The sequence below is a fragment of the Pyrus communis genome, chromosome 4 (genome assembly GCF_963583255.1).
Source record: "Pyrus communis chromosome 4, drPyrComm1.1, whole genome shotgun sequence".
Taxonomy (NCBI): Eukaryota; Viridiplantae; Streptophyta; class Magnoliopsida; order Rosales; family Rosaceae; genus Pyrus; species Pyrus communis.
Window position 1 is genome coordinate 19,536,835 of NC_084806.1, and position 72,089 is coordinate 19,608,923.

General features: G+C 39.1%; 1 protein-coding gene and 1 long non-coding RNA gene across 4 annotated transcripts; one reads left to right on the top strand and one right to left on the bottom strand.

Annotated features, from left to right (window-relative positions):
• Nucleotides 1-20,327: 20,327 nt before the first annotated feature.
• LOC137732826 (uncharacterized) lies at nt 20,328-24,636 on the bottom strand. The gene is made up of 7 exons (XM_068472087.1): nt 23,926-24,636; nt 23,211-23,835; nt 22,634-22,774; nt 22,371-22,504; nt 21,707-22,004; nt 20,999-21,556; nt 20,328-20,680 (listed from the first exon to the last, which is right to left on the bottom strand). Exons 1-7 carry the CDS (start codon nt 24,634-24,636, stop codon nt 20,328-20,330), a joined length of 2,820 nt encoding a protein of 939 aa, XP_068328188.1.
• Nucleotides 24,637-35,235: 10,599 nt separating this feature from the next.
• Nucleotides 35,236-37,441, top strand: LOC137732157 (uncharacterized). Of its 3 annotated transcripts, XR_011068311.1 has the most exons (7): nt 35,239-35,572; nt 35,698-35,759; nt 35,856-35,921; nt 36,184-36,245; nt 36,358-36,433; nt 36,699-36,986; nt 37,268-37,441. It is a non-coding gene; the product is annotated as an uncharacterized lncRNA (long non-coding RNA). The 3 variants fall into 3 exon arrangements; XR_011068312.1 differs by having other exon boundaries at nt 35,236-35,572; nt 35,651-35,759; nt 36,184-36,433; XR_011068310.1 differs by having other exon boundaries at nt 35,238-35,572; nt 36,184-36,433.
• Nucleotides 37,442-72,089: the final 34,648 nt, after the last annotated feature.

A 72,089-nucleotide genomic window follows, 5' to 3' on the forward strand; every position in this document is an offset into this window, starting at 1 on the left:
CTTCGTTGATTTTGATCATGGTGGCCAGAGTGAGGAGCTTGAGGTAGTTAGTGGATGTTGTTGCTGGCATGTGCATTGAAGCCACCGAGAGCTGCAGTCATTGCGGATCCAGTAAGGTTCTTGAGCATGTTAAGTTCACAGAGGGACGCCACGTTGGTTTTCAACACCTTCTGCACCACATCGCCCTTGATCATAGCCTTGCAGACCACTGACTTGCCGCGGCCTTCTATCCAGCTCACTGCAGCGGGCTTCTTGTCTGAGCAGTAGTTGCTCGAAATTCCAATCACATCCATGTCAGGGAAGTCGTTCTGGAGGATATCCAACACGTTTTGCACACCTTTGGAGACCATGTTCATTCCCGTAACATCACCAGTGCTGCAGGTGAATCTCATGTACAAGTTCTTCCCAGCAATGGCACACTTAATTGTCTGAAGCCTCCTACAGGTCTCAGTGAACATCTGCCAAGGAACATCGCCAACAAGCATCCAGTCATCATCCTTGTCCTCGAAAGTCAGAACAAATTCAGAACCATTGAGGAGATCCATCAATCGACTCGCACTCAGACCATCTCGCTCGGGAAGTCCATTAGAACTGCACTGCCCAATGGTGAAGCAGCTAAACATCTTCTCCAGAGCCATGGAAAGTTCAGTGTAGTTGTTGTAGGTTTTAAGGTCAACTTTTCGCAGGTATGGAGCGCCGTCCATGCTAACCTTCACATAAAGGCACCCGGACCCTTGTTTACCCTCAGCGTCATCGTTGTTTTTCGCCAGACTAGAGGCCATGGAATTCTTCCGAAATGATCGACTTGGGGGCCATCCTACCACCTGTGCCTTGCAAGAAGGAGAAGCAGCAGCATGCTCAGAGGCCAGAGTGTTCTTCTTCTCCAACTGAGCTGCTGGCTTTGGCGACAGAGGAACGGAAGAAACCTCCTTCTTGGCTAATGGAGAACCCAAGACTCCTGCTTTAACCACATCAACCTCAGATCCATTACTCATGGTAAAAACCTATTTCTCAGAACACCCATCAATGGCGTCAGAGAATCCCCTTTTTGCCCGTTATAATTATGGCTGAATTAACCCGAAATTCCCGCATCCTTTTTGCTGTAACATAGACAGGATCCGATGGAGAAACAACAGCAACCTTCGTATTTTCACCAATGATGGTTGACAAGGAAGGCTTGAACATTTGGTCCCTCAAGATTTCTAGAAAAGCATATGGAGCAGAAAAATTGCCTCCCATCTGGCGTTCAACTCCTTCAACTGCAGCAGCAATGACACTCCCCTTGAACGTGACATTGGGTTTCCCCAATTGGTTGTTCTGAAATTCGACCGCAACCCTATTGTCCTTGGACTTCTTCAGAGCCCCGGACTTCGTCTTGTCGATCGACGCTGGTTTGAATTCATATCGGAGAGTGCAGTACTTGTTGGCGGAGTCGTCTTTGAAGGAAGGGTCGAGGGTTAGGTTGTACCAGCGATTGGACTGGGGGCCGGTCTTGGGCTCTTCCTTGGAGTTGCTCGCCATTGTTTGGTTAGGGAGAATGCTTCAGGCAAAAGGGGGACGGCGGAGAATTGGGTTGGGGTGTTTTTCCCGGCGGAGCACGGCAGCGGAACCTACGCGATTTAGTTGAGGCAGCTACTGATGTTGGTTGTGCTCTCTCTCTCTCTCTCTCTCTTTCTAAAGAACTCTTATCTGTCTCTAATTGAAGAGCAGTGGGGGAAGAGGAGGGAAGTCGGGAGCTGCGGCTCGTCTCTTTCTCTGTAAATGCTAGCCCCTTGTTGTATTGAGGATCTCTCAGCAACGAATACCCACTGGCAACGGAGTAAGTTCCAAGGGGTGACGAGTTGGTCCTCGGTGGCAGTGTCCTCACCGTATACATCCTCAACGCCGCCTATGGTCACCCCCTTCGCGAAGCTCAGCGAGAAATTCGCGACGGCCGCCGAATCGGACAGGCACCGGTCGTCTGTCATGTAGTTCTGGACGAACCTGATGCACCTGGACGGAATGTTGGACCAGGTCCCGGCGTCGTTGGTCTCGACGGAGAATCTCCAGCTGTCGCAGAAGAGGCTGTCGTCGGAGGCGGAGACGCGGTGTCGATGGAGGAGGTGCCGATGCGCTTCGGCTCCGCCTCGTTCCAGTCGAAGGAGGTGACGGGCCTGCAGAACTCGGAGTTCTTGTTGCTGTTGAGGAGGGATTTGAGTTCCACCGACGACGAGGAGTCTGAGTCGTCTTCATCCCCCGAGATGCGCCACACACGGAGGAAATTGCTGGAGGTGGAGATGGTGACTGGTGGTGGAGGGAGATCGGGAGAGAGAGGAAGCTGGAGCTTTTTTTTTTAGATCTGTCGAATTGCAACTAGAATTGCAATACTGTAGTTTAAAGATCCGAGCTTTTCTCTGAATATTTTATTTTGGGGGTCATTGGAGCATTGGGTAATTGGGAAGCTCCTCCTTCTGCTTTCTTTTTTTTTTTTTTTTTTTTTTTTTTTTTTTTTTTTTTTTTTTTTTTGATAGAGAATATATATATAATAACATATGTATAATTATATATATATATATATATATATATATATATATTTTTTTTTTTTTTTTCTTTTGTAATAAAATTGACTTTCTTTAATGAAACATTTATTTATTTATTTATTTATTTTGATGTGACTGTACTTGAAGTTTTGAAGTTTCAAGTTGCCTACGTACTCTTCCAAAGAAGAGATCAAGTCATAACGTAGTTCAAATGAGTGATGGTTTTGATGATGATTTTGGTGATGATTTTGCCGTACACAGTTTATGCTCTTGCGGGCCAGGAGCGTTTGGTTATCGCCTTTTAAGCTCGTGCGAACGAGGAGCTTTTGGTGTCATTTGCAGTTTTAACTCGTGCAGACAAGGAGCTTTTGGTGCCGTTTGCAGTTTCAGCTCATGCAGGCAAGGAGCTTTTGGTGTCGCCTTTTATGCTCGTGCAGACCAGGAGCTTTTTGAATTTTGTCAAACGATCTTAGAGAGACATTCCTTGCAATCTTTATAGCAAGGAGTCTTGACTAAGTGATTGAAGAAGTCTTTGGGGAAGAAATCGCGCATCGTGATGGCAACGGACGATCTTTGTGTCATAACTTCATCATCCTCAACACTTTCATGTAGCTTTGAAGGTTGACAGTAGCTGCTTTGCCCCCTTTCCGATTGGTGAACTTGTGGAGGAGACCTATGTTTCTTGTGCATTTTCTTTGGAGTGACATAAGTCCATCCTTCAACTTCACTTGACTTGACTGACATGGTTTTGGAGCATGCCCCCAGCGGTTGAGGTGAAGATTTTGAGTTCAAAGAGCCAGAAGTGACGGAGGTATAGTTTGATTTCACCACATCATTAAGATCTAGCTCGATGATCCCTTTCTGAGCCAACTTCATGATGAGATCTTTTAGCACAAAGCACTTTTCCGTCGGATGACTAATGAAGCGGTGGAATTTGCAGTACCTTGGACTGTCAGTACGGTTCATCTCTTCCGGCCGTCTGCACTCAGGTAGGTCGATCACCTTTTTGTCAAGCAAGTCATCTAACATGGCAACCACGTCAGAGTCGGGGAATGGATAAGTCTTCTCCTCAAGCTCCTTCAAAGTGCGTCTACGTATCTCTTGATCACGAAAAGCTTCGGTTTGAATCGCTTTGCCTCGTGTATGGGTTTTGACTGGAGTTGTGTTGAGCGTCATTGCTTCCTTGGTGGGTTTCCACGCAGCTTTATCTACCTTTGGCCCCAAAACTTTGTCATTCTTGTAGTCGGCGATCTGTTCTTTCTTCCCATGACGGGTGATGCTTAACTCCATATCATGGGCGCGGGTGGCTAACTCCTCAAATGTTCGTGGTTTGATGCCTTGAAGGATGTAGTGTAGTCCCCACTGCATGCCTTGAACGCACATCTCAATGGCAGAGGTTTCAGAAAGCCGATCTTTGCAATCCAGACTTAAAGAACGCCATCTATTTATGTAGTCGATGACAGGTTCATCTTTCCACTGTTTCGTACTGGTCAGCTCTAGCATGCTTACAGTACGACGAGTGCTGTAGAAACGGTTGAGGAATTCCCTTTCTAGATGGTCCCAACTGTTGATAGACTCAGGTTCGAGGTCAGTGTACCAGTCAAAAGCATTACTTTTTAGCGAACGCACGAACTGTTTGACGAGGTAGTCTCCCTCTGTCCCAGCATTGTTGCAAGTTTCAATGAAATGGGCGACATGTTGCTTCGGGTTGCCTTTTCCATCGAACTGCATGAATTTTGGGGGCTGATAACCCCTTGGCATCTTCAAAGCATCAATCTTCTTGGAGTAAGGCTTTGAGTACAGTACGGAGTCATGCGAGCTTCCTTCGTACTGCGCTCTGACAGTGCTTGCGATCATCTCCTGTAGCTGCTGGATAGAGAGAGATCCCATGAATGCCGTTGCTTGGTCTAGCTTCGGCTTCTCTTCAACTTTCTCCGCTGGTGGCTCCTCTTCTTCGTCGTCTTCTTTCTTTAATAGGCCAATATTTGGGTCGACTTTCACGTCGGGCAGCGCATCTAGTTGGTTGACAAGTGCGGCAATCTGCAAGTCCTTCTCTTCCACAGTCCGTGTGAGCTTTGCGATTGCTTCATTCATCTGAGCTAGCTGCTCCTCGATCGAAGTTGCTCCAGTGGTCATGACTTGCATGGTTGTACTGCCGCTCGAGTCAGCGTCGGAGAGTAGGGACTCTGAGTATTTCCTCGGGCTTTCGTCTTCTTTACCTTCTTGAACCGTGATGTAGAAAACATCTTGGATCTCCTCTTCAGTGCCGTTCTCTTGGGTTTGTTGGCATGAAGATTTGCCAGTGTGGACGATGATGCGCCTCCTTACCTTCAGTGGTCCTTTTGTGTCGACCTCTAGGATTGCTTGGCGATTCATCCTTGAAGGAATCAAGCTTCGAGCGTCGTCTTTTTCTCCTAACCCATCGAGCTTTTGTCCCTTTGGGGTTGTCCTCCTCTTTCCAAAAGGCTTACCATTATCTTCAAATATTTCTGAAGCTGATCGTCGCAGAGGAGAGATAGCTGTGTTGCTTTGTTTCTTAGGCTTTAACAATCTTTCAAAAACAGAGCTTTGGGATGTCGGCGCGTTAAGCCTCTTGAAGACAGAGGTTCAGTCTTGACCACCAATGCGATTAAGCACTGAAGTTCTGGAGCTTGAATGACTCATCCTATTGAAGACCGACGTCCGAGGGGAGGGTTTAGGCTCTTCTTGGTCTTGTTCAATGCTCACGCTGATGTGTTGAGCGCTAGCTTTCTTCACTTTGCTTGAAATCTTCATGGGTGCATTTGGTGTGAAGCCAAGTCCAGCCTTGTTGTTGTCAACTCCATAATCATGCTCCTTCAACTTCTTTTGAGTCTCGGTGAGGTCGCGATCTTTGTCGTTGACGGTGTTTGAAACCTTCTTTCCAAGATTTGAAGAGGAAGCAAAGTCATGCCTAGCCTTTGACATAAGTTCGTAGGCATTTGGGTTGAAGCCTTCTTCGGTCCTCTTAGTTGGAAGAGAGCTTGGTTTCACTTTGACGCCATGCTGTGCCTCCAGACGGTTGATGAGTCCGGCGGTTTGCAAGTTTTTCTCCTCTGCAGTCTTTATCAGCCTTGCAATTGTTTCCTTCATCTGAACCAGCTGTTTTTCAATGGAGGTAGTGCCGATAGTCATGACTTGTTCTTTGTTTGAAGCCATGGACTGTGCTTGAATATCTTGAACGGAGACAGAGATGAGAGGTAGAGAAAGTCCCACTGGGCGTGCCAAGTTTGTAAACACGAAAAGTTCCTGAAACAAGAAACAAGAATACCGTGTACAAAATATATTTTATGTTTAATGATTTTGGGGTTACAATCTCTTTGTAATTTGATCCTCTGATTCTATCTTCGTAGGGTATTGGTTTGTGGATGAGCTGTTGATCCAAAGGGCCGTCGGGGCTTGATCTAGGGATGAACAGTTGATGAACGGATCTTCAAGGGCTTTTGGGCTTGATCTTGAAGGTTGATGGATGAGCGGATCTTCAAGGGCTTTTGGGCTTAATCTTGAAGAACGATTGGATGTGTGGATTTGTTGAGGTTGTTGATCCAAAGGGCCGTTGGGGCTTGATCTTAGGATGAACGGATGATGAACGATGAACACTTTCTTCAAGGGCCGTCGGGGCTTGATCTTGAATAATGGTTGTGTGGATTTCTTCAAGGGCTTTTGGGCTTGATCTTGAATGAACGGATGATGAACGATGAACACTTTCTTCAAGGGGCCGTCGGGGCTTGATCTTGAGTCGGTGGAAGTTCTTCAAGGGCCGTTGGGGCTTGACCTTTGAAGGAGGATTTGACGAAGAACGAAGAGTGTTTTCTTGATCCTTCGGGATTTGCTTGAGAGCTTTAGAGTTTCAAAGCTTCAAGGTTTTGGTGTGATGTAAATTTCCTTCTTTCTTTCTCTTCTTCCCTCTTCCTTCTTTTCTTTTCCTTCCTCCCTGAAATGAATGCCTTGGCCTCCTATTTATAGAATTCCAAAACTTGATTTTTGGATTTAAATAATCAGATGAAATAAATCATTTCTGCCAGATATTGACACGTGTCCTATTTGATGACCTTTCCAATTTATTTCGATTTTTTGTTGAGTCACACGCTACATGTAAAATTTATGTGACACGTGAGCGTTGAAATTTTAATTATTGGTTAACATTCATTTCACCGAAATTTCGATGTCTACAATCACCTAGGAGAGTATATCCGATTTAACAAATAATGATATTAAAGATTGGTTGGAAGATTGATTTACTTATCATATACTAAACTTGATATTACATATGTTATGATTGTGGTAAGTCAGTTTATGCACTCTTTAAAAAGGATCATATGAATGCAGTAAAGTCTGCTCCATGCAAAGGAATTATGTTTTCAAAGAATGGTTGCTTGAAGAGACAGGTAAATTGATTTAGATTGGGCACGAAATGTAACTGACAGGATTGGGCAAGAAATGTAACTGCCAGGCAATTCATATCAGTTTATTTCAAAATTGTGGTGGAAACCTTGTCATTTAAAAAAGCAAGAAACAGAAGGTGGTGCCTTGTTCTAGTACTGAAGTAAAATTTTGAGGTATGACATAAGGGCTTTGTGTACCGAAGTAAAATTCAGATCTCTAATAATCTAGTTAATGTTGTGAACTTTCCTAGTTTAAGTGTGATTGTGTAAGTCCTAGATTAGATTTGATTATAGTTATTCTTTCCTATATGGATTTGTATTCCTTGGGGATGAAGGATTTCTTCTCTCCTTTTACTACTATAAATAAAGGCACTACGTAGGGGGGATAACATATCCTCAATACACAATTTTCCACGATTCTACAAACACATCTCTTCTCTCTCTACCCTTGCTGCTGAGCCTCTTCATTTCGTCAGATAAAATAAGCTACAACACGTTATCAGCACACTCCTACCGTTGCGCTTAAGAATCTGACGTTGAAGTTTTTTCTACATCAAATCAGTTCATCCATATTATCACGCAATCAAGTTCTTTCAACGGTTTTTATCTCGATATTTTTGCAACCCTGATAGCATGAACATTCACCATAATGCATAACCCAACTTTACGTTTTTTGAATTTTAGATTCTACATAAATTGTGTATGCATTATATTCATAATTGTTGAATTATGTGAATTTGATATTGCCATGAATTGCATCAAATACATATACATGCATTATATTATTGAATTGAATATGCATAGAATTGAATTGAATTGAAAAAAAAAAAAAAAATTTGAAATCGGGAAACCTAGGGTTCCTCAAACCCATGACCCCCCGACACCACTGGCTCACATGAGCCCACCATAGGCTGCGAAGCACCGGAGCAACACCCTTGCTCCATTTGAGAAGATGCCTTTGGCATCAAACACTAACCAACTGCGCCGCTTGAAGTCAGCCACGGCTTCACCACCAATGTTCTTGGGAAATCACGCTTGCAAGTGTGATTGGACCCTTTACCATCGTCGGAGACGATGGATTTTTCTCAGAAATCCGATGAACATTGAAGAAATTCTTCAACGGATTCTTTGAATCCTCACCATTCTTGGACCTCCTCGATGTTGAAACTTAGGTTTCCGTCCATGATTTGGGTTCCTAGTTAAACCCCCATGCTTCACAGTGCCGTGACCCCCAAGGAAAGTTGCTTGAAGCGACGCCGGCATTTTTCCGGTTGTGTTCCAACACCCAGCACCGTAAATCCCTTCGACTTGAGCCCAAGTGGGCCTTAGATCCTCGACAAGCAACGTATAGCGCTCGTTGAGCTTGCTATCTCGGCCCAAAATAAAACCCAGTTTGGTTTTACGGTTTGCTTGTCGCACGTCCCCTCTCTCGGCCTAATACCTGGGCTCGACATAAAACTGGCCCGAAGGGCCATGGTGTCTCAGTGTTGTGTGCCGCACCAGATCCAGATCCCAACTCTGCTGGCGTATCTATTCCCCCTCGGTGTCACGTCACATGTGATCCTGGCATTGGGCCTGCAACCCATCATCACCTAGGGCCTGATCCACCCGAGCCTATCCCAACCCATTCTTGAGCCTGGGCCGTACGGCTCTAGTCTACTCAGCCTACCTGTGGGCTTTGGTCCAATTTTTGGGCCCAATGGGTTTTATATTTTTTCACCCACACTTTTAATTTGGCCCCAAGTCCAACTAATTAATTCAATTATAATTTTAGACATGAAGTTCTATTTGCATATTTTCTTGTTGCATATTTCTGTGTATATATTTACGTTTTTCTGCAGGAACATATGAACCTGAAGTTCATAATTATTTTGAAACCTGAAGTTTCTATAAGCATGCCTTATTTGAAAACCTGAAGTTTTTCATTAAAAACATCACCCATAAAAACCCGAAGTTTTTTCATGCAAATATTAATCAATACATTTCTATTAGAACATTCATATTCTACTCCTATGTGAATGGATTGATTTTTTTTTCTCCATTGCACGAATCACATCTTGTCCTTTATTTTGTGATTGGAACATGTCGAATTTGAACAAACTCGACTTCACCCCTTTAGAGGTCTCTGGAAGGAACTACCTCAAGTAGGTCCAAGATGTGAAGCTCCACCTCACTGCGAAGAATTTGCATCCTACCATTAAAGATGAGACGAACAACCCTATTGGCGAAGCTGAGAAAGCCACCGCTATGATCTTAATCCGAAAAATAATTCATGACGCCCTGCAAACTGAATATCTTGCTGAGGAGGATCCACGAGCACTATGGGTCACTTTGGCTATTCGTTTGATCACCAAAAGGACATCTTCTTGCTTGAAGCAAGACATGACTGGCAGCATTTGTGCTTCCAGGACTTTAAGTCTGTGAATGAATATAATTTTGAAGTTTGTCGAATCTGTTCATTTCTCAAGTTTTGTAATGAAACTTTGACCGAAGAGGATCTCCTGGAAAAGACCTATTCGACCTTCTCTACAACTAATATTGTCATGCAACAACAATATAGAGCTCAGAAGTTCACTAAGTTCTCGGATTTGATCTCTGTTTTACTTCTCGTTGAAAAGCAGAATCAACTGTTGATGAAGAATCATTAAGCTCGACCTATTGGGGTGACTACTGTGCCTGAAGCACACTATAGCACAAACCAACGCCCGAAACGCCAAAAGAGGTGTGGTAGGGGCGGCCAGAAGCCACTCGGCCAAGGTTAACAGAGTCAAGGCCCATCTAAGGGAGGAAATAAAGCCTAAAAGCGCCCAAACCTCGCTCCCAAGACCCCAAACTTCAAGAATAAGGGCAAAGCACCCGAAACCATAGATGCAGATATGTGCTATCGTTGTGGTTCAAAGGACCATTGGTCCCGTGTTTGCTTAGCTCCCCAGAAGGTTGTAGCTAAATATCATTCTCGTCGTAAGCAGTTTGAATCAAACTTTGTGCAAGTGGACGATCGGGAAAGTTCGAAGATGGAGGTTTCTGACTTTCAAGAGGCTATCACACCTATGGAAAATTAGAATCTTAGACATAGACTTATTTTTTAGTTGAAATAAGACCATGGGGCCGAATTCCACCTAGTGGCCGAACCTCCCTGTGTTTTTGGTTAAATTTTGAACAATTTTCCTTTATATTTGGATTATTTGTTGGTGATTTGCTTTTGGTTTTAATTAATTTTCCATCCTTCAATACTTAAAATTATTTTGAATCAATATTTGTTTTTTAACTTTTATGCATGTGATCGATTCAAATTAATTTTTCACTTTAGGTATAACTAGTGGGGAAGTTAGTTGTCTGGCAGATAATGCAACCATGCACACCATTTTGCATGAACGCATCTATTTCACTAACTTCATACCTAAGAATGCACATTTGACAACCCTATCAGGCCCTTCCAAGCTGATTGATGGATATGGTAAGGCGCGTATAATGTTGTCCAATGGTACAATCTTGACCATTGATGAGGCTGTTTATTCTCCACGTTCCGGAAAAACGTTGTTGAGCTTTAAAGACATTAGAGATAATAATTACCACATTGAAACCGACGTAGAAAACAGAGTTGAATTTCTGTGCATAACTTCATTCGAATATGGCCAGAAGCGTATTCTAGAGAAGATGGAATGTATCCTAAGTGGTCTATATACTATGACCATACGCCCCATAGAAAGCCACTATGTGGCCGGTCCTACCTCTAGAACCTTACAAGAAATTACACTTTGGCATAATCGTTTGGGACATCCTGGACGAATAGCGATGCGTCGTATCCTCAAATCATCACACACGCATCCACTAACCCGAAGTTTAGGTTCGATTCAAGGAATCACATGTTAAACATGTTCTACGGGAAAGCTGATCACTAAGCTTTCTTATGACAAGATTCATTCGAATCCTCCCATTTTTCTACAATGGATTCAGAGGGACATTTGTGGATCGATTCACCCTCCATGCTGACCATTTAGATATTTTATGGTTTTGGTTGACGCTTCCACATGTTGGTCACACGTGTACATGTTATCTGCATTCTCCAAACTGTTGGCTCAGGTTATCAAGCTCAAGGCTTACCACCTTGATTATCCGATCAAATTTATTCGATTGGATAATGCTAGAGAATTCACATCTAAAACTTTTGATGACTATTGCATGTCAGTTGAGGTTGAAGTTGAACATCTAATACCCCATGTTCACACCTAGAACTGCCTGGCAGAGGCATTCATTAAGCACTTACAAATGATTGCTCGATCGTTGGTCATATGTACCAAGCTCTCGATCCCTGCTTAGGGCCATGCAATATTGCATGCAGCCATGCTGGTCCGCCTGAGACCTGTTACGACTCAACCATATAGCGCTATTCAGCAAGTTACCAAATACGAACCCGACATATCGCATTTGTACGTTTTTGGTTGTGCGATCTATGTGCCGATTTCGCCGCCCTTACATACAAAAATAGGGTCTCAGCGAAGGATGGGAATCTATGTCGGATATGATTCTCCTTCGATTATTCGTTACTTAGAATCTTTGACAGGTGATTTATTTACCGCTCGTTTTGCGAATTGTCACTTCTACGAGACAGTCTTCCCTTCGTTAGGGGGAGATAAGAACGTCAACGTTCTTGAAGAACGACACAAATTGTCGTGGAAGACTCCCACTTTGTCTCATTTAGATCCCCGCACCGCTCAGTTTGAAACTGAAGTGCAGTGTATATTTGATCTTCAGAGCATGCCAGATGCTTTCACCGATCTAGCGCGCGTGATAAGATAACATATTCCAGCTGCGAATGCATCTGCAAAGATGGATGTACCAAATGTACGACGAACTTCCCTCTTAGAGGCCTGGGACACTGACTTTGGTGATCCACATATATTAGCGGCTAGCCAATCATTTGCCCCTACACAAAAGCGTGGCAGACCTTTTGGTTCAAAGGATTTACACCCCTGGAAGAGGAAACCCAAGGCACATGCACCTGAAGAGCCTACCGTGAATTCGACTATCGCTTACTTATTCTATCCAACTTATGAGGAAATTCTAGATTACAAAAATGTTCTTGAAGAGATGAATCCTCCTTTTGAGAATTGTGAGATTTCGGTCTATCATGCTAGCTTAGATGATGTGTGGTGTAGAAATGAGATGATCGTCGACGATGCATTAGCATATGCAGCAGCTACTGAGATCATGTTAAGCGATGACATTGAACCTCGTTTTGTTGATGAATGTCGACGTAGAACTGATCGGTCAAACTGAAAACAAGCAATCCAAGTCGAACTCGATTCACTTGCTAAACGTAAGGTGTTTGGACATGTAGCTCCTACTCCTCCACATGTGAAGCCCTTTGGCTACAAGTGGGTTTTCGTTCGGAAGCGTAATGAGAAGAACAAAATTGTGTGTTACAGAGCTCGTCTTGTTACACAAGGCTTCTCACAATGCCCCGAGATTGACTATGACGAAACTTATTAACCCTTTATGGATGTGATTACTTTTCACTACCTTATCAGTTTGGTAGTTTCCGAAAAACTGAATATGAAGTTGATGGACGTAGTAACTGCGTATCTCTATAGGGATATTGATACAGAAATCTATATGAAAGTTCTCGAAGGACTTACATTGACTGGATCAAATATTTCCAAACTCCAAAACACGTTCTCAATTCGGCTAAGGCGTTCACTTTACGGTTTGAAGTAATCCGGAAGAATGTGGTATAACCGTCTTAGTAAGTATTTAACTAGTCAGAGATATGTGAACAACGAACTATACCCTTGTGTGTTCATTAAGAAGTCACATTCCGATTTTGCGATAGTTGCAGTATATGTTGATGACATAAACCTTATTGAAACTCCTGAAGAGCTTGCGAGAACTGCGCAACTAAAGTCGGAATTTGAGATGAAAGAGCTAGGTAAGACTCGATACTACTGTCTTGGTCTTGAGATAGAGCACCATTTGAATGGAATCCTAGTATATCAATCGAAGTACACCCATAAGTTGTTGCGCTGCTTTAATAAGGGTAAAACGAAGCCTTCACGTACTCATATGGTTGTTCGGTCGCTAGATGTAAAACGAGATCCCTTCCATCCGAAGGAGGATGATGAAGAGATTTTGGAGCCTGAAGTTCCTTATTTAAGTGCGATAGGCGCTTTATTGTACTTAGCTCAATGCACTAGACCTGACATCTCCTTCGCTATTAATCTTTTGGTAAGATACAATAATGCACCGACACGCAGACACTGGATTGGCATGAAAGACATCATCCGTTACCTTGAGGGTACTACGGATTTGGGCTTATTCTATCCCTACGGATCCTCGAGTGATGCCCCACCCTCTGCTTCTTGAGTCAATTCTCACCTTGTTGGTTATGCTGACGCAGGATACTTATATGATACGCAACCATTAGAGGCACTGCAATCTCTTGGAGGTCAACTAAATAGACCTTAGTTGCCACTTTGTTTAACCATGTTGAAATTCTCACCTTACATGAAGCAACTCGAGAATGCTTTAGGTTGAGAGCAGTTGTGGGCCATATTCGAAGCTCTTACGATCTTTACCTTGTCGTAGATGTCTTGATGATGATCTTTGAAGACAACGTAACATGCATCGAACAGCTTAATTGTTCCAAAGTTTTTTTTTCTCACATCAACAACAAGAGCATCAGAAGATTGAAGTCACACAAATCCGTTCACAAGACAAATTGACCGACCTCTTCACCAAATCACTACTGAAGGTGACGTTTCAGAAGCTGGTTCAAGGAATTGGTATGCGTAAACTTTCTGAGTTGTAACATTGTTATTTCTCTTTGGAATTGTGTCAAACTCAAGGGGAGTATCCTGAAGATACTTGCTTAAACTTAATGTACTCTTTTTCCCTACGATTAGGAGCATTTTTCTCATTGGGTTTTTGCTACCTCCCTGATGACGTCCCGTAGACGTTTCTTTTGACTTTGCATTTCTCACACATTTTTCCTTATACTATGGATTTTGTCCCACCTCGGGTTTTTTGCCATAGCCTTGGGGTTTTTTTAGTGAGACTTACTACTTTGTGCAAGTTCCTACCTTATTGAGAGTAAGCATTGTTCCTTAGAATCAGTGCCGACGAGTCGACTTCCTCAACTTCTACATGATGTTGAATCTACCTTGGGTATTTACACACTCAAGGGGGAATGTTGTGAACTTTCATAGTTTAAGTGTGATTTCTTTCCTATATGGATTTGTATTCCTTGGGGATGAAGGATTTCTTCTCTTCTTTTACCACTATAAATAAAGGCATAAGGGGATAGCATATCCTCAATACACAATTTCCCTACGATTCTACAAACACATCTCTCCTTTCTCTCTACCCTTGCCGCTGGCCCTCTTCTTCTTGTCAGATAAAATAGGCTACAACAATTAAACATAATTGTAATAAGCATTTGATGTGGATAGGCATTTATAAGAAACAGTCGTAGGCACAAATAATAGTTTGCATAGCAAATGTGTCGACAGAGGTCGCATCAACTATCAAGTAAGATGTTCTATAACTCACTTGGCAAGTTAGGGATCAAAGACATCTATGCACTAATTCAAGGGAAACTATTGGTGTGAGTTGCTCGTTTTGTAATTAATTGTAATTAGTGAGATTTGTTTCCTTTTTAGATTTCTTTCTTATAGTAAATAGGTTAGGCTCCGCATCCATTTCATCCTTGTAGCTTAATAATAAAAAAGGTGAGTAGCCACTTAGTACCATGGTTTAACGATATTTCTTTTCACTTATAAGTGAGAAGTCTTAGATTCGATTCTCGCCAAAGTGAATTTGAACTACAATATTGCTAACCTATTGTGACGCTAAGCTCACTCCTCACTCCTCCATCCCTTCACGTAATAAAAGGAAATTTTTTTTTAGAAATTTTCATCATAAATATGTTGAGCATCTTAAGAAATTTTCTTGATAAATATGTTGAGTATCTTTGGCCTCCTTATTCCACACTTTTATGAAATGGATACCATGTCCAATGCCAAGAGAAATCCAATCTTACGTAGAAATTAGATTTGGGCTAAGCTACAAAATAGTCAACTATAATCATTTGATAACAAATATATTATCTAGAAGTGTTGAATTTAAGACCTCCAACTTATAAACTTACAAGCATGAGAAAAACTGCCACCATACTGTAACACTAGTGCCCACTTGAATTCAGACCAAGCTTGAACTACAGCCATAACTAACGATGAATGATCGAACACTGAGACCTTAAATCACCAGATTCACCTCATGATAAATCAGAGATGCCACACATGTCTTTCATTGCTCATTTGTGAGTTTTTAGCTTCTACACCACAATTTCTCTTCAATATACATGTATATATAGGATTATAATCGGTGGTGTCATGCCTCGATCTGCAAATGAGAACTATTTTTTAGCTAGACTGTGAGTCATATCTTAGTCATAAAAATAAATTTTATAACGAAGACACGACGGAAAAAAAAAATACTAATATATAATGATTACAGAATATATCGTACGACACTTGCTAATATTTGTTTTTACATAAAAAAACACATGAGTTTACTACATAAAGTTTACCGAATAAACAGTGGAATAAAAATTTGCAATGCTCACTATTTTACAAATTAGTTCTCAAAATGAAATAGGCATCGACCAAACAGTAATTAAAATGTAGTAGTTCTTGCGAATACATAATATAATACATAATATATATGCAATGAGATGGATGAATGAACCCATTCACTTCTAATCCCGCTAACACGTATCTAAGGCACTTAAGTTGCACGTCGCATACCATGCTTATACCACTTGGCTCCGAATACATTAGAATATAAGTTACCACCTGTTCATAATCCCTTAAGCCCAATTTATAGTTAAATTCTTAATTTCTACTTTATTATATAGGCACTTCCTAAATTGTATACTCAAGCCCTTCTTACGACGGATGACATGGACAAGATTTCATTATTATATCTAAGACATTCTCCAACCCTTGTATATAATATACAATTCAATTCTTTTTCTTGCTTTACATGAATGCTTTATGCGTATGTAAGGCAACATAGATATTAATAATCCTCACATACTTACCATATCAACGTATAAATCAAACCTTGTTTTTTTTGGAAACTACATATAAATCAAACTTTCACAACAAAAAAATATACAAATTAAACTAGTTGATAAGCAAGGTAATAATTTATAATACCATCAGCAATAAAAAAAGTATTGATAATCAACGTCAATATAAAGGATGAAATTACCACCTGACCATTTGTTCCTTCGTTCTCCTCCAGCGGATAATTCAATTTGAACTCTTTCTTTCTATTTCCTTTAATTAATTCTTTTTCTTTATTTTTAATTTGGATAAACTTATAGTAGTGATACTAGTTAAGCACAAGAATATGTTTTTGTTGTCGAAGGACCTCATTAACTAACTTAATTTCCAAAAATATTAATTCTTGTACATATATACAGAGTGTGAATCTACTTCGAAATTAAATTTGAAAGAAACATAATAATATAGTGTGTGTGCGCGTGTGCGCGCGTGTGTGTGTATATACAGACGATTCAGTTCATTGAAAAAAGTTATGGAGTTTGATCGATCACAGCGTGGAGGAGAGGATGAAGGAATAGAGAAAGCAGTGAGTTCTTGTAATTCAAGTCTTAGAATAGCATGCTAATTAGAAGGCCAGAGTTGCAGGTTAGTTAATGGTTTAAGTAAAGCTCTCAGTCTTTGCTTTTGATATGTACATGAAAAAGATATTTCTAATAATTTGTCATGCAACTATAAGATACATGTAAAATAGAGAGAACAGAAGTCTTTCAAGTATTGAATAGAAGAGTTTGCGCCAAGACTACGACAAGCTCCAAAGTTCTGCTGTATTTTTTCCGAAAAGCTCAAATATTATTAGCACTATATAAATTTTGTCAAATTATTAATTGTTGCTTTATTTATTGATTAGTTCAGATGCTAACGAGGTAGATGAAGGCTAATATAAGGGTATAAAAAGAGAAAAAACATGACATGAAACTTGACATCAAAGGTTGCTGCAGGTAAGGAATATAAACCTATATGAATTAGTTATCGTCATTAGTCTAATTTGATGTTAATACCTCAGTTGCAAAGTTTAACTATCTAACTTACAACTGGGAATCAATTTATGTCAGGTTAAATATGAAGGCTTGCATTATGTTTTTTATTTTTATTTTTGATACATTTAATTTAATTTGATGCAAATAGTACGATCCTAACCATTGAGATTGTATGTGATATAGGTGTGTCTCTCAACAATTTTAGAGGGTCATGGATAAAATCGCTAATCTCTATGAACATATGAAAGATGAGCAATTTGGATTTGGACATGCATTTTAAGGAAGCCGTACCTAACCATCTTCAAGGGACTTGAAGTAGACTTTGAGAACTAGTGTTAGAAGACATCTCTGAGGATTATTTTAGGGTTGATTATTCTGAGGATTGTACCTCATTTTTCCAATTTATTACATTGGTCTTGTATATGTTTTATTGTCAATACTGTTTCATTAATGAAAATATTTAACATATTTTCGATAACAATTGAGCATTTGTAATATTATTTATTTTTCTTTCAACAATATATTTGTATTTTTACAGTCGCAGTCTTTATAATGCTTGACACACCCCGATTGAGATCAGGGCATGCTGGCCTTCACGTGGAAGTGACGTAGCCATGTGCACAGTGTGGAAGCTAATAAAATAAAAAAATGGGAATAGTGATACGAATAAATAAAAACTGGTTTTACATAAAGTAATAATAGGTGCAAGCGTAAGTTAAACACAAGTTCAGAGCATAAAGCCTAAAGCCGTCCGACAGAAAACAACGCAACAACAGTACACCCGAAGGTGGCCCTACGTTGGTGATCGTCTGTCAGAAATGCCGGGAAAGCCCTCTGGGAAACCACCAAACGTGCTAGCCAACTAGAACCTGGAGGGGCGCAAAACAAAAGCGTGAGTGGGCAAAAACAAAGCTTTTCGAAAACCATTTAACAAATAAGTTCTAACCCCTCGCCGTAAAACCTGTATACTTCCCAGAAAATAAACATATATGTATATAACAATCATGCTCAAGAATATGCCATGCCAAATCTCAAAATGAAATGCAAGTGCTCAGGTAGAAATCATATCAATATCATATAGTCTGGCGGCCGGAGTCACCTAACGTGACTTGTACGGTTGAATCTAGAGCTCAAATCTCAATCTCAATAACTAAACCTGCACACGAGTCGGAACCACCTAATGTGGTCTGTACGACAGGCCTGGGTGTAATACATATAAACGCTCTAGTGCTACGATCACGTGAAGGCTGTGCGAATAATCGCGGGTCACCTACGAGTCGGAACCACCAAAGGTGGTCTGTACGATAGGACTGTGCACCTAACTTGGATCCAAGCTGAGCATGTGGTGCGGGAGGTGAACATCACGTGAAGGACTGTGCCCTACTCTGGGCGGGAGCACTAACACCGGGGGTGCATGTTATGACCTCTCTAAGCATCTCAAACCACTACTGAATGTAAACATGAATAACACTTACCTGGCACTTACCTGGTCGTCCGCAACACCCAATATGCATATGTATGAATGCAACTAACTATGTATAAACAATGGTAATATAATGCATGGCATATAACAAATAAACGTTTCAATCAATTTCTGGAAAAATATATGTATATAGGTATATACGGAAAACCAAAAGCCCACTCACTGGTATGTGGAAGGGTCGTAACCCCCTTGCCTCGAGTGACCACGCTTGTCCTCGGGATAGGTATCACCTATATGCAAAACAACTACAAAAACGTTAATTTTAAAGCACATGACCAACCTTTAGAAATAACTTCTCATACAATGCTCAAATGGGTTGTATGAATACACCAACGTGATCTACTCAACCTCAAGAACATCCCCATATTTTTAAAATAATTTTTCACCGTCGCACGCGCCCCCACGCGCCGGCCAAGGCACGACCACACGCGCCGGCCACGCGTAGGCACGTGCCTGGCACGCTGACAGTGTCAACTGACGCCGTCAGGAATATTCCGTTATCCTTAACAGATTCCGTCAACGGCGTCAAGAATATTCCGTCAGACTTGACGGAATATTCCGTCGTCTTCTCCGGCGAGCCTCCGGCGCCGTCGCCGGCACCGGAAAACTGGGAATTTTTCAAATCGTCCTATCTTCTTCGTTTTTCAACCAAATTTCACAAAATTGGTACCAAAATGAAGCTTACAACGAGAGGAACACAATCATACCACTTTCGAATGCTAAAATCCACAAAATCTCACCTGGAAAATCACCCCAACTCCGGCCAACCTCGAAACTCGTGATCCCGACGTCCAAAACTTTCAAACGAACCACCCCGAGCCTCCTAGGGACCTCACCAAGCTTCCTACAAGCTTGAAATTCCCTAAGACATGAGAAATTACGTGTGCATGAACAATACCAAAATCGGGAATCGTGAGTTCAACGTGAAAACAAAGGTATTCTCACCTGAAAAAGTTATGGTAGGACTCTTACAAGCCTTACGAGCCAGAATATATGCTTGGTTTCTTCGATCTGTGGAAGTTCGATGGGTTTGTGGGTGTGTATGTACGTTTCAAGGAAAATGGGAAGGGAACTGGGCACGGGATAGGGTGCAGGGCAGGGGAAAAAGGGTGTGGGTGTAGATTAGGGTGTGTGTGGCCCAAAACATGCCAACAAGGAACCCAAAACACCAATAAACGTAAAGAAATCAAACAAGGGGCAAATTTGTCTTTTCACACGTACGTTTTTAAAATTCTCGGGACGGGCTGTTACAACCTACCCACCTTACAAGAATTTCGTCCCGAAATTCAAAACAACCAAATAACAACCCACTAGTGATCAAAGAACAACCGAGGATACAAATCCCTCATCCGATCTTCTGTTTCCCACGTAGCTTCCTCCACGGAATGATTCCTCCACAAAACTTTCACCAAAATCACTGTCTTGTTCCGCAGAACCTTTTCCTTCCAATCTAGTATCGTCACTGGTTCCTCTTTATAAGTCAAATCTGGATTAATTTCCAAGGGTTGAGGAGGTATCACATGAGACGGATCAGCAACATAATGTTGAAGCATAGACACGTGAAAAACGTTATGTACTCTAGCCAACTCCGGAGGCAACTCCAACCTGTAAGCTACCTCACCAACTCGCTATGTGACCATGTATGGTCCGATGTACCTGGGACTCAACTTACCCTTCTTTCCAAACCGCACAACTCCTCTCCACGGTGAAAGCTTCAGAAATACCCAATCGCCAACCTTATACACTTTGTTCGTAGCATGCCGATTTGCTAAACTCTTCTGCCTGTCCTGGGCTGCTTTCAGGTTAGACTTAATTACCTAAACATTTTGAGTAGTCTCCTCAACAATCTCCGGACCCACTAAGACTCTTTCTCCGACCTCTGACCAACACAATGGCTTGCGACAAAATCTACCATACAATGCCTCAAATGGCGCCATGCCGATACTCGAATGAAAGCTGTTGTTGTAGGCAAATTCCATTAAATCCAACCGTTTGTGCCAAGCATCACCAAACTGTAGCACCGAAGCTCGTAACATATCCTCCAAAGTCTGAATGGTTCTCTCTGACTGTCCGTCCGTCTGAGGATGATACGTCGTACTATAAAGTAGTCTCGTGCCCAAAGTTTCCTGAAATGCTACCCAAAACTTAGATGTAAATCGTGGATCACGATCTGAGACAATATTCACAGGGACACCATGGTATTTCACAATCTTCGAGATAAACAACTCCGCTAATCAGCCCAAAGAATACTTCTCCTTCACTGGAATAAAATGTGCCGAGTTAGTAAGCCGATCAACGATCACCCAAATGCCATCAAAACCATTATGTGTACGCGGAAGCTTGTACACAAAATCCATAGTAATATTTTCCCATTTCCATTCTGGAACGGGAAGCGGCTGCAACAACCCAAACGGCTTCTTCCTTTCCGCCTTAACTTGCTAACAAACAGCGCATCTACTCACATACTCGGCTATCTCCCTCTTCATACCCGGCCAATAATAAAATGGTCGAATGGTATGATACATTTTAGTAGCTCCAGGATGCATGGCGTAAGACGAGATATGTGCTTCATCGAGAATCGCTTTCTTCAATTCCAAATTATTAGGCACGAACATTCTACCCTCTTGCATTAACATGCCATCCGAATCACGAACTCTGAGGTCTCTCCTCCTACCCCGATCTCGAGCTTGGATTAATTCCTGGGTTTCCCTATTCGTTACCTGAGCTTCAAGCACCCGATCAACTAAATTTGGTCTAACTTGAAAATTAGCAAGTAAAGCTACTTCTCGATCTTCTGCTTCTAACCTCTCTCCCGTAGCACGTAAGTCTATCAGAAAAGGAATACGACTCGCATACAACGCATTGATACGGCCCTGAGACTTCCTGCTAAGTGCATTAGCCACTACATTTGCACGACCAGAGTGATAATCAATTGTGCAGTCATAATCACTGAGCAACTCCAACCACCTCCGCTGACGAAGATTAAGATCTTTCTGCGTAAAAAGATATTGAAGACTCTTGTGATCTATAAAGATCCTACATTTCTCTCCGTAAAGGTAATGTCTCAACAACTTCAACGCAAAAATGATAGCTGCTAACTCCAAATCATGTGTAGGGTAATTCAACTCATGAGGTTTCAACTGTCGCGAAGCATAAGCAATCACCCTACCATGCTACATCAACACACATCCCAGACCATTCAAGGAAGCATCACTATAGACGTCGAAATCACCACTATCGTCCGGGAGTGCCAATACGGGTGCGTGAGTGAGACAATACTTCAACTGCTGGAAACTCTGCTCACACCTATCATCCCACTCAAATTTAACATCCTTCCTCGTTAACCTCGTCAGTGGTAAAGCAATCACAGAAAAATCCTTAGCAAATCGCCGATAATACCCCGCCAAACCAAGGAAACTCCTCACCTCAGTGACGGTTCGCGGTTGCTCCCATTTCTCCACAGCTGCGACCTTCTGTGGATCCACCAGAATACCCTGAGCAGAAATGATGTGCCCCAAAAATGCAACTTGGTCTAACCAAAACTGGCACTTGCTAAACTTAGCATACAATTGGTGTTCCCTCAACCTCTTCAACACCAAAGTAAGATGTCGAACATGCTCCGCTTTCGACTTTGAATACACCAAAATGTCGTCGATGAAAACAATAACAAACCTATCCAAATATGGCTGGAACACCTGGTTCATCAAATCCATAAAAGCAGCTGGTGCATTCGTTAACCCAAACGGCATAACCAGAAACTCGTAATGACCATAACGAGTCTTGAACGCCGTCTTAGGAACATCATCCCTACTAATCTTCAGCTGATAATATCCAGACCTCAAGTCAATCTTGGAGAATACACAAGCACCTCGAAGCTGATCTAACAAATCATCGATACGTGGCAACGGATAACGATTTTTAATAGTCACCCGATTCAATTGCCTGTAATCAATACATAGCCTCAAAGTTCCGTCTTTCTTTCTCACAAACAATACTGGAGCTCCCCAAGGTGAAGTACTAGGCTGAATGAAACCCTTATCCACTAATTCCTGCAACTGAACTTTCAATTCCCTTAACTCAGCAAGAGCCATACGATAAGGAGTCAAGGAAATAGGATTAGTACCTGGAAGCAACTCAATAGTGAACTCCACATCTCGATCTGGTGGTAAACCAGGTAAGTCCTCGGGGAAAACATCGGGAAAATGTCTGACTACCCTCACATCCTCAACTGTACTAGGAGCAGTCTCATCCAACACCACATAAGCTAAATACCCCTGGCAACCCTTAGATAACAACCTTTTCGCTCACAAAGCCGAAATAACACCATGTCTCACCCCATTCTGCTCGCCCACAAAAGTAACCACAGGTAGTCCAGGACAATGGAACGTAACTATTTTCCCGTAACAATCAATATTGACACGATTGAAATGCAACCAATCTGTGCCCAGAATCACATCAAAGTCAACAATATCTAACGGGATAAGGTCAGCTGGCATAACAACATCCTCCACTACCACTGGACATCCTGAGTACATGATCTACAATACATCTCTCCCCTCTAGGCATAGCGAACTCTAAATCATACCCTAGAGGTGTGGGGCGAGGTTGCGTCACTTGAGCAAATGTATGAGAAATCACAGAATGTGTAGCACCACAATCAATTAATACTCTAGCAAAATAACCAAGGATATTTAACGTACCTATAATCAAATCCGGATTGTTCTGAGCATCCTGCAACGAAATATTATGAATACGCCCCTGGGTCTGCTGTCTTCCACCGCGACCTCTGCTCGTCTGACCGCCACGACTCTGAGTGCCACGCCCCTGACTGGGCTGACCAGACTGCCTCGAAGACCCCGCACTACTCGTAGCAATCTCTCCCAGCTGAAATTGTCCTCCCTGAAACCACTGAGAACCGTCTGCTGAAGTTGGAGGATACGGCATATAGCCGCCAGGATACGGAGGATAGCCACCCTGAGAATATGGGTCCTGGGGATATTGATACTGTCCCGGGGCATACAGAACAACATCGCCTTGATAGTGGTAGGCACCACCTTGACCTGTCTGTCCATAACTACCCGGACCCTGAATCTGCTGAATTGGCGCAGGTGGCGGCAAGAAAGTTTGTTGCGGCTTCTGCTGCTGACTCTGGGGACAATTGGCAGCTCGATGTCCCATCTGCCCACAAGTGAAGCAACCACTGCTGCCACGCCTACACTCACCAAAATGCCGATTATTACACCTGCGGCAAACTGGGGCTCTACCTCTACCACCATCACTCTGTCTCTGGCCTCTAGCACCACCAGCAAACCTACCTCCACGTCCCTGACCAGTGGCACTGAAACCACCGCTAGAAGAGCTAGAACTAGAGCCACCCCTCTTGAAGTTCTGTGTCCTACGAGGTCCGAGCGACGCTTGACCTTTACCCTTATCATCTTTCTTCTGATTACCATCTTTCTCTTCCTCCTCACTCTCGCTCAGCATGTTTTCTGAATCCTCAATCCTCAACAATATATCGTAGAAATCCTGGTAGGTATCACAGTGGGTAGTGGTCGCCATCGAACGCCACTTCTTCTTAGTGCCTAAGCGGAAACGACGAAGCATCTCCGCCGGATTACCAGCAACATCTGGATGATAACGAGACAAATCAGTGAACCTCTGATAGTACTTATTCGCCGTCATCTTCCCCTGTCTCAACTCAGTGAACTCATGCTTCTTACGATCAATGTACTCAGGAGGCACAAACCTTCTCCTGAACAACTCTTGGAAAACATCCCAATTAGTCCTCTCAGCTGGAGTCAAACGATGAAGTTCCTGCTCCCACCAGGCTGCAGACTCCTTACCCAGAAACCATGATGTCGTCTCAACCCACTTCTCCACTTGGAGATTCCCCTGACTGTGCAAAACACGAAAAGTCTTCTCAATATGCTCAAACCATCGCTCTGCACCCTCATGACCCTCATTACCTTCGAACTTGTCCAATTTCAAATTATACATAGTCTCCAGAGGAGTCCTCTGGGGAGGGCGGATCGCCGACTGAATAGCTGTAGCAATAGCTTCCCCCAGCTGAGCAATATCGGGGAAACTAGGCTCAGCAGAGCGACGTGGTTCTCGACGAGGCGGCATAATTCTGACAGAAGACACCAAAACCATTAGAATACTCACAAAAGCACAGGACTGCCAAACCTAGGCTCTGATACCAAACTGACACACCCCGATCGAGATCAGGGCATGCTGGCCGTCACGTGGAAGTGACATAGCCATGTGCACAGTGCGGAAGCTAATAAAATAAAAAAATGGGAATAGTGATACGAATAAATAAAAACTGGTTTTACATAAAGTAATAATAGGTGCAAGCGTAAGTGAGACACAAGTTCAGAGCATAAAGCCTAAAGCAGTCCGACAGAAAACAACGCAACAACAGAACACCCGACGGTGGCCCTACACTGGTGATCGTTTGTCAGAAATGCCGGGAAAGCCCTCTGGGAAACCACCAAACGTGCTAGCCAACTAGAACCTGGAGGGGCGCAAAACAAAAGCGTGAGTGGGCAAAAACAAAGCTTTTCGAAAACCATTTAACAAATAAGTTCTAACCCCACGCCGTAAAACCTGTATACTTCCCAGAAAATAGACATATATGTATATAACAATCATGCTCAAGAATATGCCATGCCAAATCTCAAAATGAAATACAAGTGCTCAGATAGAAATCATATCAAGGGTCGTAACCCCCTTGCCTCGAGTGACCACACTCGTCCTCGGGATAGGTATCACCTTTATGCGAAACAACTACAAAAACGTTAATTTTAAAGCACATGACCAACCTTTAGAAATAACTTCTCATACAATGCTCAAATGGGGTGTATGAATACACCAACGTGATCTACTCAACCTCAGGAACATCCTCATATTTTTGAAATAATTTTTCACCGTCGCACGCGCCCCCACGCGCCGGCCAAGGCACGGCCACACGCGCCGGCCACGCGCAGGCACGTGCCTGGCAAGCTGACGGCGTAATATTCCGTTATCCCTAACAGATTCCGTCAACGGCGTCAGGAATATTCCGTCGTCTTCTCCGGCGAGCCTCCGACGTCGTCGCCGTCGCCGAAAAATTGGGAATTTTTCAAATCGTCCTATCTTCTTCGTTTTTCAACCAAATTTCACAAAATTGGTACCAAAATGAAGCTTACAACGAGAGGAACACAATCATACCACTTTCGAGTGCTAAAATCCACAAAATCTCACCTGGAAAATCACCCCAACTCCGGCCAACCTCGAAACTCGTGATCCCGACGTCCAAAACTTTCAAACGAACCACCCCGAGCCTCCTAGGGACCTCACCAAGCTTCCTACAAGCTTGAAATTCCCTAAAACATGAGAAATTACGTGTGCATGAATAGTACCAAAATCGGGCATCGTGAGTTCGACGTGAAAACAAAGGTATTCTTACCTGAAAAAGGTATGGTTGGACTCCTACAAGCCTCACGAGCCAGAATATATGCTTGGTTTCTTCGATCTGTGGAAGTTCGATGGGTTTATGGGTGTGTCCGTACGTTTCAAGGAAAATGGGAAGGGAACTGGGCACGGGATAGGGTGCAGGGCAGGGGAAAAAGGGTGTGGGTGTAGATTAGGGTGTGTGTGGCCCAAAACATGCCAACAAGGAACCCAAAACACCAATAAACGTAAAGAAATCGAACTAGGGGCAAATATGTCTTTTCACACGTACGTTTTTAAAATTCTCAAGATGGGCTGTTACAACGCCTATAGTTTTGGTCAAGAAAAACGTATTTTTTACGTGCTCTCGGAAATAGTCATTCATTGTTGGAAATAGAATTTTTTACGTCAAGTATTAGTCGAAAATATATAATCACAAAAAATATTCGTTGTCATTTGAAAAGTATTTTCAACAGCCATATAAGTATTTGTGACCACACCGACATGTTGGAAATGAAATAAGTTTGTCATTTGAAATATTGAATTTCGACAGAAAGATAAATATGAACGACAATTCATGTGCTTTGAAACTAAAGTATTTTTGGCGGCTAGTCAGGAAAAAGTATTTCCAATGGCACAATTTCCTATGCCTAGCGAGGGCTTTTTCCCATTAGAAATAAGTATTTGCGATGGCAAAATGCCTTTTCCGACAGTATTTGACCCTCGCTAATGACAATTCGTTTGTAGTGTTAAATTTCGTATTCGTTTGTTTTTGTTCACTACAATTAGATGTCTTAAGGGTTTTGAATTTGTCAATTTTTTTTACAAGGATAATCTATGCACGATAAATTAAAATACCGACAATTTAAATAATTGAAAAAAATTACAAATGAGCTTCACAATGTGTCTTTCAAATAAGGTTATTTGAGGAATCCCTCAATATATGATATATCATATTGTTTTTTAAGACCATTGTCAGTGTTTTCAACCATCTAAGAATACTTACATAAAATTAATTTCCAAATAAATTAACCTAAAAAATGATTTCTATACACCCTCTTTTTATTTTGGCTTTTAGGTCGACTAAAGCAAAGAAGAACTAAGGTACACAAGTGCAGGAAGAAAAAAAGAGTTTACAGAAATCATCTCTTTAAACTATCTGTCATATCAGATTGTTGTTCAAGATGATTAAGCAGCAAAAAAATAAAACTCTTTCCTATAAATTTGATATTATTCCCTATCAGAAAATGTAAGAGTAGATAATATTCCTTTAAATACAATCAATGTTTTAAAAGGCTCGTCTCAGGGCGTGCCTAGGCTCCTTGTGAGGTTGGGCTTGAGGGTTACCATCTCTGTTTTGAGGGAGTGGGTGGAAGGCGCCGGAAGGTGTCGCCGGAGCCGCCTAGGCGCGCCTCAGGGGTTTTTTTTTTTTTTCTACTCCCAAACCCAAATTTTGGGTAGGGTTTTAACTACCTCATACCTCTTCTTTGCACTATCATCTCTTTGCCTTGTTTTCTAATTTTATTTTTTATATAAAGGATGTGTGTGCCGTCTGCATGCATTGTTATATGTGTGCTCATTGTGCTTTTCATCCTCTATTTTATATATATAATATAATATATGTGTGTATATATATATATATGTGTGTGTGTGTGTATGTGTTCAGGATGATTATTGATTAATAATTTTTTTTTTAATATAATATACGCCTCATGCCTAGGTGCCATCTGTCATTCTCCTTACAAATTAGTAATCAAAATAGAAACTTATATAGATGAACTATATATATATATATATATATATATATATATATATATATTTGTCAAATAATAGATTTTGTTAGATTAGATGTTAAATGCCACCAACGGGGTTTGAACCCAAGTTATCATGCAAGGGCTCAAAACTTTTCTACCACTGTGATAAAGGGCCACTTGCATATAGATGAACTAGACTAACAGCTAGTTGATATTCAAACTCCTAAAAAATTTAGAAGTTCAAAGAATGATTATAACTAACATATGACTTCCTCTATACATGGTAACCAGATCTTGTAATAACTAGATAAAGAATATACAAGTATAAGTGAAAGAACTTCTCATAAGCTAAACTTAAGCCGATATGGGGCAGGCCCACTGTATTAGTCCAGTAGAAAATATGATCCCAGACTCCATATCATAAGTACTGCCAACCTGAACATGTGTGCATTCATATTTAAAATCATCTGAAACATTGAAACCCCCATGTCTTACCGGTCGAACATTGTACTGTTTAAAAATGTTACAATTAGTATATTTATGTTTATGGCTAAATTTTTTATCATATATTTTTATTTTTAGTTTGTACCTATTTTTAATTTGCAAATATTTTTTAATTTGTACCAATTTTCTTTTCATTTTTAATTTGTACCCATATATTAGTTTCTTTTTGTGCCCATATTTTTTAAAGTTTTATTTGTGTTTGTACCCATGTGTATACTATCTAGGGGTGGTTCGGTATGGGATCCCATACCGAAACCCTTGTCCCGATTCCCAAAACGAAATTTTTGGGAATCCCAAATTCAATACCAATCCCAAACCAAATTTTCGGGAATCCCGAAATAATTTCGGGATTTCGGGACAAATCGGGAATCCCGAAATGCTTTTGGGCTTTTGGACTAAAATTTGACATATTATGTTTTTGGGCTAAAATTTGACATATTATGCAGAAAACGAAACACGTATACAGTTTTACTAAGAGATGAATGACTGGAAAAATGCCAAAAGCCATGCCAGTTGAACAAACAAATCATATCCAATAATTATGATAATATATACTGATTAATGCCAATAATTTGACATAACGAGCATATCATATCAAAAAATCTAATGCCATCTCACCCCACATTCCAACTTTGATTCCTCCTCCACATAGTTGTAATTAAATGAAAATTTTGGCGGCGCCCATGTCTGAAAGAACAACCATATTGTGTACTCGAAAACAAAAGAAAAAAATTTGAGCTCAACTAATTGCATGCCCTGTACCCACCTTGTCCGTGTATATATCTAATATATGTATACTGATATGTTCATGCATGCATAATGGTTTTTGCTCCTTTGTTTCCTTGTTTCCTTGATATATTAAAAAATAATATATATATATATATATATATAATATTTAATTCTATTCGGTATGGGAATACCGAAAAAATGGAGATGCAATACCGAATCCCATACCGAAAATTTCGGTTTGGTTCGGGATGACATACCGAAAATTTCGGGAATTTTGGTTTGGGATCGGGATTTTTTCGGTTTGGTTTGGGATTTTTGGGATTTTTTTCCAGCCCTAATACTATCACATCCCGGCCCGGGACGGATCACTTCCCGGGCCCGCTCCACCACCGTAGCACGATATTGTCCGCTTTGGGCTTACCATTCCCTCACGGTTTTGTTTTTGGGAACTCATGAGCAACTTCCCAGTGGGTCACCCATCATGGGATTGCTCTAGCCCCCTTCTCGCTTAACTTCGGAGTTCTAATGAACTCCGAAGCCAGTGAGCTCCCAAAATGCCTTGTGCTAGGTAGGGATGAGAATATACATTTAAGGATCACTCCCCTGGGCGATGTGGGATGTCACAATCCACCCCCCTTAGGGGCCCGACGTCCTCGTCGGCACACCACAGCCAGGGTTAGGCTCTGATACCAAATTATCACATCCCGGGCCAGGGCGGATCACTTCCCGGGCCCGCTCCACCACCGTAGCACGATATTGTCCGCTTTGGGCTTACCATTCCCTCACGGTTTTGTTTTTGGGAACTCATGAGCAACTTTCCAGTGGGTCACCCATCATGGGATTGCTTTAGCCCCCTTCTCGCTTAACTTCGGAGTTCCAATGAACTCCGAAGCCAGTGAGCTCTCAAAAGGCCTCGTGCTAGGTAGGGATGAAAATATACATTTAAGGATCACTCCCCTGGGCGATGTGGGATGTCACATATATCGTCACGTGACATTGTATATTTAATCAATGATAGAAAAATTACATATGGTATATTTATGTTTTATGCCTAAACTTTGTATCATATATTTATATTTTTAGTTTGTACCCACTTTTAATTTGCAACATTTTTTTAAAATTTATAGTATTTTCTTTTTAGTTTTATTTTGTACCCATGTATTAATTTCTTTTAGCGCCTATATTTTTAAAAATTCATTTGTACTCATAATTTTTAATCTTTTATCTGTACCCTAATTTATTTATAATGTACCCATTCTTCTTTATTAATTTACCACTTTGTTATATGTGAAATGTACCAATTTTTTTAACACTATGGATACATTCTTTTGCCATTTATTATTTCTTATTTTTACATAGTTTTTATCCATTTATTCAATCAAAATGTTTGAATTTTTTTTATTGTAACTGTTTCTAATAGTATTATAATGAGGGATTTTAAATTTATAGGATTATAAATCTCATAAAATATCAAACAATTAATTAATGTCAAAACTATAAAAATATAAATATTAATAGTAATATAATGAGGTGTACAAAGTTAAGGGACCTTGATCAAACTTTGAATACTATTAAAGTTTTAATCAAAGAATGTTAAGGATTAGGGACCGCATCCAAAGTATCCATTAAACAAACAACAAAAATAAATTATTATTTAAATTCCACATTCTGTATATATCATGACATCGCATGGAACGAGGAGAACCCAACATAGCCAAGAACAAATTGCCGGCAAGCAAATATATACGGATTTTGGTGGCATGTATACACATTTATGAACTTAATTATCTATAGCGCCGGCAATTCATCCTTGGCTCCATTGCACTCTCTTCTTTTCCAGGCAATGCTTGCTATTATTTTCATTTGTTTCTGCTCGCATTACAATGGTGGGATATGCATAAGCTATTTATACAGAAAGTTGAAGAAGAGATTGAGGAGAAAAATGAACATATTCTGTGCACTACATGTTGGACCCACTTTCAGACATGAACAGGAAGGCTCCTTGACCAATAATAAGCATAAATCTCATCTTGCTCACCACTGTGATATATATCATCCACATCATCGGATTTGGGGAATATGGTTGACATGCTGCATGGGAGATAGTATTTGAAGAATACAGAACCTGATTAGAGGTATACGGAGAGAGGTGCGGCATGGGTCGCCCTAAAAATAATTAGACACAATCTTTCTGAGAAGAAAAGAGAATCTGGATGGTCCCCAATAAACATGTACAAGGACCGCGGGTATAGCGGGTGGTGATACCAATACCCCGTAAATAAACAATTAGGCTTGCAACGTTCAAGAGACATTCATAGAAGTGAGATATTTCGAACTCTTGTCATCCATTTATATTATAAAAAGTAAAAAGATAAGACCAAATGATTGGGTTCCTAATAAACTCAAAAAAAAAAAAAAATCCTTCAAATGTGCAGGCAGTTGCACAAAATACGTAACCATTAATTATATGTACCCACATGAGAGCCCCAAAATGCTCGGTTTTCTTGCAGTGTGACACCGGAGGAGATCAAAGAGAAACTGTAAGTGGATGCTTAAAAATAAACAACTCGCAACTCTAAGGAATTCACCAAAGAGAAAAGAGTTTAGGGATAGGAAGAAAAACACTCTTTGCTAAACCAAGTTTAAACACAATTTCCAATTTTTGAATGATTTATTTCCATACATGAGAATAGGGGTTTAAATAGTGTAGGCATGGAACAACCTTCCATGAATAGGTTATCCTTATTTATGATCATAACCAGGACTTAAAACTATGCATAAACTTATTTTATACTAATCATGAACTTAAATGAAACATTAAATAGACTTTTAATTAAATATGATGAATGCACCATCTAATAATTAGATGTGTCTAGATTTGGTGTCATATGCTTTCTCTGCGCGATAACTCATCCTCGAGTATTGTTTGGTCTTCCTCGATCTTTCGGATGTCCAACTAACATTTTCCACTTCATCCAATTTAACACCAATAAATTTGAAGACCATGAAAAATCACAAGACATAAAAAAAATTGAGAGAACTTCTGATTTTCCACATTCTTGCAAACCATGCACGCACCATTTTTTTTCCTTTAAAAACAATCACCTTGGAATAATTCTTCTGAATTACTTCGTACTCATAATTTGGGATTGAGTAGAAATAATTCAAATCATATTGAAAACTTCTATTCAATGGTTTCCTTCTCATATCTCGAACAATGAAATCTTCCCAAAAAGTATCATGAATTCTACGGATGTCAACAACTTTTACCTCATTATATAGCTACTCCTGGGACTCTTCAACCATTGTAATCACATTTTAATCACCATTGTAATAATTAGAAATTGACAAATATTGGAAACCTTCTTGATCAACCACATCAATTGTACCCTCGTCTCACCATCATCATAGACAAAATCATAACGACATACATCACAACAAATTTCACAAGAACCACTTGAACAAAAATCAAACTTTAGAGGAAGATTAAGATTTAGAAATTTGTTCCCTACAAAAGGATTCTCCTTCCCATCATCGGATCCATCATTCTCTATTTCATGATAGGATCATCATGTTCCAGAGTTTAGTAGTGCCTGAGACACCGTTGGAGATGCTACACTTGTCTCCTTAGGTTGTCCATTTCAATGTCACGCAGATCTCTCTCACGATAAGGTGAGTCCTGACCAGCTTGTCCGCCTCCACCCACGCCTCCCAACCATGATAGAATAGTACTTTAATAGCAAATTGACACTGGATAATGGAGATCAAAGAGAAACCACAAGTGAAGACTCAAAGATAAACAACTCACCACTATAAGGAATCCACCAAAGAGATAAGAGTTAAAGGATAGGAAGAAAAACACTCTTCACTTAACCAAGTTTAAAAGTATTTCTTAATTTCTGAATAAATTTTATTTCCATACATGAGTAGGGGTTTTAAATAGCCTAGGCATGGAACAACCTTCAACCTTCCATGAATAGGTTACAACCTTAACCTTCCATGAATAGGTTACAACCTTAAGCTTCCATGAATAGGTTACTACTCATGAACTTAATGTAATACTAATCATGAACTTAAATGAAAACATGAACCATCTTTGAATTAAATATGATGAATGCACCATGTAATAATTAGACAAGTCCAAATTCAGTGTCAGACGTTTTTGCTTCACAATAATTATTCCCCAAGTTCTCTTCATCTTTGCAAAGAATGATTCCCTCGAGGAAAGCATGGGAAGCTGAAACCACGAGCTAATGGTCCTTTCAAGGTGCTCACACATGTAGGAGACAATGCTTACAAGATTGAACTTCCAGACGATTATGGAGTATCAACAACCTTCAATGTTGCAGACCTTTCTCCTTATCATGGCTGCGAAGGTGAAGAGAACTTGGGGACGAGTTATTGTGCAACGGAAGCGTCTGACATCGAATTTGGACTTGTCTAATTATTACATGGTGCATTCATCATATTTAATTCAAAGATGTTTCATGTTTTCATTTAAGGTCATGATTAGTATTACATTAAGTTCATGCTTAGTAACATATTCATGGAAGGTTGAAGGTTGTTCTATGCCTAGACTATTTAAAACCCTAATGTATGAAAACAAAAAATCATTCAGAAATTAAGAATTACTTTCAAACTTCGTTTAGTGAAAAGTGTTTTTCTTCTTATCCTTAACTCTTATCTCTTTGGTGAATTCCTTAGAGTGGCAAATTGTTTATCTTTAAGTCTTCATTTGTGGTTTCTCTTTGATCTCTATTATCCGGTGTCATAGTAATAAAAAGTGAATTAGTCATAAAGTTAAGAAATGGTTTTGTTAATACAATTTTGTAGAGAAAAAGTTGACGTTTAGCTCAATTATTATTCTTAGTATGCAGTAGGACCTACACTGCAACATGATCATGTTGGGTGCCATATTGCCATGATATCCAAATTGCACTTTAAAATTTGAATGCAATTGTAACAATAAAGACGATAAATTATGTGATAAAGACGACAAATTATGTGCCGCATATATATATATATATATATATATATATATATCGATCTTTATCTCACCTGGTCAGCGCACGTTGTATCGAAATCAGATTTGGAAATGGTTGACATTCTGGTATATATAATAATTGTAGAATATAGCATCTGTTCGACCGATGATGAGAGAGTCATACTATCTATGCTATTCTTTCATAGATCTTCAAACCACACTTGTAACTAAAATCTTAGAGGAAATTATAGCAACGGTCTTTTAATTTTAACTCAATCAAAGTAATGATTTTTTAACTAAAAAATCATGATTATTAGTCCATTACTCATCAAAATGTATAGCTATGATCATTTTCGTTAACTCTATTAGATTCTCCATCAAAATGAGTCACGTGTCACACACATGAGGTTGAATCAAGGGCAAATATGAAAAACCAAATAAAAAAAATTGTAGCAATATTGATCCCTCAACTTTAACATAATTGTAGCAATAATCCTTCCACACATGAGTCATTTTGACGGAGTTGACAAAAATGACCTTGAACGTTTTAATGAGTTGAAGGACCAATGGTTATGAACTTTTAGTTGAGGGATCATTGCTACAATTTTCTCAAAATCTTTAGTAGTTTTGTAAAAAAGCATAGAACAAAAAAACCTGATAATGGTGCCCATGCAACAGAAACCGAAAAAACACTACTGGAATTATGGCTATATAGGACACCAATGTTTGCACACTATTTGCAATTGGTGACTATGGATAGAAAGACAACACTCTTAACATTTTTTGGTGTCTTTTTAGTTAGATGCCACTGATATTGGTGGCCTTCAAATATGAGACACCAACCATTAGTGTATGTTAGGGACTACGATTCTCTCCCCTCCTCTTTCCATCCCTTTTCATCACCTCCTCTCACATTCTCTATTTTGTCTTTCTCTTTCTATAAAAAAAATTAATATAAGATGTTGACGTGGCTTAACCGTGACCATTCAAATAGGAGAGAAGAAGAGAGAAGGAAAAAAAAGAGAGGAGGAAATCTTACTCCGCATGTTAGATGCTTTAATTCGGATCAGGGTCCTCTCCTGATCTAAGGATGAATATCCTCATGACTAAGGAGTGTGGACCGTTAGATGAAAATCCAACGGTTATAATTATTATAACTTTAAAGGGATTCCCTGTTTATAACCGTTGAATTTTCATCCAACGACCCACACTCTTTGATCATGAGGATCCTCATCTTTAGATCAGGAGAGGATCCTGATCCCTTTAATTCTTAATAAGTAATTTCCTGTGTATTTGTGATTAACTTGGGCATCAATAGAGCAGATAAAAAAGCTGTGAATGCTGTCTTCCCTTCCCAAACGTCAACTCTTCCCCTTCTTTCTCCCTGCTCCCTTCCACCTTCATTCTCTCTCTCTCCTCCCTTCGTTATCCTCTCTCCCCCTCTTCTCTTCCATGTAGCAGCGCCACCGTCCTCTAGTCACCAACAATCGTCTAATTATACCTCTATAATCCTCTTCCCTTCCTCTTTTCAACCCCCCAAGTTAGTTTCTACAAATTCGAAGCCAAAGTTCCTCAATTTCAGATCTAAGAAACGGTGACTGCGGGTTTTCCGACCAATTCCGGCGAAGTCTGCCGAAATTGGACCTCAACCCAAGAGGTAAAAATGACCTCTCTTTGTGAGTTGTTCTCTAGTGTATGTGCTTTCTCAAAATAAAAACTTTCAGTGTTTGGATAGATTCTAGATTTCAAATTTTAATACGATTTTCCATATGCGTGTCGAAGATTGGGGATGAGGAAGGTGAATCAAGGTTTAAGGTGAACAGGGTGATTTTCTCATTGCACTGGTAATTTTTTTTCCATTCTTTGTTGGGAATTGTGATCCTGGGCGTATGGTGGTTGTGTTATATGAGTCTGATGTTGGGCTTTGTTGATGCTTTTAGAGGAATTTGTGGAGCATGATGTCGTGCATAAAGCACTTATGGCCCTTTTGAGGCAATATGTTAAAAGTATATTTGTGATCTTCAAATTAAGTGATATTGCACGATTACAGATTACATGTTTATTACAAATTAACTGATGTTTCATTACATCAGATTGTAAGTTAGCATTTTTATTTATAAGTAAATATGTATATATGTACAAATGCATACACATTTTATGTATTTTTCTTACTAGCCTTAAGTTCAACACTTGATACATCTAGGATCATCGAAATCTCTCTCTTTCATAATGTACCTCATCTTCTTGAATGTACATCTTCTTTGACAGCATTATTCAAGCACATTGGGAGTGTTGAGGAACCAAGCACATATGAGATCATTCGGGAGAAGGTTTAAAGCTTCATTAGAGATAAGATGAGAATATTACTTTTTTGAATGCCCAATATGATTGTTAACATGTATCTCTTTAAGATAACTAGATGTTAAATGATCAAAATTGTAGGTATTTCCTATTAAAGCTGAAATTTTGAAGCCTCAGGAGAAAATGGAAAGGCATATTACTGGTTCGATAAAAAAAGGTATGTACATGATTGCTGTGTCAATTGTCTCCATGGCATGTCTAGATTTAGAGTCTTGGAACTGTGTACTTAAGCTCCTATGATAGTATTATTTGAGTGTGGCATGATGTTGGTTTTCTGTATTGCTTTGTCGCCTCTATTTAGTAAATCTATATGTTGTTCTCTTCCCCTCATGTTACCTTTAGTTAAAAGAAATCTCTTCAATTTTATTTTACTTTTCTGTTGCAAGGTTGTATATAAATAATATGATTGAGTTCAATTGCAGAGTTTGGAAGATGTGACTGGTGCAGACTTTAGAATGTTTGTGGACTTCTTAAAAAGTCTGAGCATATTTGGGGAGAGAGCGGCTGCTGAATGCATGAAAGAACTTACTGGACTTGTTGAAAAAACAAGCGGATTTAGATGCCCAATTCAATGTGGCACTTGTTTTATTGTGTTGATTTAAGGATAAAGAATAACAGCTTCTGACCAAGCCCAACATGCAATATCGGAATTGACTGCTGGAATGTTGGATGATGACAAGGGTGATTTTCTCGGCACTGCAATCCGTGAGGTCTCTTTTCGTTTTCTCAAATATAATATAACCTAGAATGTAAGAGTCGATGCATGTCTATCTCTTTCTTTTTTCTAAGGGCACGTAATCACCTAGAAATTGACTTAGCTTACTTATAAAAGACAATATGAAGACAATTTCTGTTTTGAAATTAGTTGTAACAGGAAAAATCATGTTCATGTCCAATTCTATACTTTTGCTTTAAGTGCATACTTATAAAACAAATTCTTTCTATGTTCCATCTCATGTTTTTCCATTTTCTCCCCACATATCACTAATAGCTTGGAGCAAAAAGATGTTACAAGGATTTGGAAAACGAGAACTTGGGATCAGTTAAAGTGGTGCTATGCATTTATAGGAAGCTGTTATCTTTGTGTAAGGAGCAAATGTAAGTTTGAAGTAGCTTAATCTTGTAACAGAATTGTGATTTTGGTAAGGGAAGCTTTTGTCATTTATCCCTTCATTGATTCTAAATTTTCAGAGACATTTGTGTAAAATTGTTTAAAAGATCAATTATGCAAATTGGTAGTTGTATTCTTATATCAATGATATTACAATTTGTTTTGTCATCACCAAAAAAAAAAAAAAATTATGAAATCGCAATCTGGGTGCCCGTACCATACGAGGCATCCTTTTTTATTTTTTTTTATTTTTTTTTAAACATAATTTGCAATTTTGACACCAATGATTTAGGGTGGTACTGTTTTCAGATGCCACCAATGTATTAAGGATAGCTATCACTAGTAGAAAAAAAACGCTTGCGCGACGAAATTACAAATTTCGTCGCACAAGAGCACCTTGCACGACAAACACAAAATGTCGTCACGCAAAACAGAGAGGAAAGAAACAAAAATTGCAAAACGAAAAACTTCGTCGCGCAAGGCAACTTTATGCGATGAATAGGCCTTGTTGTCGTGCAAAGTCAACAAGAAAAACATACGGAAAATTACTTTGGCGCGAGTTGGCACGAGAACCTTGCGCGACAAAAATGAACTTTGCGCGACAAAGATTTCGTCGCACAAGTTCTTGCCAGCTTTAACTCTGACCATTCTCTGCAGGTGAATCAGGAATCAATATTGCATTTAGTACAGATGTTTGAGTGATGAAGAATTCGTCGCACAAAGGCCTCATCTTTCCTATAAATATGTTCTTCTATTGTCCTTATTCTTCACAATTCTATTCTCTGTATTCATCACAATTTTGTTCATGGTGAGATGGAGGATAAAAACAAGGATCAGAGCGTGACTGACGCCAACCCAAATGATTTGAGGCAGCATTTTCAATTTGCGCATGCGATTGCTGTAGTCATGGGGAACAATTGTCCTACTGCTGAGTGGCGTTCTTGGAAAGATGTGCCCGAGGATGTGAAGAAGGCGGCGATGGAAGAATTATTAGTAAGTATATTGTTGATGGATCAATAAGTAATTTTGTGAATTTTTTATATTATATGTTGGAATTAATTATTTGCATATGTGTAACAGTGGAAGTATACTATTGATGATGATATGAACGAACAGTTGATGAAGTTGATGGAGGATGCGTTGGAGGGAGGATACAATAGGTGGTGTTATGAAGTCTAGCGGAATGGAGGACCATCGAAATAGCAGTTTTAAATTTATGTTTTATATGACAATATTTAAATTTAAGGTTTTTTTTTTATTTTTATAAGTTATGTATTTGGACTTAATTACGGTTTAATTCATGTATGGGTTTTTAAATAATTGAATGCATTAAATCAATTTATTTAAGGTTCTATTTATTTGTAGAATAAATATTATAACTAAATATTTGTTTGCAATTATTTTATTGAAAGTTTTTTTTTTTTTTTTTTTTTTTTGTCTTCCGATATTTGTGCAATGAAAAGTAGTAAGCATCGCATAATGGCTCTTTGAGCGACAAATATATTCGTCGCGCAATATGAATTTATGCGACGATTACCATTATTCATCGCGCAGAGGGTTTTGAAGATACAGTCTGACTGGTCAGCCAAGCATTAAACGCTAACATTTATAGTGGGTAGTTATGAGAACCTTGCGCGACGAACCATTGGTCGCACAAAGTGTGTGGAGTTTTATATAAACACGATTTCAGAATTCCATTTTGCAAATGTTTTATATCAAACGATGGCTGATTCAGTTTCAGAGTCAACGAAAGGTGTGGACAGAGAAGGATCTCGTAAGGGGAAAGGTAAAAATAAATTATTGTTGACTTAATTGTTTTACAGTTGATATGGTTGAAATTGTTGTTTTAATAGGCTATATTACGTTTTAAATATTTGTGGTAGGAAAAAAAAAATGAAGAAAGCTGTGGTGACATTAGAGAAATACCGACGTAAGCGTTTACCCTCGTTTGCTGACAAAAGTTCGGCTGAAGCATACGCTGAACTTAATTACAATATAGGGGGATTGGTTGGGAGAAGTGTTCTATCGACTTTAACTCTTGGAAAATGGTGCCTGTGGATGTGAAGAACTCAATGGTGCAACAGTTATCGATAAGTTTATATTATAGAATGTGTAATTGTTTTTGTTTAAAAATAATTTGTTTGCCATATTTAATTTAATTTTCTTGCCATTACAGATTGTTTGGGATGTTGATGAAACCGATGAGAAGCAGTGGAAGTATGTGGACGACCTTTTGAAGAAGAAGTTCCGGGAGTACAGCGAGCTGCAAATCATGCACAAGTTGATATTGCCGCTGTCAATGCACCTGCTGATGACGCAGAGGAAAAGTGACCAAATTTGAATTTCTTTTTTATGAAATAAAATTTATTTAAATGTTATGTATTTGAACATTATGTTGGAGTTTATTTTAAAAATTTCTGTTACCTGCATGGAAGGTTTAAAGTTTACATTAGTTATAATATATATTTTAGTTAATAAATTAGTTTTAATAAATATTTTGGTAATATATAAGTTGGTTTGATAATTTGAATTGGATAAAAAAAAAATTTACATTAATAAGAAATAAAATGGGAAAAAAAAAAGAAAAAAAAATTGCTTTGCGCGACGAACCTTGTATTTGTCGCGCAAATGGATTACATTATGAAAGATATAAATAAAATGGGAAAAAACACTTGCGCATTGAATTATGTAATCGTCGCTCTAAGATAACTTGTGCGACAAATTATGTATTTGTCGTGCAAAGTGTTTGTTCCAAAAGTGATCTTTATAACCTGACGTCATAAGTTGTCATGTGCCAGCCCAGCCCGGGCCCCCACCACATCCTGTGCTCGACTCCACCGTAGCACGATATTGTCCGCTTTGGGCCTCGACTACGCCCTCACGGTTTTGTTTCTGGGAACTCACATGAGAACTTCCCAATGGGTCATCCATCATGGGATTGCTTTTGTGCGAACTCGCTTAACTTGGGAGTTCCTATGAACTCAGAAGCCAGTGAGCTCCCAAAAGGCCTCGTGCTAGGTAGGGATGAGAATATACATAAAAGGTTTACAAGATCCACTCCCCTGAGCTATGTGGGATGTTACATAAGTTGCAGGGGGGAAAACTGAGAAAACTGCAATTTTCTCCCCTGTAAATTATTGTTTCGGTTTTCTTCAATTCGGGATTCGTCGATCCCATTTTCTCTCAATTTCTTCCTTTAAAACTTCATTCATCTAAATCTCTAGGTGCATCGAGGTATTTCATTGTGTTTGGTAAGAGTTTTTGTTATTTTCATTTAAAATTGTCAATGTGAATTCATACTAACACCGTAAAATTTGTTGTGTATAGGAATATTGTGTGTGACTAGCACTCGGTGGATAATGATTTGGAAGGTATTTTCTTTGTTTTATTTAAAAAAAATATGAAATAGTTAAAGTATATTGAAAATATGTTGTTAAATTTGTTTATATTAAGTTGTTAAATTATATTAATTTTTATGTTATAATTATTTATGTTGAATTGTATATGTACAAATTTGTACGTAATGTACAAATATGTGTTGTGATGTGCGGAGTTAATTGAAATTAACTTTGTACTTGGTTTTTTTTAGTAAAACTTAGTTTCCCGTTTGAGGATTAGTTGGATGTCGCGTATGGATGCGAAAACATGACTGCGGTCCAATTGATTCTTGAATTGTCCCATTATTTGGACAGTTTGGGAATGCAAAATTATGTCGTGTAGTTTATGATTAAAGGATTAGGTTTCAGTCGTGGGAATTTCGGTGGCATCTCTATACGTTCTTCGGGTGGCACATAGGTATTTCATCTATGTTGTGCACTTGAAGAACTGTACAGAGATGTTGCCGAAATTTCTCCACGTTGATATCTAATCCAAAGTAGTTGTAAATTACATGCCATACTTTTGCATTCCCGAATGGGATAGGGCCCTTACCGGAGGCATAAGGTGAGAAGATCAAGTAGAAGTTGTTGTGATTGTTGTACTATTATTGTGGTTGCAGGAATGATGGATAGAACGTGGATGCATAACCCGAATAGATGCACCAACGAATACTTGAACGGAATCGAGGATTTTATTAACTTTGCACGCACACACAAGCTGGGTGCACCTAGAATCCGATGTCCTTGTAGAATGTGTAACAACACATTCAGGAAACCTTTTGAAAATGTTCGATTTCATTTAGTAAGGAAAGGAATGGTAGAGATCTATAATATTTGGAACCATCACGGGGAACAATTACACAATGCTTCGTCTTTAAATGTGACAACAGTGGGCAATGTTGAACCTAATTAAATGGATCCTAATGAACAAGTCATGGAAATCTTAAATAATGTTTTTCAATTTGCGTTGAAAAATACCAATCAGGAAGTGGAAGATGATATGCCAACACCAATGGATAGGGGAGAATTCGAAGAATATGAAAAATTATTAAAAAATGCCAACCAAGAGTTATACCCGGGGTCTGATGGATTTTCCATTCTCATAGTTATTGTGGAACTGATGCACGGGGAAATAAAGTATCGTATGTCGAACCAGAGTTTTGATTATTTTTTGGGGGTTTTCAAAAGAATGCTATCAAAAGACAATTGTTTGCCGAAAGACCATAGAAATGCTCAAAAGGTGTTGAATGGTCTCGGATTGGGTTATGAAAAAAATTCACGCATGCAAAAACAATTGTGTATTGTTTTATAAGGAGAATAAAGCGTTGGATAAATGTCTTGTATGCAATAAGTTGAGGTTCAAAATGACATCTCAGAATAGATAGACGAAGATCTCACAAAAAGTCATGCATTATTTGCCTTTGAAGCCTAGGTTGCAGCGGTTGTATATGTCAATGCATACTACCATGGACATGAGATGGCATAAGGAAAACCGGGTTGATGATGATGTCCTGAGGCAGCATGTAGATGGAGAGGCATGGAAAGAGGTCGATTGAACGTTCCTTGATTTTGCTGCTAATTCTCATAATGTTAGATTGGGACTTGCCACTGACGGATTTAATCCGTTTGGGGCTTTAAACCAACACCAGAGTACTTGGCCGATTTTTCGTATTTCTGTATAATTTGCCGCCATGGAAATGTATGAAAAAAGAATACATGATGATGACTTTATTTATAACTGAGGATCTTAGTAGGTCAATCGATGTATACTTACGGCCGTTGGTGGATAAGCTAAAAGATTTATGGACACACGGTGTGCGCATAAATGATAAGTGTACTGGCAAGATGTTCACTTTATGGGCTGCAGTGATGTGGACTGTGAACGATTTCCTCACATATGCAATGGTTTCCGAGTAGAGCACTATGGGTTATATGGCATGCCCTGTATGCAAGTGATGCATTATTTATGCGCACATAAATTAAACCCTATTTGTGACAATTGTAGTAATGATTTAAGTAGGGATCGTTCTAACCGGGGATTAACTAGGGGTGCTAATCTAATTTGAATTGACTTGAAAACACAAAAACTAAATGTAAATACTCTTAACAAGACTACTATGACTCAGAATGGCTTTGAAAAACTCAAACTGCCTAAAACAATCAAACTGACTCAAATAGAAACTAGAACTTGATTTAGACGAATTTGAAACTGTTTATGACTCCAAAAGCTTAAAGATACAAAAATAAAACAAATACGAATGATTAAGACTCAACGAAATATGGGGGAAATGTGTTTGGACGATATTAAATTAAATGGACAAAATATAATTAAAGGCAAAATGTAAATATGAATGTGATGAAAATATGGATGATGGAATAGCCAAGGGGTTCTTCTCCACACATGTTACACTTGCATACAATATTGATTCTCAGTTGGTCTTTCGATAAGTTGTGAAACTCAACACCCCGGGTTAATTAGGTCCGCTTAAATTAACCGTCAAGTTCTCCTTAAGTCAATGAATTGGATGGGTTAGCGCAACGCAATTCACCACATTCTCCAAAAGTCCTTTACGTGAAAAGCACAATAAAGATACAATCAAAGATCATTAAGCATTATGAAAACTATAAGTATTGACGAGGCATTCATTACTATGGAATACGCATGAAACTTATGCCAAGAATTCGTTTAACACGATTGTTTATAAGCAACCTCCACTACTTGTGAATATAAGTTCATAACGATTAGGTGAAATTCACTTATATTCTAGCGTCATATTTATGCATGAAAATTAAGCGCGCATTCTTAATAAACATTCATAAATAAGTTATCAATCAAACGGTTAAACAAATTGAATCCACAACTTATGAAATTCCAACGAAAGTTAATCAATTCATATTGCAAATATAAACATAGTTTCGAATCACCCCCTAGCTAAAGGGGGTTTAGTTCCTCATAACTTTGAAATCAAAGAAACACCTAAACATTCCAACAACTCAAACTTGAATTGTATGAACGTTTAGGCACTCTTATCTTCCATTCCTCATACGTACAAAACAAAGAGAATTAAATTATAACTTTGAAATCAAAGAAACACCCAAACATTCCAACAACTCAAACTTGAATTGTATGAACGTTTAGGCACTCTTCTCTTCCTCTTCGTTGTGGCACAAGGTCTAAGGAGATGTTAAGGGCTTTAGGTGTATGTGGAATGGAGTAGGGAGTGGTTGGAGATGGAAGAATGAAGAGAAAATATGCAGAAAATGAAGGGATATGCACGGCAAGAATGGAGGATTTTGTGTTGTGTGTTGTGTATGAAAAAATGAGATCCAATTAGGAGTGAATGAATGCAAGGGTATTTATAGGAGGAGTGGAGGTGTATATGGCTGTTTGTTTAAGGTGTTTGAGTGGAGGAATGATGGAAAAACAGCTAGGACAACATGTGAAAGCTGGAAATGGAATGTAGGCCACGACATGGATGTGTTTTGGGTGCATGTGTGTGTTGAATGGTGTCCTTTAATTATGCACGGGTTAGGCTTGGTTTTCTGGTGGAAATGAATGTGAAAACCACGGTTTGGATTTGTGTGATGGTGTGTGAATGATGAAGAGTTGCATGTGGCTGATTTGGTTGAATGATGATGATGCATGTGATTGGTGGTAATGGGAATGAAGGCCACGGCAAAGGAGTGAGATTGATGATGAATTATGAAAAGTGAATGCATGTAGGGTTGATATGCATGTGAATTAGGTTGGAAAGAGGTGGAAATGGAATGTTATGCAATGATAATGTCTTGTGGCTGAATTGATGAAGAATAAAGGGTGCATGAGTGAATGATTGAATGTGCATGTGGGTGAATGTGAAGGGAATGCATGTGTTGAATGGGATTGTGGAAATGCACGGTATTGAGTTGTTTGTTTGTGTGAAGTGTGTGTGAATGCATGTGAAGATGCTAATAAATAATGCATGTAGGGTTAGGAAATAAAATCATAACTTAAAGGGGGATGATTAAAGGGTGTTGAAAGGTTTTGCATGGCTTTGAAGTGATTGTGGATTGGGCTAGAGGTTTTGCATGGCTTTGATGGATTGTTTGATTGGGCTAGGGTTTAAGTACATGAAATGGACCCAAATTGCTCCCCCTTGCATGGCAAGGAATGGTGTTTGTGTTAAGCCCAAGGCAAGGTGAATGTGATTGGGTTAGGGCCATTGTTTTGTGTCCTCAAGTGCATACAAGGCCTTCAAATTCATCCAACACTTGGGCTCCAAGTATAAGCTATCCATCTTTAGCCCAATAATGCTCCAAAACACTCCATAATGCACCCTTTCGTCAAACACGTCTTATTATCCTGAAAACACACAAAAGAAGCATAAAGGACTAAAATAACTAAGGAAACATAACGTAAATGTACGAGAACAAGCCATTTAAGTCGCATGAATATGCTCCTATCTGCAAGGAAGACGCAACATCTAGTTGGCACACTGGAAAAGTTTGTTAACTTGGTCATCGAAGATGGTTGCCTTGGGACCACGAGTGGCAAGAGAAGGAAAAAGAGTTTAACGGGGAGAAAGAGCATCGCCTTAGACCCAGAGAATGTTCCGGTGATTAGATTTTGGAATAGCTTAACTGTTTGGATTTTGCTCATTTCGGGACCAATGTCAGTAGGACTAGACCTTCTAAACACATGAACTGGACGCATAAGTCTATGTTTTTTAAGCTCCCGTATTGGTCGAAACTAAAATTGAGACACAACCTCGATGTTATGCGTGTTGAGAAAAATGTATTTTGACACATTGGTCGACACAATTCTAGATATTGAGGGAAAGACAAAGGAAACGATTAAAGCTCGTCGTGATTTGGAACGAATGGGAATACGACGGGGTTTATGGATGAACTGGGACAATGATAAATCCATGAGGGATCTTGTGTTTTTTTTCAATGAAACCGAATGACAAGAAAGAATTTTTAAAGTTTTTTATCGTCTATAAAGTTTCCCGATGGGTATGCTTCAAATATCACGTGTTGCGTGAACGTTGATGGGGGTAAATTAGCTGGCCTAAAGAGTCATGATTGCCATGTGGTTCTGCAACACCTACTTCTTGTGGGTATTCGACATCTCTTGCCAGTCAATGTAATGAAACCAATCATGTTGTTATCCAGTTTTTTTTCGCAATTGACGTCAAGAACGTTGCAAAAAATGGACGTTAATCAGTTGTGCCATAACATTGTGCAAGTTCTATGCAAGTTTGGGATGATATGTCATTTAGCTTTCCTTACAAGTATGATACACGTGATGATTCACTTACCAGATGAGGCATTACTTGCTGGATCAACCAACTTTCGATGGATGTATCCAATAGAAAGGTACATATTCCTCATCTTTTTTATTAATCAATATTAAATATATTATGATTAGTAATATGTGTATCGTATCGTTTTATTTGGCAGGCTTCTCGAAGACCTGAAGAAAAGTGTATGAAACAAAGCGAAGCCCGAATGATCTATTATACAAGCTTGGGTAGCATATAAGGTGCTTAGATTTTGTGGAATGTATTTAAAGGATGTTGAGATAACTTTCAATTGTCCTCCTCAGGTGTGTGAGAAAGGAGAAACTTTCAGTTTTTGCCCAAATCACTCGACCATTCAGAGATTCGATTTGTGGTGAGTCATTTTCCAAAAAGGACATGGAGGTAGCACATTGGTTCTACCCAACAATTGTGATGAGACATTGTCATCGTGAAAATATGATGAAGCAGCACATCCTTCACATTTGTATGCCAAGAAATACCGTGAATTGTTTCTACAGTGGTTTCTCGAATATGTAAGTTTGAAGTGTTTTGTATTGGACATATATAGTGTACCAATTAATTTGCTCGAACTAAAAAAATTTAAATGTTTGTCTAATATTAGGTGAATCAACTGAAAGCATCCAATTCCCCTGCGTACAGTGAAGAGTTATATAACTTGATGTTCGGACCGATTCGTGTTGAATTGTACTCGGGTTGCTATGTCAACGGCGTCAAGTTCTTAGCGGGTGGATGAGATGACAAGTTGTGTATGCAAAATAACAGTGTTCATGTCCCCTTGGGAGGCGAAAGTACAGACATTGAATTCTATGGCAAACTAACAAGTGTCGTGCAATTGCTTTAGAAAGACCGGTGCCAATTGATCCTATTTAAGTGTCGATGGTTTGATACAAACCCAAATAGGCATGGAAGTGTGAAAAGAGATCATGGATTACTATTAGTGAACACTACCAAAACTTGGTACAATGACGACCCTTACATCTTAGCAACCATGGCAAAACAAATTGTGTATCTAGGTGACCCTCAAGCCGGGAGGGGTTGGAAAGTTGTTCAGAAGATGGATCATAGGAATGTGTATGCTATACCAGAACAAGACCGTATTGACGATGACATCGACAATGTTGCTGACGTTTATCTTGAATTTTCGATGGAAACTGGTGCGGAAACACTCCGAGATACTAATCTTATCCAAGAACCATTTCAAATAGAAGGAGTATCTTCAATCGAAATACCGATTCAGTCGATCACAATTGGCCTCGGTAATCTTCCACAATACGATGGTTTAGTGCTCACAAATGACGGTGACGTGCCTATCGATGATGAGGAATTGGACACTGAAAATGATGATAGCGACGAAAGTGAAAGTTATTATAGTTCGGATGAAGATTAAGGCAATTTATTTGTAACTTTTTTTGTAAAACACATGAAATGGTTAATGCATTATATAGAGTGATGGAAGAAATGGTATGAATGATTCCCATTTTATATGTGAATTACTTTGTAAATAAATTTGTTTTATTTGTATTTTATAATAAATTGTAATCAAAATAAAAAAAATAAAAAAAACCATTTTAAAACATAATGGTGCGATGCATAACAATTTTTGGTTGATCAAGAGTTTTAATTTTATGCGGGATTATTGAATTTTTAGACACTTGCACGACGTCGCGCAAAGTATATTTGCCTGACGAAGCATATGTAATCATCGAGCAAGTGTCTGAAAATTCAATTAATGAGCTTTTTTTTCCGTAGAAATTTTTAAAAACATGCGCGACGATTTTTTAGCCTTGTGAGACAAAGCCTCCATCGCGCAAGATTCTATATTTTTAACCCCGTGTGTCTCGGTCCTCCCCTCACTTCCCTCTTCTTCCTTTTTCGCTGTGCGATACCCTCTTTCTCCTTCCTCTGTATCTCCATCTGTCTCTCCTTCACTCACCTTATCTGTCCATTCCTCTCTCCGACCATCGCGTCTTTGTCTCCAAGAGGTAATTTCCTCTTCAGTTTTTATTTTTAATTTTCTTTATTGACCATGTTAATTAGGGTTTTTTTTTTCTTTTTCAAATTGGGGGTTAGAATTAGGGCAGTCGGGTTAGATTTAGGGTTCGTAAATTGGGGGTTATATTTGGGTTCTTAAATTAGAGTTTTTAAGGTTCTTAATTGGGGTTTGATTTAGGTCTTAAATTAGGGGAACGATTTTGGGCAGTGAGGTTAGATTAGGTTTTCTTAAATTGGGGGTTAGATTTGGGTTGCTTCACTGGGGGTTATATTAAGGTTCTTAAATTAGGAGTTTTTTAATTTCGAGTAAAGGGTTAGAATTAGGGCCTAGTCTAGCTCTTGATTGAATTTTTCTTATTACCACGCCAAGTGATTCAGTGTGTTGAGAAATAATGGAAATCATATAAGAAATCATACACATGAAGACATAAAACTTAAGCTGAACCTAATTGTTCGAAGTTCTTATTGGGATAATGGAACCTTAAGAATTTAAAAATTACACAGAGATGCTGCAAGTTTAACCAAAGTGAAAGAAATATAGAAGGGGTAGGAAAAGATAAGAACCCCAAGTATCATCCACATTTGGGATTAAACTAGCTATGTTGCAACCGCATCATTTCCTTTTGTAATGAAAACCAAGGAACAAATATGGACTTCTCATGTGGATGAATATATTCATAAATTAAAACATTATCCTTTGGACATAATTAAACATAAAAAATAATAAAATGTTGGTAGCTAAAAGCTACTTCTAGGACATAACTAACTCGATTAACTTGTCTAAAAGTTCTAATGCTGAACAATCCCATTAGCAAGCAATATATTGGGAGGAAAGTTTGAACACATAACCCCGCTTGCAAGGTAAACACTCTTAACTATATGAGGTACAAGTCTCTAACTACAAATAGTCAAATACAAATTAAATGTTGCAATGCCGGTATGAATAAACAGTACAAATTGCATAAAAAAAAATATTGAGGAAAAAAGGGGAGAAAATTGATATATGTACCTAAGAAACAAAGGCATTGTAGGAATCTGTGTTGTTGCTGATGGCAGAAAGCAAAACAGACTTACTGGGGTTTTTTGGGGAGACAAAAGTTGTGGCTTTGTTCAAGGTCCTCAATGGTGAAGGTGGAAATACATAATAAGCACAATGAGTGGCCATGGAAGATGCATAACCCTGTTTTGGTCATCTTCTTTCACCTGCAACCATTGTTTGTTTCCTTCTCCTCATCTGAATTTGGTTGGTGAGAGAGAGAGAGAGAGAGAGAGAGAGGAAAGGGGAAGGAAGAAGAATGTGTGGAGGATTGTAGTTCATAGCTGTGGTCATGTGGTGGACTGCGAGGCACCTCCTTTCCACCAACACTCCAAAATCTATGTTTTATGCTCCTTCACCACACATTACATTTTATGCTGCAAGTTTAATCAAAACTGTACAGAAAGTGAGAGCCTATCAAGTCCTCACAACAATTTCAAGTAAAGGTTTTCTTAAATTGGGGCTAGATTTAGGGTGCTTCACTGGGGGCTAGATTAGGGTTCCTAAATTAGGAGTTTTTTAATTTCAAGGAAAGGGTTCGAATTAGGGCCGTCAACCTTTAGAAACTGGGGATTTGTTAATGTTTTCCTGTGTTGTATGCATAGCTTTACATATTTTCTTTTCTTTTTTCATTTGTATCAGAACCGAGTGATATGAATTCTGGAGGAGTTTTAAATCTAATCCGTTGCAGTCCCACTTGAATTGTGAATAATTAGCAAATTTAATTTGATTTTTTTTTCATGATAATTGTGATTAATTTGATTTAGGAAGTAAGTTGGTTGAAAGCTTTGAACTGCTGAAAGTGTTTGTATTTATGTTGCTTAGTACATACACACACAGCACACAACTTGCATAGATTAACACACACACACACACACAAAGTGCATGGAAAATTAGCATACATCAACACACACACACACCCAAAATCAGCATATATACATGCACACACACACACCCACACACAGAGCACGTACATACAAACGGATGCATACATTCATAGGCTATGATTTTGCCTCCAACTACTCCTTTATGCTAGTTTCTTCTTATAAGTTATAATTCTAGGGTCTATATCCTATCTGAATTGATTAGTTTGTGTATAGTATATCAGTTTTAAGTTTTGTTTCTGCCAAACTTGAATTGGGTTTAGAATTAGGGTTTTTAAATTTTTTTTTAAATTTAAGTTGAAATTATTAGCATGTGTATGGTAAGTTAAATCTTTGTGTACGAAGCAAATTGATTTCCAATTTTTGTAGATGTCACAGTTCATTAGAACCTAAAGGGCGATGACTTCTACACCTGGTTCGATGGTTACACTTAGTCCGACGAGATGGACCATAGGCCGGTCAATCCGGTTGACCTAGTTGGTCCTCCAGTCTCACAAGTGCAGCCATCGTCGACTTCTTCGATGGCATTACCTGTTAGCGCCCGACGTGTTCACCGATGCCCCCGCACTATGGACTAGATGTTGCCATCGGGATTTACAACCGATGTCTTAGATACACAGCCAAGTATACAATCCTGATTCACTCCCTCATTCCCATGTTAACTAAATTTTATTATTTTAGGTTCAATTTGTTAAGTTATGTCATGTTAGGATTAAAAAGTTGTCATAGTTCCGAACCTTTTATTAAACTGTTGTGATCATTGTGTTGGATACGTATATTGTTTATGTTATTTTCAGGGTTTTGGGAAATGTTTTAATTATAAGGAAGGTTATGCCGAAATTTAAGTAGGATTTGTTATTAGTTTTGGGTTAATGATTTTTTTTTCATTTCTTTGTAGCGAAGAAAAACACCTAGGGACCTTGTCGGCAATTGAAGACAGCAAAGGTCACCCGGGTGATCAACGGATGTATCCCAATATGATAAGATGAGCAACATCGGGCAACACCAACGGCGGAGCAGCATAGTGCATTGCCCACGACATTGGGCATGTTGTGCGGACTTTTTGCCCTATGCGGTGGAAGTCTTGGAAGGCGATGCCGGAGGAGACGAAGAACACGGTCCGCAATCAATTGTCTGAAAGTAGCGTCGTTTTTTAATGCTTTTCATGTAAAATTTATATATTTATATTTATTACTGTCTTTTATTACTAATACTTTCATAATATTTGTTACATTGCAAACAAACAACAATTTGGAGGACATGAACGAGGACTTGTTGGCGTACCTCAATTAGCTCTTCTCCGAATGCTATAAGCAGTGGAAGAGTGACCTGCACTAACATTGCCAGCAGTTTGATGATCCACAGATAGCTCTTAAGGAGGGTTGCTGAAAGAGTTCAAGGACCGACAAGATAGTTAGGTTTGGCTCTATGGTCATTTTCAAGAGCGCGGGCTATGTGGTGCGTTTTCAATTACGACTTGTTTCATTTTACTTTTTTTATTTTTTTATTTTTTATTTTTTATTTTTACTAATGTTTATTATTATTTTTTTAATTTTCTTGAAGTATTACAACTAATACGTTTATTTTTTGTATAATAGAAGAAGGTGAAGGCGAACAAGATCAATCGGGAGAAGAAGACTTTTCTCCACCATTTGGGTTCGAGGCCTTTCTCCTATAGGATGTAGGCACGGCGGAAGGTATATATTACAACTTTCATTTCCAATTTAAAAATGTCACTAATAATTTTTTTTCGTACTAACATTTTCCTTATCGTTTTCGATTTCAGGAGGGTTCAAAATTTCTAGAGATCGACGTCTTTGCTGACGTTTATGTTCAACATGGGGATGAGTTGACCGAGTCCCTTCAGGTAAGTAATTTCTTATGCATTAAAGATTTATACTAATTATTTCAAATTGTTTTCTATTAATAATCCATGTTCTTTTTCACAGGCGACTATGGTGGAGAAGAGTCAGTCGGTGTTCCAGGAGTCTGCCTCTCAGCTTCCCTCAGACACGCCGATCGAGTTTGTGGTTCCCCCTAAGGATGCAGGGTTTCATATCCTGATAGAGACATTGGACCATACTTTTGGTCGGAGGCCAGGGACATATTGTCGGGGGATGGGAAATGCTAGGTGGCTGAAGAGTGGAGCCTCGTCAACCTTGCAGTCAAAGGGCCAGGTTATGGCTTTGACGCAGGAAGTCACTGGCTTGAGAAATGAGCTGGTGTCGTACAAGTCTTAAATGTCAATACTTGTACAAGCCCTCAGTTCCTTCGGAATACGTCTCCTTGGTTTTTTTGCACCACCACCCTTAGAACACTTCTACATCGAGCATGCACAGCAATCAAGCCCGTCGACCTCCAACCCCGTCCCCAACCCCACCCCTTACCAGCATCAAGATTACCAAGCACCTCCGAGCGACTTGCCTAATGATTATTCCACTTTTTTTTCATAGTTTTGTTCCTGTTTTCTTTTAAAACTTTGCATTTGTACGTACATTTTTATTTATTAATTTGCTTTTTTTTTTTTTTTTTAGTCATTTGTATGAAATATTTTATTTTATTTTTATAATTTTCCTTTTATTCTATTTATTATTATTATTTTTCTAAAATTTCACTTGGGTGACGCCGATTGGTTGTTGCGCAAAATTACACGCATCTTATACATTTCATCGCACAAATTATTTCCAGACAAATTTTTGACGTCCCTTGAAATTTCTTGTCACAAAGCACACTTGTACCCTTATATATCGTACAATGAAGGCCTTTGTCCGTATAACTTTCGAGCGACGAAGACCAAAGTGTCCCGCAATTCTTTATATGAGCGACAAATTTCCACTTATTCGTCGCACAAGGTCTTTTTTCATGACCTTTGTGTGACAAATTCTGTGCGACGATTTGGGCGTCGCCATAGTTTTTGTGTGACCTAAAAATGCTTTGCATGACAAGGTCTTCCTTGTTGTGTAAACTATTTAATTTAGTACTGTATTGTTACAATAGAGACTTCTATAGAAGACATGTACTCCTATTTGGTGGCTGCATGGTGGCAATTGAGGTTTGCCACCAATGTCAGTTCCCATTCTTTATAATATACAACAAACGTAAGGGTGTCCTTTAGCCAAAATTCTAGTAGTGAAAAGAGTTTGGAAGGTAATGGAACACCGATATAATCCTCAAGTTTAACTTTGAGAATTGCTATTAGTTACCTAATTTAAATACAAATTAGGTTAAAATTGAATCTTTTTAAGTTATAAAACTTATAAACGTAATAAAGGGATTAATTGTGACGCGAGTGTGACTCAATTCAATGTTATTCATAAACAGGTAATATAAACTTACAAACATAGTAAAGGAGTTAATTATGATGCGAGTGACGGCGTAGGTTTGAACTCCGTCGGTAGTTAATGTAACATCTCATCTAACAAAATTTGTCATTGGACAAAAAAAATATGTTATTCATGAACAGGGTATACATCTCGTGTTAAATGTATAATGTTGTGTTGTGTGTTTATGTTTTGTCCCCAATCACGTTCGTTAATTTATATCCTCAACACAAGAGTTACTGCGAGGTCTTATCCCCTAACCTATAAGGGCTGTCGAGTCATTTACGCCAACTGCCAAGGTAGGGCTTGCTTTGTGTGCGCTAGTTTATTAATTTAGTCTAAATAACAAAAGAATTTAATACTCACACCATTTCCAACTATTTGATTTGTTTGAGTAAAATATAATAGATTTAGGCTTATTATCTTAACACCCCACAAATTGTTGAATAAACCTCACATACTCAATACCCCCACATTTGCTTTTTCACTTAAAAATTATCTTAATACACCTCACATACTTTGGCATAATACCCCCACACCCCACATTCTAAATATATACCTTATATTTTGTACGTACACCCCACATTTTCTATACACTCTACATTTCTCAAATCCTATAACACTCATTTTTAATTTTTAGGGACTGAATCTAACCATTTGAACGTTTAGTTTGCCGAAAGATTTCAAATCATCTGAACGTTTAGTTTGCCGAATGATTTCAAAATGATGATTTGAAATCAACTTAGTATAGTTTGCATCGACAGATGTCTACCTTCGTTAAGTAGGGTAACATCATCAATGGCTTCATTGTGTATTATTGATTGATTTGTCATTGTTCTCTTAGGTTGAGCTGCTTAGAGGTTAGAAAGCAGAAAAAGTGAAGGTCACTATACAACTTGAAGAATTGGATGATATGGAGACCGTTTTGCCTGCAAAGTAAGTCCGAGATTTGAAAAAATTGAACTTTACTTTAACAATGTACCTTAGTAGCAGCATATAACTTATAACTAGTGTGCCACATTTAATAGGTACGAAGAAGCAAGGGAGGAGGAGAAGCTGTGAAGTCAGAAGGAAGATTTCAGTGACATGGTCGCAGAGAACAAGAAGAAGAGGAAACGTAAGCAAGACAAGGAAGAGAAAAACAAGAAGAGGGACTTCAAGTTTTAGGCTTTATCTCTATTGTTATTACCAATTTATTTCTGGATGGGAAGCCACCCACCCTCCTGATGTTGATATTTTGGTGCCGCTATTTTTCGTAGAAATATGATATGCGTCGATGTAAATTTCTTCCTCCTTCTTGGACAAAATTGCACCTACAAAACAAATACCACCTTAGGTCAAAGCAAAGAGCCTCACATACCCACAATGAATTTGGGGTTTGGGGGGGTGGGGATCTTTGGCTGAAGAACCTCTGATGCCAAAGTTAGAATTTTGAGGGAAAAATGTTTGGAGAATTTAGAGAATTTTACAAGAGTGTTTAGCTTGGGTTTTGGAGAAAACAAGGTGGCATTTATAGGGGTGTGGCCGACCTCTTTGGGAGGATAGGGACCGGCCATTTGGATGGTTTTTTGTGTGAGATTCATGATTTGTTAGCTAATTAATCTAAATTGAAAGGAATAATTTGGGGGTTACCTTGTGGAGAAGATTTAATGAGTATGGATGAAATAGGTTTTGAATAATTACCTACTTTGAGCACTTTTGACCTTGATTGAGTCATGGTTATCCACTGCTCGTGCATTGGAGTTTTGGTATTCCTCGGGGGTAATTTTGTCCTTTTCACCCTAGAATCCACATGTCACTTCCATATTTTTCTTGATTTTTTTTGGCTCCACAAATGCCCTCACATCTGCTGGGCTGCTCGCAAGAAAGGGCAGCGGGTGTAGAAATCTGCAGCTTTGATGCAGATTCGCACTTCGACTTAGAATCAGATTCTTCTAGGAAAAGGAAATAAATCGCCTCCAAAGCCTATTTAAGCTTACCTTAAGTAGGGGATTAATTCAACTTCGGAGGGCAATTATTTATCCCTCTCCCTTAGCACTCTTCTTTGCTTGTCCGTGCAAAGAACCATCTTCCGCTGATTTCTCTATCTTCTCCACTCTGCACCGATGTAAGAAAAACTTACTTCTCATTGTCTTCTTCTTGGGTGGTGCTACCATGGGGCAGCCGTCGGGGTGGTGCAGCACGTCAGTTGGCATGGACAATGAGTCGGCTTACCATGGGCCAAGGATGTGGTGTGGCAGGGGCCATTGCTTGTGCTGCTGGGCTTGACTGAAACCAAGGACTGGCTCGGCGTGGGCCGAGAAGGTGGTGTGGTATTGGCCATGATTTGGGTTGCCACATCTAGGCTACTTGCCAAAAATGAGGAAACTGCTTGAGTTTGATTTCTCAGCCATCGTGGATGGAGCAGTAAAAAATGGAGCTACCAAGATTGGAGCTGCTGAAGATGAAGTGTCGGATGAGCGAACTGTTGGGTGCAAAGTGGCTGTTGCCCCCTGACCATTTATTACTTAGTTGGTCTTCAAACCTTCGATCTTTTGAGCTATGTGGCTTTCTTGCACTGGAGAGCTTACCTTTTTGGGTGTCAGGGAATTTGTTTACCTTCTCACATTGAAGATCAATTAGTTGATCATCTCGTATTGGAGAACATACCCTTTTGGTTGTCGGGGAATTGGTTTACCTTCTCGCACCAAAGAGCAATTAATTTATCCTCTTGCACTGGAGAGCAGACCCTTTTGGGTGTCGGGGAATTGGTTTACCTTTTCACATTGGAAAGCAATTAGTTTATCTTCTTGCAGTGGAGAGCAGACCCAGATGGGTGTTAGGGAATTAGTTTACCCTCTTGTTGAAGAGCAATTAGTTTATCCTCTCGCACTGGAGAGCAGACCTAGATGGTTGTCGGAGAATTAGTTTACCCTATCACACTGGAGAGCAATTAGTTTATCCTCTCACACTAACCACGATGGGTGTCTGGGAATTAGTTTACCTTATCGTACTAGAGAACAAACCCAGATGGGTGCGAGGTCTTGATCATCGATCTGCTTGAGACTTCGAACTTATTTTGAGAAGCCGTAACGGGGTTTAGAGAGTGATAGAGACTTCCTCTGCTTGTGCATGCCGTATTGTTGACTTATCAAGATACTCGTCCCACCGGCCCTCATTTGTCATCTTCTCAAGGTATTGCTTCCACTTTAGGCAGCCTCTGGTAGTGTGGCCCTGTCCTTGATGGAATGCACAGTACTTTGTATGATCCAGCCTGGTAAGATTGCTTTTCATGGGTCGTAGTAGTTCGAACCAAGGTTCGTTCTTGAGCTTGTGGAGAATTTGGCCTATTATAATTGTGAACTTGGTGAATGTTTCGGGTGCTGAGTCTTCTCTGGTCGGGAAATGTTTCATCTGCTTATTTTCTGACTCGTTTTTGTTAGATTACTTGGCTTCGTCCCGTAGTGCGTGTTTTTCCCATGATCATTTTTTTGAATAAAGGGTGTTCGGTAGAAAGTCCATTTTCGAATGCTGCCGTTGTTATGTCCTTGTTGCAGCCAAGAATCTTGAACTTCTCCACTTTGAACCTCTTGACATAGTCGCGAATTATTTCCCAAGGGTCATTTACGAAGCTAAAAAGATGGTCGGATGTCATTTTGATTAAGCAGTTAGACGAATACTCCTTAGTGAAAACTAAGGAAAGTTTGTTGAAACTCCGGATTGACTGTGGTAGAAGGGTGTCAAACCAGTCTTGTGCCTCACCTTGTAGAGTTATGGAAAATTTTTTGCACATAAGGGCATCGTCGTTCCTGAAGAGGATCATGGTACTGTGGTAGTGCTTGAGATTTCGATTTGGATCTTCATCTCCCTTGTATGGAGTGAAGTGAGGCATAGTGAACCTGCGAGGTGGATTTGTTCACTCGATCTCATCCGTGAATGGTGACATGCATATGTTGGTCATGTCTCGTCGAAGCACATCGTCAGCAGCTTTGTTGTGCTGGAAATTGCGCAATCCTTCAGTCAAGAGCCTATCAACTTCTTCTTGACTTTGCCTTTGCTATGGCAGTGGAACTTTCGGCTGCCCCCGGTCGTGACCAATTGGTTTAGGTCGCTCTTCCCTATGCTCGACTCGTCTATGGGGTGGCTGCAGTGCAGGTGGCACGTTCTTGGCAAGCGAACAGGTTGTTTGCAGGCTACCAGTTGAACTTGAGGTAGATTGAGTGACTACTTATTTCCATCTGCCATGCTACTTGCTCCGATGTGAGGTGTAGAATGCTCCTTGCAAGCCTAGTTATGAATGAACACTTCGTCTGGAAAGTTGTCCATGTTGATAATTAGAGTGTGGCCTCAACCATGAACGTATACTCGTCCGTAGGCTTGATCGGGAGTAAACGCTCATCTGCCCGCTAAAACGAGAGTATACGCCATCTCGAGGACCCAGGAGGGAATGTAAACTGCTAGAATGCTCGGATCATGGTTGGTTGAGGGGTTGCTTACTGGGACGCTGCTGGAGAAGTTAGTAATTTACCTTTATTATGCTTCGGGACACCTCGTCTAGGGCACACTGCATCTTGGTGCACTGCAAAAGCAGATTTACCAAGGTCGTTTGTTGTGCGAGGGCGCTTGTTAATTCTATGACTTGTCAAGATAAGTATGGTTCGTTATTCGATTTAGAAAAGCTTGGACGGTATGCATCTCCTTGAGTAGCAGAAGTGTAATGGACTCCGAGCACGAGATTTGAATTGGGAAATGTCAAATCTGCGGAGAAATGATGTGAAAATGCATTCGGTTTAATCGTCGGTCCAGAAATATGAATCCGGGACAATTGAACTGGTATTGGACCAGTCTGGATTGCCAAGTGAGCCACGGAAGTGGGTTGGGCCACGAAAGTAGGTCGTTTCACGTGCGGGGCACGTGGGCGAGGTGCAGCGTTGAGAGCGCAATGGATCTGGGTCGAGGGAATGATCGGCATAACTTAGGCCTGCAATGCATCTTGGGCAGTGTTTGGGTCTGCTCACGCTGGGATTAGCTTGGCTGCCTTGTGGTGTGGGCTGCAAATTAGGCCACCGGCTGTGCTACTTGCGCACATACTGCCTGGGCCTGGGCCTGGGCTTGGTCCTGGGTTTGGGCTGTTGTAGTGGTAGTGCATAAGGCCATGGTCTACTGCCATGGAGTTGGCCCACTCCCTATTGCCACGATGGTCTCCATGGTTGCCATAATGGTGGTGGTCTGTAGTGGCTAAGTTGCTCGTCTTGCCGCAGCGTTGAGCCTTGTGGATTGTCGTGGTGGGGCTACATCGCAATCTCCATCACTTGTTCCGGATCTTTGAATGTAGAAAGTTTTGTTCGTTGTGGTTTCCAAATTTCTTGTCAATGTATTTTTGTTTTACGTTTATTCAAAGAATTTTATAAAAAAAAGAAAAAAAAAAATTCTAAGAAGTAGAACATACAAAAAATCTACAAATGAACGAGAAATTAGAAATGTTGAATGCGAGAGTCTTCCTCAAGCATGTGAATCAAGCTCTCAATGAAAGCACCAATTTGTGGATGAAAATTTCTTCCTCCTTGTTCTTGGAAAAAATTGCACCTACAAAACAAATAACACCTTAGGTCAAGGCCAAGAGCCTCACGCGCCCACGATGATTGGGTGATGGGGGCTTTGGCCGAAGCACTTCTGATGCCAAAGTTAGAATTTTGAGGGAAAAGTGTTTGGAGAATTTAAAGAATTTTGCAACAATGTTTAACTTGGGTTTTGGAGAAAACAAGGTGATATTTATAGGGGTGTAGCTGGCCCCTTTGGGAGGATGGGGACCGGCCACTTGGATGATTTTTTGGGTGAGATTCATGATTTGTTAGCTAATTAATAAATTAATTGAATAATTAATCAATTAATTAGCTAATTAATATAAACGGAAAGGAATGATTTGGGGGTTACCTTATGGAGAAGATTTGATGAGGATGGATGAAATAGGTTTTGAATAATTTACCTATTTTGAGCTCTTTTGACCTTGATCGAGTGATGATTGTCCACTGCTCGTGCGTAGGAGTTCGGGTATTCCTTGGGGGTAATTTTGTCCTCTTACCCTAGAATCCATGTGTCGCCTCCATATTTTCTCGATTATTTTTGGCTCCACAATATGTTTGCTCTCCTTGTACGGCTTTGATACACACTTCATGATCTATGTCGTATTACAAATTCTCACTTTTTGTCGTGTTAATTTGTAACCCTTAAGAGTAAATCAATTCCAAAATAAATCTAGGAAGAACTCCTAAAAAGTTCCTCACAAAACTTCCTTTATCGAAAAACATTTTAGACAACTTTTTTTTCAATCAACATGAAAAATATGAAGTCTTACTTCATGTGAAACTTCAGAAACATCGATTTCGCATTCGATTCGTCAAAAACAATTTTTCTCAATCTACATGTTTGTAGTTTTGTTCAACAATGGAGAGTGGGAGGGTTTTGATAGTTGAGAAGATAAATAATGTACTAAAAGTTATTTGGGATGTATTTAGAATTTTTTTTTTTTTAACCTAAAAAGGGCAAAATTATCATTGCATAGTGGGATAAATAAGTCATTTAATATTAAATTTTAATGTGGGATGCATTCAACATTTTGTAGGGTGCTAATATAAAAAGCCGAGATTTATCTTTAATAATACATTTACATGCTGATGAATCTAAATTTTTCAGAACTAACCTGGAAAAAGAAGAATTTACTAGCCAGAGAGATTACTTGGTGTATTAGACTGAACTTTTACTGCAGGCAAAAGGTACACAATTTTAAAATTCCATTCAAGGCATAAGATCATCATGTGCATGTGTGTCGAAGCCGATCGAAGACTACTGGTTAATATTACGATTATGACCCTAGCTTAGAAAAAGGCTAACAAGAACAGAAATTGAAAAAAAGATACAATATTTAGCAGACACCTTTATACAGATATAAACAGAATATGATTCGGAGCAGTAGCACTACATCTAGTAGTCTTTGTAGAAAGGGAAATGAACCCATTTTCTCCTCTAAACATATTCTCTATTTTTATCACTAAATTGAATAAAATAAAAGAAAATTAAACAAAGTATATTAACGAGTATGTAGTCGGAAAAATTGGATACGTGAAAATATTTCTCATATAAAAATATCCCATTATAAAAGAAGATAAGAAAATCGAACTGGTCCTCTGCGGAGAGGGACAGAGATGCCTTAACTCTGCAGTATCGAGAAATCAAGTCTGATGATCAACATTCATATTTTAAGAACAAATTCCCTTTGACATGTCACGTCACAATTGCATGCATGCATGGTTCCCACTCACGTCAAGAAGCAGTACTCAATTCTGTATAAGTCAACGCCCTTCATTCTTTGTTCCCATTTAAAGTGGATATCGTATTAGTTGTTTACATGCAAATCTCTCTATCTGCCTATAAATATGATGGCAAGGCAGCATATGTCAAATGAACTGGAACGGTATACCGATTAGTTCTGGTATTTGTCTGAGAGTCTTGCACGAAGATAGAGAGAGTAGATATGAGCCAAGGATGACTTGCCACAATCTCTAGTATGTGAATGCCCTTCAGTTCCACTTGGTATGCTTTGACAAGTCATCCTTGGATCACCTTTGCTCTCTTTTCTTTCATGTGAGATTCAATGACCAATCTATGCCACTATTACAAAAAGAATCCTTCAATTCTCTCCCCTTCTATTTATGTCCACTCCCATCCCCTCCTTTTCTATCATGCTTTTGTTTTATTTTTTCCCGTGTGTTTTATACTTATTTTCCTTTCTTTTGATTGTTATATTAAATAATACAATATCATTTTTTTGTTAAACGCCGTAAAAGGTTGAAAATGCTATACAAATAACAACCTTTTAAATAGTGCAATAGCATTTTTTTTCTTAAACGCAATAAAAAAAGAAGAAGTAGTTTTAATAGCATTTAACAAAAAAAAAAAAAAAAAAAAAAAAGAACTATCAATTGATGCTCTAGAAATTTTTTTTGTAGTAGTGGTTTTTGTGTGATATTTTTCTCTATTTAATAAAATTGAAATGAACAGAGGGGGTCAAGTCTAGACTTTTGTGTTTGGTTTTCTCTACAAAAGGGGTTGCTATATATTGTTGGAAATATTCACTCAAAGGTTTGGGCCTTCAATTTGAAGGTTTGTTCATGCATATGCATTTCACGCTTAAATTCATATTGCGTTTTGTCTAGTGATATTGCCTAGTCAAAATTACTTGCTGCTGTTTAGCTGGCTGGACACACAATTTAAGACATCCCACATGGGCTGACTGACAGCTTTTATCCAAAATTGAATTTTCAACCTTTGATCTGCACAAATTGTCTTTTGTGTTGAGAAGTGTCCCTTATCCTTGTTGCTGAAAATAAACATCCCCTTTTGCTTAAATCGCTAGCTATTCTCATTTGTTTGTTTTTTTTTTTGGCTGAGATAGAACAATTTTAGAGAGCTTTATTTTTCATCTGCATCTCAGATCCCCTAGGAACATCAAGCATTTTTTTTTGAGTAATGTTTTTCATTGAATATTTATAAAGCTATCCATGAAATGTTTGCTTAAATCTTATAATAAACTCTTTTTTTTTTTTTTTTTTTTTTTTTTTTTTTTTTTTTTTTTTGCTAGGAAGGTTAAATTTTCTCAAGAGTGTATTTATAGCTTTGAGCTGCCTCTTGTGTGCTTCATTAGAAACCCTACCCACAAAACCATATTCATGCATTAAACACCCAATCATTGCATAATAGGGTTGCATTGTCTTCATGGTTTTGTTTTAATTTGGTGGTCAAGTTCTTCAAGTTTCAAATCTTTAAACTGACCCTATTTTTGGATTCACGTCAGTTTCTTCCTTCAACTATTTGACAGAAGAAACCAACTAGTCATTGAATCCAGATTGCACACTATCATCATTATCAATTATGTGCATTTGTTGGTGTTGGTCTTGTTGCCACAAGTTGAAGAGTTCAAGAGGGCTGCCATCTTATGAAGACTGAAGATGATTCCATTTCGATGCCACAAGGTGAATAGTTCAGGAGGAGCTGCCACCTCGTGAAAACCGAATGGATCATCTCGTGCAAAGTAAGGTTGCACAAAGGTAAAGCTGCTCTGTAGATTAGATCTAGGAATTGAGTTTTTGGTGGTACTTTATAAGAACCTTAATTATATTAGTAGATAGGACTCAATGGAGAGTCCCCGGTTTTTTAATCCAAAGGTGAGTTTTTCCGGCCAAAAATTTCTTGCGTTCTTTGTTTCCTAAACTTGTTCACATATCTTATTTACTAGCATATGTTGCACATGCATCCTATGAGTTGTTATTTGATATGTGTTTGTGACTAAATTTACACTACATATTATGAGTAGTGAACTAAATTGTTGTTGACTAGGATAACTTATAGTAAACTAAGTTTGATTCGTAGATTTGAGTTTAGTTAACTGAAGAATATATACTTAGTTGACTGGTGAGTTTGACTAGTCAATCCAGCGTACTTTAATTCATAATTGCTTTGTTATTGCTGTTAGCGTAATGGACTGATATGTGAATGTATTCAAGTTTGGGAATTGTTGTTGTGAAACTGATCTGGGCAAACTCTAACTAGTTGGACATGCTAGTCAATTAGGTTTTGTTCTTACAACTACACTTTCTACTACTAACAAACTTGTAACTAGTTGACTAGCTCATTTGACTAGTCTACTGTGCAAAGTTAAATTTTTATTTGCAAGATATTCCGTTTGGTACCAATTTCACGGGAGTTGGTAAGATCCTTCACCTAAGTCTCACATTTGTGTCGTGTTTTCCGTATTCATATCGCTTTCGTGACATACCTAATATTTTAACGAATAGTGTCGTGTAACACTCATTAAAATAACGGCATGATGGGTCTTGAGCTTTCAAATGCCCAAAGCGAAATTTTAAATGCTACAAAAATAACAGCCTTTTAAATAGTGGAATATCATTTTTATCTTGAACGCTATATATAAAAAAAAGTAGTTTTAACTTTTATAGCATTTAACCAAAAAAAGAAAAAAAAAACTATCAATTGATCTCTAAATTTTTTTTTTTTTTTTTTGTAGTATTTTTCGTGTGATATTTTTCTCTATTTAAGAAAACTGAAATGAACGGATGGGGCTTGGTAAGATCCTTCACCTAAACTTGGCATTCATGTCGTATTTTTCATATTCATATTATTTTCACGACATACTTGATATCTTAATGGGTTGTATCGTGTAACACCCATTAAAACGAACGGTAGGGCGGGTCTTGAGTTTTCAAATGCCCAAGGTAAAATTTCAAATGATGCCCTTTGTAGATTAATTAATAGACATTCTTTTTACGAACTAATTAATTTTATTAACAATGATAAAATATCAGGATTAGAAAATAATATATGTGGACTAAGAAAGAAACCTATGGGATCTAGGGAGCACAATTGAATACATCATTGATGTCAAGCTTAAAAGACAAAATAAAATAAATTGGAGAGCTAAAAGATTGAGAGATGAATACCTTCGAACACTCAAAACCTTAGAATTGTACAAAAAAAAAGATATAAGCATTTGTGTAGATTACATTTTGTTTGTTGAATTTATGGATTTATCTGTTCTTATGTTATTGTTTATAATGAACAGCTAAGATTAGAACCAACTCATAGGCTATATGAATGACAAGTTGTTATATTAGCTATGTGCCAAAAGTTGTACACGTGTTGTGACGTGAGTTGAGTCCTATGGTATGAGTTGGTTTTGTAACGATCATTTTACTCATTCCTATTTGCTTAGTAATCGAATTCAAGAGGAGCAGTGTCACATCCCGGCCTGGGCCCCCACCACATCCTAGGCTCGACTCCACCGTAGCACGATATTATCCTCTTTGGGCCCCGACCACGCCCTCACGGTTTTGTTTTTGGGAACACACATGAGAACTTCCCAGTGGGTCACCCATCTTGGGATTGCTCTCGTGCAAACTCGCTTAACTTCAGAGTTCCGATGGACCCTAAAGCTAGTGAGCTCCCAAAAGGCCTCGTGCTAGGTAGAGATGGGAATACACATATAAGGCTTACAGGATCCACTCCCCTTGACGATGTGGGATGTTACAAGCAACGTACTCTATCTTCTTTCTTCATTGATCAGCTAAATCAATTCTCTTTGGTTTTCAGTTTTCAATCTATAAAATCAACGCCTAATTTGAATACAAAAAACTAACACCTTTTGACGACAACACATTTCCAAAAATCAAGATGACAAGGTTATGAGTTTGGATGTTAATTTGTTTCATAAAAAAAATTTGGCATTCCCTAATCCAAAAAAGAAAAAAGAAAAAAAAAATTTGCTCATGTGTCTGTTAAGTAATTTAAAAATAAAGAAATACTCATGCGTCTGTTAAATAATTTAAAAAGTAAAGAAATGAGAGACATTATTAGGGAACAAACTCGTAATCTCATACATAATAAATACATCAATACCAGTGTTGCTAAATAAACACTTTGATAATTAATCAAACAATTTACTATTTATACGAATATAACATAAACTCATATGAAGTACCCGAATACATTTGGTGCCCCGATATTTTGGGGCCTAGGACGGTCGACCTACTGGTAGTGAGCTAGGGCCACCTCTGATGAATGGATAATATGACCTGTGATGACCCGTCCCGAATTAATATATATTTTATCCTCGAATGTGTGAAAATGACGATTATACCCTCGAGTCGTAGTGACGTGAATGTACGTATATGGTTTTAAATTATTTTCCCATTGATGTAATTAAATCATACTCGATGTCATGATAATGTTGATGTGATTTAGAGCCGAGTTGGGTTCGTAACGAAAATATTACGAATAAATGATTGTGTAATTGGGCTAAGGAAATGGACCAATCACCATACCTCTTACTTTCTTGGGTCTAGAATTTTAGGTTTGTTTTAGGGTCAATTGTTAACCCTAAACATGCAGCCCAATTAGGGCTTAAGATCCCTCTTATCTATACCCAATCCGGACCCCACGCACACACTCACACACACGTACATACCTTCATCCTTTCTCTTGATCTTTCCTTCGTCCGCACAGTCCGTACAGACACACGCACCCAACCATCTTCATCTTGCACAGATCGAACTAGTGGAGGTCACTTTCGAGTTCCTTGCAAGGTCAGGAACCTAATCATTCCCTTAGTTTTGTGAAAGAACCTCGGAAACCCGAGAACTCACGAGCTCTGGCGGGGTGCTCCGCTACTTCATCGTGATCGTGGATGTTTCACGGAGTTTTAGGGCTCAAGGGAGTCTTAAAACAACTTCACATAGATCATAGAGAAGTTTTGGAAGGTTTTGGACGTTGGGATAGGTCAGTTCCTCGAGTTGCAATTTTGACTGGAATATCGAAGTATTTTCCGACTAGTTCCCGTTGGTTTTAAGACTTCAAAGTGGTAAGAACATGTTCTATTCGTTCTGGGCTTCAAATCCATGTAAAGTTTGTGAAGTTATTACACGGTTTTGGTTATGTACTTAAAATTAATGTTAAAATAGTGATTTCACATATAGGTGAGACGTTTCTGGAGGACGAGCGCAGTCAGGAGAGACTTGGGAGTTACGACCCAACTACATACCAGTGAGCGGGCTTTTTTTTCTTCTACATACACGTATATTTGCTTTCCGTTTTCCCAGAAATTTGTTTTAAATGAAATTACGTTTTAAATGCCATGTCAATTGCATTATACTTTAGAGTATGCATTAATATAGATATGAATATTGTTGATTGATGCTGCGGACGCCCAGGTAAGCTTCAGGTGAGTAATAGTGGATGCATTGTTTGTGGTTATACGTAGATGGATTTAGAGCTCATTATCCTGCACCCCGGTGCTAGTGCTTCCGCCTGTGGCCAGGGTATAGTCCTTCACGTGATGTTCACCTTTCACACCACATACTTACCTTGGATCCAAGTTTGGTGCACAACCCTATCGTATAGACCACATTAGGTGGTTCCGACTCGTAGGTGACCCGCGATTATTTGCACAGCCTTCACGTGATTGTAGTGCTTGAGCGTACTTATTTGCACCCAGCCCTGTCATACAGACCACAATAGGTGGTTTCGACTCATGTGCAGGCATATCTGATGAGCTATAGGTTCCGCCGTACAGGTCACGTTAGGTGACTTTGGCTGACATATCATTTTACATTGATTTATTTCACCTTGCTACTTATTTCCATACTGGGTACTAGACATGGCATATATTTGAGTTTCACTATTCTCATGCATTTGTTCAAACGACGCAACCCTACCCTACACCTTTCGGTTATGAGTTAAGAGTTTTCGATGCCTAGAGGTGAGACATGTTATATTAACTGGTTATATCAAGGATGTCATGTTCTAGTGGAGGACGTCGTCATGCCAGCTAATCTTGTTCCATTAGATATCGTTGATTTTGATGTCATTCTGAGCATGGATTGGTTACAATACAATCGTGCCAGGATGGATTGTTATGAGAAGACAGTCACTTTTCATCGGCCGGGCTTGCCTGTGGTTACATTTGTGGGTGTACGTAGTGGACTAAGGCAAGGCATTATCTCTGCCATGAGGGCTAAAAGGTTATTGAGGAAAGGTTGTCAGGGTTGGTATTGAATGAGGATACGTCTACCCGTGTGGAGGATGTATGGGTAGTTAGGCGCTTCCCTGATTTTTTTTTTTTTTTTTTTAAGATGATTTACTTGGATTACCACCAGATAAAGAAGTGGAATTCACTAGTGATTTACTCCCAAGTAAAAATCCTATTTCCTTAACTTCTTATTGAATGGCTCTCACGGAGTTGAGGGAATTGAAAACCCAGTTACAGGAATTGGTTGATAAGGGTTTCATTCAGCCTAGTACTTCACCTTGAGGGGCTCCAGTTTTATTTGTAAAAAAGAAAGATGGGATTTTGAGGTTGTGTATAGACTATCGACAGTTGAATCGGGTAATTATTAAAAACCGTTATCCGTTGCCGCATATAGATGGTCTATTTGACCAGCTTCGAGGTGCTTGCGTGTTCTCTAGGATTGATTTGAGATATGGGTATTATCAATTAAAGATCAGAAGTGAAGATGTACATAAGACGACTTTTAGGACTTGATATGGTCATTATGAATTCCTCGTGATACCATTCGGGTTAACGAATGCACCCGCAAACTTTTATGGACCTGATGAATTGGGTATTCAAGGCATACCTCGACAGGTTCATTATTGTTTTTATTGATGATATTTTGGTGTATTGTAAGTCTAAGGCAGAGCATACTCGACATCTCACTTTGGTTTTGAAGAAATTGAGGGAGCACCAATTATATGCTAAGTTTAGCAAATGTCAGTTTTGGTTAGATCAAGTAGCATTCTTGGGGCATGAAATATCATCCCAGGGTAATCAGGTGGACCCATAGAAAATAGCTGCAGTTGAAAATTGGGAGTAGCCACGAACCATTGTTGAGAGATATTCCTTCCTAATGCTAGAATATGTTTAGTATAATGGCACAAGTAAGGGTGTCGAATCCACAGGGACTAATTGATCCTATATAATCACTTGTTTTGCAAGAACTATATGAAATGAATAAAACTAATCAAATTAGGCAGATTTGTTATTGTAACTTGAAAACACTAGAAAATGAAGTAAACACAATTAAATGAATCAACAACTAATAAAATGGGATAGCACCAATGGAGATGAAGCTAGGGATTCGGTTTCACCATTGCTTAAACCAAGTCCATGTTTGTTAAGTTAGTTTATACTCAGCTATCTACCTATTTCTTGAGTTTGCTTCACTTAGATATGATCAACCATATGATGTGTGGATTTGATCACATGTCCTTAATCATGAGCCTAGTTGTGATATGCAACTTTGGTTCCTAATCAAGGAGGTGTTACGAACAAGAAACTTTCAAAAAACCAAAGGTAACACTTGGCAGGTTGTTTGCAAAGTATTCCCTTCATCCATTCACATATCTACCAAGAATATGCATGATGTGTGCTCTAATCTTGGCTAAACAACCTGTGGTTAATTCAAATGGTGATCAAACATTAAAATCAACCCGCAAAGTCACAATTAAATCAGAGAATGAAACAAGAAATAGGTGGACAAACTGAGCATTCTAACTTAATTACATGGCAAACTTTGCAAGGCTACATCGAATCCCTAGAGGGAGATTAGTTACACTTCATGTTTACAAAAGGTTTGACATAAAAATATAAAACACGAGTGAACATAGAATTAATAAGAAGAAACCCTTGAAGCAAAACTGATGTCGAAATCCCTTAAGAGTGCCTTCGGTGGTGGTTATCCAAGTGTGATGAAAATGAAGGTAGATTGGCTATGGTTGAATGGTTTCTGCACTTGGGAGAACAAATGGTCAGAAATGGAGTGAAATGGAGTGGTTATGCGTGTGAATCATGGAATGATCGAAGGAAAAACTTGTTGTGTGAAATGTGCATGGTTTTATAGAAGGGAAATGTCACTGCCATCATTAAGAATTGAGCTGGAATTGCACATGTGAGATGGGAGTGCATAAATGAGCTGGAATGAATGGGTTTCTGAGGTGGTGGACGCACGGCATGGGCAATGTCCAAGCATGTGGCTATTTTAATTGAATCATGCATGTGTATTGGCTGCAAAGATGAATTGGACAACCTGGAATTGGTTGTACAAATCTGGAAAGGGGAAGAAATCACACGGCATGGACAAAAGGGGCGCTGGAATGGCATGGAATGATGGGATGAGTGGTTTTCTGGAATAATAGGTGCATGGCAAAAGGGAAATGTGCAAGCATGGGGTTTATTTAATTGAGATGCATGTGGATTTCTGCAAAGATGAAGTGGAGAAAGGTCATGGAATGCACGGTCAGATTGTGAATCATGCATGTGAATGCATGTTTTGGTATTAGAAGTGCATAATCTGACTTGGAATCACATGGGAGTGCACGGCCAGGTTGTGATCATGCATGTGACTGCATGTTTTGGTATTAGAAGTGCATAATCTGACTTGGAATCACATGGGAGTGCACGGCCAGGTTGTGATCATGCATGTGACTGCATGTTTTGGTATTAGAAGTGCATAATCTGACTTCAATGTTTTTGCCCTGTTTAGAATCACCCAATATGGCCGAATTGCACCACTTAACACTTCCACATCATAACCTGAAATTCCAGCAGTCAAAAGTTTCCTAGGTTCTTCATTTGGACTTCAATTTAACTCCCTAGAATCCTCTCCACGTTTGGAATAATGCTCAGCAACCAAAAGGAATGGTTTTTACTTCATTTGCCTTCCCTTTGATCCAAATACACACTTGACTGCACACTAACACCAAATAATGTAAAATGCAACTAGTTCAATCCAAAAACATCACAAAGACGCCAAATAAGGAATATATAAATGCATGCAAAATGAGACTTATCAACCATCACTGAGGTACGAAGTTTTTTAGGCTTAGCAGGTTATTATCAACGGTTTGTTAAAGATTTTTCAACCATAGCGTTGCCATTGATGAGGTTGACTAGAAAAGATGTTAGACTCGAGTGGGATGATGATTATGAGCAGAGTTTCCAGCAGCTAAAATATTGTCTCACTCACGCACATGTTTTGGCGCTTCCAAACGACAGTGGTAATTTTGAGATTTATAGTGATGCTTCCTTAAATGGCTTAGGTTGCGTATTAATGCAGCATGGTAGGGTGATTGCATATGCCTCGTGACAGTTGAAGCCACACGAGATGGATTACCCTACCCATGATCTCGAGCTAGCAGCCATCATTTTCGCTCTGAAGATTTGGAAACATTATTTATATGGAGAAAAGTGCAAGATTTTCACAGATCATAAAAGCCTCCAATACCTATTCACCCAGAAAGATCTTAACCTTCGACATCAGAGATGGAGATAATTACTTAGTGATTATGATTGCATAATTGAGTATGATCCTGGTCATGCTAATATGGTGGCAGATGCACTTAGCAGGAAATCTCGAGGCTGTATTAATGTTTTATATGCTTACCATATCCCTCTTCTCACAGAATTGAGATCTACTAGAGTTGATTTGGAAGTGATAGATCGGGAAGAAGTTGTACTTGCTAGTTTCCAAGTTAGATTGATTTTAATTGATCGGGTGTTAGAAGCTCAAGTAGAAGATGAGGAATGCCAGGAATTAGCCAAGGCAGTATCACAAGGAAAAAAGAAAGATCTTAGAATTCGAGAATCTGATGGCATGCTTATGCAGGGAAGTCGAATGTACGTGCCGAATATTGCAAAACTAAAGAAAGATATTCTCGATGCAGCACATATATTGGCATATGCATTATGGGAGTACCAAGATGTATCACACTATTCGACCTTTCTACTATTGGCCTGGCATGAAAAGAGAGATTGCTGAATACATAAATAGGTGTGCAATTTGTCAGCAAGTCAAAGCTGAGGGGAAAAAGCCTTTCGGACTGATGCAGCAACTTCCTGTTCCCTAGTGGAAATGGGAAAATATTACTATGGATTTTGTGTACAAGCATCCTCGTACGCAAAATGGTTACGATGGCTTCTGCGTGATAGTGGATCGGCTTACTAAGTCAGCACACTTTATACCAGTTCGACATAATTATTCTTTAAGCCGATTAGCTGAGTTATTTATATCAGGGATTATTATATACCACGGGGTTCCAATTAGTATTATTTCTAATCAGGATCCTAGGTTCACTTCTAAGTTTTGGGTGGCTTTCTAGGAAGCTCTTGGTATGAGATTGCTCTATAGTACGGCATATCATCCACAGATAGACAGTCAATTTGAGAGAACTATCCAAACACTAGAAGATATACTGAGATCTTCAGTATTGCAGTTTGGCAACGCTTGGCATAAGCGTTTGGATTTAATTGAGTTTGCCTACAGTAACAGCTACCATTCTAGTATCGGTATGTCACATTTCGAGGCACTCTATGGTAGATCATGCCGTACTCCTCTTTGTTGGTCAGAAGTTGGTGAGAGGGTGTTAGTGGGCCCAGAGATTGTTGATGAGACTACCCAGAATATTCAGGTAATTAAAGCTAACCTAAAAGTGGCCCAGGATTGACAGTTGGAGATTGGGTATTTCTAAAGCTATCCCCGTGGAAGGGCGTTGTACGATTCGGTAAAAAAGGTAAGTTAAGTCCTCGCTACATTGGATCGTACCAGATCACCGAGCGAGTACAAACTTTAGTTACCTCCAGAATTATCACGTGTGCACGATGTTTTTCATGTTTCTATACTTCGTCATTATGTCTCTGATCCATCACACATGATAGATTATTCTATTATTTAGCGGAATATTCCCTAACGACATTTAAAATTTCATCCGTGTGCTAGGCACGTGGGACGTCGAAAAATTATTCTAAAAATATGGGCTTCTCGTGGTGTTGAATAGGCCATGATGGTATATTCAAACACCCCAATCGAGGAACGTATGAGAAGTTATTACACGGTTTTCGTTATGTACTTAAAATTAATGTTAAAATAATGATTTCACATATAGGTAAGATGTTTTCGGAGGACGAGCGCAGTTAGGCGAGACTCTGGGGTTGCATCTAGCTACATACCAGTGAGTGGGCTTTTGGTTTTCTATATATACGTATATATGCTTTGCATTTTCCCAGAAATTTGTTTTAAATGAAATTACGTTTCAAATGCCATGTCAATTGCATTATGCTTTAGAGTATGCATTAGTATAGATATGTATATTGTTGCTTGATGTTGTGGACGTCCAGGTAAGCTTTAGGTGAGTATATATTGATGATAGTGGATGCATTGTTTGTGGTTATACGTAGATGCATTTAGAG

What these genes read in the sequence shown, in the direction of transcription:
- LOC137732826 (XM_068472087.1), bottom strand. Translation starts at nt 24,636, where the DNA reads ATGCCGCCTCGTCGAGAACCACGTCGCTCTGCTGAGCCTAGTTTCCCC. An exon ending in CACTATTGAGTTGCTTCCAG is followed by an intron (nt 22,505 to 22,633) that starts GTACTAATCCTA and finishes GGGGAGCTCCAG; the next exon opens with TATTGTTTGTGAGAAAGAAA. An exon ending in ATCAGCTTCGAGGTGCTTGT is followed by an intron (nt 22,005 to 22,370) that starts GTATTCTCCAAG and finishes ATTTCTGCTCAG; the next exon opens with GGTATTCTGGTGGATCCACA.